Below are 72,089 nucleotides of genomic sequence, written 5' to 3'. Positions count from 1 at the left end.
CAGAGGACCACGACTACCTAATAAAATATTTCTTGGATCCCTCTGCCTTCTCCTTTTACTCGAATTCTCTCTCTCTCTCTCTCTCTTTGTTTAACCCTTATCCATTTATTATCTCTCTACTCCCTTTTGTTGGATATGATGTTATCCAAAGTCACCCACATAAAAGATATCCCATATTATGAAATGTAGTAGGGTGCTATCCAAAATCACCAACATAAAGAAATCTCATATTATGTGGGATTGAGATTGATATTGATATGACAAAGTAGGATATCAAAGATACATGAGAAATGCTATCATGTATGACCTCTTGTTTTATAAGATATCAACATGATCTTCGTCTTGCATATCCCATATATTTCCCAGCAACATATGAAATCTTATATTCCTCAAGCACATCACATAGAGGTCCCTCAAATAATGGGTTAACATGTTGTTCTCATTACGAAGTAGATAACAATAAAAAAAGACAAATAATAGGTTGGATGGTGGTGAAGAGAGAGGGCAATAATTGCACCCAGAGAGAGGTAGATCATTGTGGAATGGGATAAAAATTTTCCCTTAAGGTTTCTATTATCAAGCATCTTAGCATAGTGGTCAGCAATCACATCATAGAAACACAATAAGCTCTTGCTATCGGCAGAAAGATCAGCCGGTGGCATCGTGTTGCAAGAGCATTTCAAACCGATAGAAAACCCTTAGACAATTTTATTTTTTTGTAAGGGAAAGAACTATAGCCTCATCGAAGATGGTGAAGAGCAAGTTTCATGATGTGGGAGTAGAGCAAAGTTTTGCAAATAGAGACAAAGAGTGAGCTAATTTCAATAATCACGATTCGAAAGAGATGAAAAAGGAAGGAGAAGCAGATCATCTAGACGAGATTGGGCGAAATCATTTTTTTTTTTAACCAAGATATCCAAGGAGAGAGGTAGAAACAAATATATATGAGATTTGTAGCAAACAAATCCTATCAGAGTGGCGGAAACATTTGGTACAAAAGACATGGGATCCGGGTGGCTAAAAATCCTGGCAAGGGGCAATGAGACAAATGATAGAGTGGCTGAAAATCTTGGCAAAGAGGCAATGGGACTAATGACTGAGGAGCTTTCATGCTATATCAAAATTAGTGTGGCTGAGATAGATGACACATATGTCAGATGCTTGTAGGTACCTGCTCTTATACCATGTTAGAAACTTGTATTCTATATATTTGGGCCTTAAGCCACACAACTGAATTACTAACCATGGATGTATTACACTTTTAGTGAAGATACGTTAGACGTGTGTATAATACCCTATTTATAAGGTTACATCTTTGTGGTACAGGCTGTAAAGGTTGTTTACAACTTAATTATGTGTACACAATGTAGATATCACAACTTAATTAGGTGTACACAACTGTGCAGTCAAAGATATCACAAGTGTTTAATTATGTGTACACAACTGTGTAGTGTATATGAAAAACTTAATTAGGTGTACAAAGTTGTACAGTCAAAGTATCACAACTTAATTAGGTGTACACAACAGTGCAGTCAAATATACCAGGCTGTATATTTCAACACACATTGGTTTCTTTTCCTTTTCTATTATAATTAAGTATGTCAATATCATATTTTAGTCTTCTCTTTTCCTATGGCCTTGCAAAGGTAGATTTTTCTATTATTTTCTCAAACATTGTTAAGAAACCGTATTTATGTATATTTGGGGCTTATGCCCCATGGAAGATTATTTCATAATACTGCAGAGAACTCTCTATTTATTGATTGAGTAAGAAGATACAAGACCCATATAAATATATGGCCAGTAACAATTAAAGATAAATACCAACGGTTATGGATAACTACGATCAAGGTGGATCTTTAAGCCCTCATGTACATGGTGTGATCAATGACACTTGGAAGAGCCAACAGAACTCGATAAGGAATCAAGACAGATTCAACAACTTGCAATCTAAAGCACAGGCCAGAACAAAGATAAATGATGTTTTGCAAAGAGTCGAAGAAAGACTCGGCAGAGAGTCAAAGAAGGACTCGGCAGAGAGTCGAAGAAGAACTCGGCAGATAATCGAAAAATGACTCAACGAATTTTCAAAGAACGACTCGACGGATAGTCGAAGAACGACTCGATAGATAGTCGAAGAACGACTCGACGGATAGTCGAAGAACGATTTGGCAGATGGTCGAAGAGCAATTCGACGGATAGTCGAAGAACGACTCTGCGGATAATACAAATTGGCCACTTTATAGGCTATTTTTAGAGGTGGATGAAGACTGTGAGCAACAAACACTTTTGCAGCCACCTAAGAATTCACGCAGCTGCTTTGCTACTACCTTCTCCAATACATGCTCCAAGGAACTCTTTATAGCCAACTAAAGACCACACGCTTTTAAAGGAAAGCTTTTAAAGCAAAGTCAACTGCCTTTGAAAGAAGTTTTTCGATGTACATAGCCCTACCATATGCAGAATGTGGATGTTCAGACCGATCACTTTGCCTTCACAAGGCCTTGTGTGTTCTTATGGGTTGGAACTACGTCAAAGTATTAGAGAATTCAAAAACCGTACCAGACTACCATATGTAGAACGTGGATGCTCAGACGGATCACTTTGCCTTTCACAAGGCCTTGTGTGTTCTTATGGGTTGGAACTTCGCCAAAGTACTAGAGAATTCAAAAGTGTACCAGACTTGCAGCTGCGAATTAGAAGGATCATATCATCGGCCCCCAATTGATATATGCAAACGGAGATTTGCAAAAGCTTTTACTTTGCAAGTATACAAAGACGTAGGGATGCTTGCAAGGAGAACAAATTGTTGAGCAAACTTTGACAAAAATTTGAGAAGGTTTTGATCAGACTTTTCTAGAGAGAGAAATTGTGCGAATAGGATAGAATTAGCCGTGGATGATTTTCTGCTCTAATACCATATTAAGAAACTGTATTTTTGTATATTTAGGCCTTAGGTCCCCATGGAAAATTATTTCAGAATACTGTAGAGAACTCTCTGTTTAGTGATTGAATAAGAAGATACAAGACCTGTATAAATATACAGCTAGTAACAATTAAAGATAAATACCAACGATTATAGATAATTACTAACTAATCTTATCATAATCAAGAGACACCTAAGAGATATATACCATACATATGCATATCTCATTAGGTATTCATAATGATGTACATCAATAACCATAAACATATTGTAATAAATACGTTAACGATAGCTTACTTTTAGGGTAGAAGTATACATTAAAAATGAATATCCGATGGAACTTCTTAAGCATCTAGATAAAGAAAAGGGAAAAGAATATAGGTAAATGGAAACGTTAAATATGGTGAAAAGCTTTTTTTTATTAAGAGCAACATCTCTTAGGGATTGGCGTTTGGGCTTGACTGCTTAGCAGCTGAGATTTAGTGGCGCTTCAAGTTCAATTACAGCCAAACTACTGAGCTAGAAAAAAAAAAAAGAAATTTACGTATAGACCTTAAAATGTTAGGTAAAATACAAAATACTCCACTTATATATTAAAATTATAAAGAAGATCGATCAACTTAATTTTTTTATTTTTCTAAAACTTCCCCTCTGTTAACCCAAATTTTGATTATGTTTTTTTAGTCTTTTTGTTAGTAGGGCAGTGTCTTAAAGCTCGGGGCACTACCTTACTAACGAAAAAACTAAAAAAAAAACTCAAAATTCATGTTGACCGAGAGGTAATTTTGAAGAAAATAAAAAAATGTGGGTTGATCGACTTCTCGAGAATTTCTGCATATAAGTAGAGCCTTTTGTATTTTATATAACATATTAAGGTCCGTATGTAAATCACTCAATAACTAAAAAAAAGGTACAACATCTCCTTTGAGAAATGCATGCTAAAAAAGTGAACCCCATCATCTTTTGAGTTCATTTAGCCGGAGGTGGTGGAGGCTGAGGCTCCAGAGGGTCTAGCATTGGAATTGGAGGCTTCCACTGCACATTTCCATTGGGTTTTGGAGGAGGAAGGGAAAGCCCCCGTCTCCCTTCTTGGGCTACCCCCATATCTGCAACCACAACCATTAGTTTCCACAAGACTATACTGATTGACAAGATACTCTCTCTCTCTCTCTCATGCAATCAAAATACTCTCGTTGCATATTTCTCATAATAAAAAATAAAATATTAAATATTGCGAAGAGATATCCGAAGAAGACCAAAAGACTATTCGCCCATAATTTTTAAAATCAGAAGAATAAAAATCAAATTCTGAATTCCTTTGCTTGCTGTAGTTTGGGATTAGACCTGAATGAATGGCAAGGAGCACCAGGACCATAACCACCAAAGGTGAGAGTCTCCAACCTTGCATCTCTCTCTCTTTCTCGCTCTAAAATTTTTTTTGTCGTAGAAGTTCATTAGACCCTAATTTTATAGAGGAATCCTTCTTTTAAAAAGCCAAAACCTCAAAGCAAGGGCTTCTTTTTTCTTGAGTACATAAAACAAGGGAACTATTGGAGCCATTCATCTTCTTGGAAGCCGCAAGCACTTTACACCTATTTCAACTGTATAGGACTTCCCTAATCAATTTGAAAAAGACAAGTAGGGGTTTGACTTTTCCACCGAATTATCTTAAAAAAAGAAAAAAAAAAGAGTATACAGGACTCCCGCCGGTGCATAATTTTCGTAATTTGTTTAATAGCAAAAAGGGGAAAAAAAGTAACCATTGCAAGCCAAACATTTATTCATACACGAGTCTTTTGCTAATGCATCCAATGCATTGGTCTGAGTCATCTGTCCGTCGGGATTCGACTACGACGTCCGAGTGCCAAGTAATCGAACTCGCGAAGAAATCTCGCCATCTCGAGCTGAGTTTCCTGGAGCTGGGTGTCCTACTTAGATATACAAAAGTTAAAAAATTATAAAAAGTTTAAAAAATAAAAAATTTATTTGTTATATATTTTTTTATGTTTTCTATTATATTCGTTGGGTTTATTTATGTAGCCTTTAAAGGCTTTATGAAAGTTTGTAAGAGCATTTTATGTAGTGAAATATAAACTCAGTAGGAGTGTGGTCCTCTTGTGGACCATACTAGGTAAACGCGATTTGTTGAAATTTGGACTAGACTCGATGTGATAGGCTAGTATAGTTGGAAAAACCCAACATACTTGGGCATAAAGATAAAATCAAGAAGGGCTTGGTGGGTCAGCCGAGGATGAAGTCGGAGTATGCTCGGATAGAAACAGCATTAAAACATCATTTTAATATCATCACACGGCATGTACATAGATAGTTGTATGGAGATAATGATTCACCATTGAGGGTAAAACTTGTCCATGTGTGAGAGATTATCCCTACGCACCATAGATTCATGATTGTATCATGGTCAGGGGGACCATGATTTTGTTTTTGGGGAGAACCTGAAATCCACATGTTGGGATTACATCCCCCAGCCTATTGGCTAACTTTGGTGGTCCAATTATGAGCCCCTGCAGTAGACTGTGGGTCTTGGAAACTATTGAGTTAGGTTAAAAAAGCAAGTGTGGATCATGTTGAAGGTGGAGTGCTCCAGTATATTGATAATTATTTGACTTATACGGATCCAATTCCTATCGAAATTAATTAGTTTTAATTAATTTTATGTTATCTACTTTTTTTAGAATATTTATTTGAATATTTTTATTATCTTGATATTTTATTTTTGTTATTTGAATTTATAATATAAGATAAATCCATTAATAATGTTTTAAATAAAAAAGAGAAATAAAGTTCTATTTCTAAATTTGTTAAAATCAAATTAATATTTAATAAACATATAGGGACCCACCATGAGAAGTGGGGCCCACCTTAAATTAAATACATGACATTTGCATGGAGGAGGCACGCCCCACTCTAAAGGGTGTTGCTTTCTATTTTTAGTTGCCTTGCAAGTTCAAGGCATCCAAATTTTATCTTTCGAAAAGTTTTAAATTGAAATAAAGTTGAATATTTAAGAGATTTTTATACATTATTTTTTTTATTTAAATATTAGATGGGATTAGGTTTAGGAAATAGATGATAAGGTTATAGTACATTCATTGAATCTTGATGGTGGATATAAAGAATGGATGACTCAAATCTCTCACTCCACAAGCCTCCTTAGAACGACGGTCAAGATTTAACTGTACGCATTGAGACAAATCTAAAAACATAAAAACTTTATAAAAAGAGACTATCCTCCCGTATCAAATCTCTACACCTCTTCTATCTCCTCTCTCTAAAAATTCTCTCTTTCTCACAAAAGATCTAACGGGGGCACGCCCCAACCTAGGATTTCTCTCTCTCTTCTTAAGTTGACTTGAGGGGCATGCCCCAAACTAGCAATATCTCTCTCTCTCAAGCAAACCTAAGGGGCACGCCCTTACATAGTATCTCTCTCATGGGTTTGAAAAGGGGTACGACCCTAGCTTTTCAAATCGATTGTTTGTGGGTAGCAATGGGGAGGATCAATAGCAAGTAGATATCTCCTTCTCTCTTTAATTTCTCTCTCTCATCGTTTAAAGATCAAGCAAAAGGGCTTGAGCAAGATTAAGGTATTGAGGCCTTAGATAATTGGCTCTAGATTGGTTGTGGGTGAAAGAAGGGTATAGAGAGAATAGATAAACATAGAGAAGAGTTTAAAAAGAAAAGACGGGTAAAACGGGGGTAAAAGAATGGTATAGAGAGAATTCAGTTGTCCAAAATTTGAATTTAAAAAAATTTGATTAGTCGATAGAGAGAGAATACCCAGAGGACTTACGAAGAGAAAACAAATTTCGGTTATTGAAGAACCAAAAATTTTAAATTTTCAGTTCTTCAACAAACGAAAATTCAAAAAACCCTAAATTGGCCTCATTTTGGTTGTTAAACAACCGAAAATCCATTGAATTTGGTTGTTCAACAATCGAAAAATAGTAAAATTATTAATTTTTAATGGTTTTGTTATGACATGAAAAAAACAGACAGAGAGGAAATAATGGAAACTAGTCGGTAGTTTTGTAATAACACAAACTATAACGGATGTGTACGTAATTTTTCTTTCTTTATAATACTTGTTGAATTTCTTGTAATGAATTTTTTTAATTGGAAGAATGAGGGTCCTCTGAGTCCCCAAATGCCCCTTTGAACCAGTTGGCAATTGAAAAAGGAAAAATATATAATGAGACTATTTATCTTTGCTACAAGATGGCCACAATTAATCTTGGTCGTTGGATGTAAAGTTGGATCGCTGCATTTATTCTATTGATCAAATTCAAAGTTCACCAAAAAATATATCAAACTTTGTAACACACCCAAGCTATTAAATTGTGCTTCCTATAATTGCAAGTAATTATGACCTTCTTGTACTAAAGGTAAATTGTCTCATTGTATATGATCATATTAAAAAACCTTTGAACAAAGTGGTACAAGTGAGAAACATTGGTTAGTCCTCAAGTTCGAAGAAGAGAAAAACTGCTCCAATTTTTGCTTCTTTTTTCAAATGTTTTCTTTCCTCAAAATTACATGGCCTCCAATGAAATTTGTTATTATGCTTTTGACTATGCGAACTTCAATTTAACAAACAATGAGTTGGAAGAAAATAATTAAGCCAAATATATGGTTCAACTTGGACATATTTGAGTCAACTTGAATTTAACAAACAAAGAGTTGGAAGCAATGTTCGCAAAGTTGGCTGGTCAAATCGGAACCAGGCACTGGCTGATCCGGTTTTGGCCAATTTAGGTGGTCTGATTGGGTATTTTGAAAAACAATTTAAAAAAATTTTAAAATTCCAAAAATATGGAATTTTTTTGTAATTTGTTTTGGAATTTTTTATCATTTTGCCAAAGATTGGAAAATATTTTGGCCATGAATATTTATTTTTATATTTTTCCATGTTTTTCAAAAAAATTGAAAAATCCCATCGAAACAAATCGATTTTTTAAAGTAAATTTCTTTTTATTATTTTTCAACTTCATTTCGATATCCTTTTTTCTTAATTTGCTTTAAATATAATTTTCATATTTTTTTTAGAATTTTTTTTATATTGGTTTTAACACTTTTTGGACCGTTAGGGACCTGCCCGGTTAGGCTGTGTGAACCGGTTGATTTACTAGTTACTTAGACCTAGCTCTTGGCTAGTTGTCGAGTCTGGTTTGATTTGTTGAACACTGGATGGAAAAAAATAACGGAAGAAAAGTATTCGAGTCAACTTGGGTGTATTTGACTTAACTTTTATTTTTTTCCTATCTTTACATATTTTCCAAGGAAAAAGGTTCATTTCAAGGGTCAACCTTTACAAGCATGTTGTATTTCAGTAATTCATCAAAAAAGTTGGTCTATCAATCGAAACTTGTCAATAATTCACTAGCACCCCGACATCCTAGTCACCATATTGTGGTTTTCATCCCCACTGACACCACCTCACTAACTGCTTGAAAACATTAACTTCTAAACATTTTTGAAAAATTGGGTAGGGACCTTTCTTTCCCACTGAATTAAAAAAAAAAAAAAACTTGAAGCGATTCTTTTCTATCATCTCGACCTAGAGATCCATAAATATGAAAAGAAATATTTTAAATCATATAGTGGATCTTGTATTGTACTTTCTGGACCATCCATTGGTACTTTTCTAATTTTCATAAATCCACTCGATCTGTACTATATTTAGACCTTTAAATTTTATAATTAACGGTAAAAATGGATTTTCAAGTCATAGAGGGCCTTTTGGCACCAATACTACATCTTTTGTTACAGTTTGGAGGTGCCCCTTACTTTCATTGTCTAGTGGTGAGGCCTTATACAAACAGTCCCTATTTTCAGAGTGGGTGAAAAGAGAATACACCACTCGATTATAATTCACCACATCCACCCCCATTTATGTACAATGAGGTTTAAAATAATGAAGTGAAGCTCCATCAGCAGATACAGCTAGATCCCACTGGATCACAACAATGTGGTGGATGCTCCCATGGTGTATTATGAACCATACACCAATGACAGATGGTATATTTCCCCTCAGATGATTAAGTTTATAAACCTTTTTATGTCCATTTATTTTAAGGAGAATAATTCTGCCAAAATTATTACCTCCACACATAAAATTAACTCGGCCAAGTACTCGAGCCTAGAAGAGGGTCCTACTAGCGAGTCTTTTTTTTTTTTTTTTTGTAGGCTGTGAGAGTAGCAAGCACTTACCATTTTGAATCCCCAATTTCATATCAAGATCAAATAGGTTGCCAAACGGTTTCCCTTTTCTTTCAAATGACATCAATTGCCAATTTTCTTTGGAATTTAAACCATTATATAATGTGAAATACAGCTTAACGTAATTACATAATTACCAACAATTTAGTATTTCACCACTTTCCACAACGCAACTAAGATAGCAACTATTCTAACTCATTATTATTTGTCTTTTGAAGGGATTTTTTGAAATCAAATTAAAGATAAGTCAGAGATATTAAATAGTTCATTTTTTTGGTGCATTTTGTTTTAGATTTTAGAAAAAAATTTTGGTACATCCTAATTTGATGTATCATTTCTTAATAGACCCACAAGTTAGAAAAACATTAACTTTTGAAAAACAAAGCTATCCCCTAACCCTCTAGACCCATTTGACCCCTCCTTACAAAAATTTAAAGTCCCAAACAAAATTTGTAATGACAGGCTCTCTTTCCCTCTCACTTTTTATGATCTTCTTTTCCCCCTTGTTCCCCCTTTCTCTCCATCTCTCTTTGCAGAGCGGTTTCAACATAAACTGACTTAGAAGCAGAGGAAGTTTATTTATTTGGGTAAGCAGCTGGAGTAAATGCAGGACTAGGAGTTTGTATTGGACTTTGAGGAGGAGTCTGGATGAAATATTTTGGTACAATTGTCGACCGCATGGGTGACATAGGTTGTATTGGTAAAGAAGAACACCTCCTGCACATCTTTGCCGCCCCCAATGCAGGACCAACTACGTCCGAAGAAACAGTACAGTCAGGAAACCCGCTTATAGAAGATTTCAGCCAAGATCCAAATGCATAACCCGACCCAACAGATTCAGCAATTAATATGACCCTATAAAGCAAGATGCCTCCACAGTTCGTTGATATAACCTCACCATCATAAAACAAGATGCCTCCACAGTTTGTTGATATGACCTCACCACCATAAAGCAGATGCCTCCACAGAAAGATTCCCTTCTTTATAACTTGACAAGACACCTCTAATAGTGAAGATGTCCCTTTTCCCTGTTTGGGTTGATGTGACTAATTTAGGGTCACATCACGGTCACACCTCTACCTACGTGTCCTCTTCTTATTCCTCGAAGCTCGCACATGCCTCTACCGCCGACACACGTAAGATTCGCCATCGCAATCCAACGCTGTCACCAACGCTCGGCTATCTCCTGCACCAGCCACGTATCCCTCTTCATTATGCCATACAGTGATAGGACAACCACCTTATCCCTTCACCACCATAGAAGTTCCTTCGTCGTTACACCATCCCGTCTCAGCCACAGAAGTTCCTTCGTTGTTACGCCATCCCCTCTCAGCCACAAATATTCCTTCGTCGTTAAGACAACCAACCTCTTTAGTCGTCTATAAATACCTATTCCCGCAGTTGAAGAAGGCAGACTTCGCAAGGAATACCACTGAAGCATCAGAAGTTCTGCATAGTTGCTCATACTCTCTCATTCTCATACTCTCTCATATTCTCTTTTCTCATTTGCCTTGCTCTCTTTTCTGTAATTATAGGATAGTCTATACAGTTGCTATACAGTTGCTATTTCAGCGGTCTGTACATCAAAGTCGGTAACTTCTTAATGCTTTCGTAAATGTGTGATTGTAATATTTCCTATTTACCGTCTTACTATCCCTCTGAGTGGAAACAATTTTCCAGTCTGTGTATATGCAATCAGTAAGTCATACTAATCTTTTCTCTAATGCAATTCAAGTTTGTATTTATGTTTAAAATTCGTAATTATACTCATACTTTGTGGATTGTTATTGATATATATTGGCTTTCTGTTTTTATTCTCATATGTGCTTTTCTTTATTATATTACAATTCTGTATCAATTAATAGAATATAACTCTGTCATCTTTGCATATTTACGATAAAGTAAGTAAAGTAAGTAGGGTAGATCTTACGTCGAAATTGGTATCAGAGCAACACTCTGTTTAGAGTAATAATAGTGCCGCTAATGCCTTATCTAAGAAAACTTATTAAATTAATCCATTAGAGGAAGTTGATCCGAGAATTGAGGTTAGAGACGTTCTGACACCCTGTCTAAAGACCGTTAAGGCTAGGAGAGCCGCTGAGGTCGAAGAAAACATAAGAGGTAGTCACAGAGGACTGTCCAGATAACACTCAACCGCAACCTAATAATGGAAAAATTTAGTAAGAATCTATCTGATAAAGCAATTAGTTCCACTAGTAGTACTCTAAGAGTTAAAAATAAAAAAGAAATTATTATAAATGATATAGAAGCTCAAATTCAAAATTAGAATATACCAAAAGTTCCAATATCTGACGTATATTAAAAAGGGAAATTTGATTTAAAAATGGGATATGCTATTAAAACAGTAGAACAAACTCTATCTGTTACAAGTAACCAAGAGGATTTCCAATTATTATCTAATAAGATATTACAAGTTCATAAAACAATCAATTATAAATATCTTCATATAGGATTAATACAAATTGCAGTTAAACCTTTAACTCGTCTAGGACTTAATAATTCCATCCTAGTATGCTTACGTAACACTAGACATAATAGATTTTCTGACTCATTACTCGGAATGGTTGAATCTAGTTTATGTAGCTTATCTATTTATTTTAATCGTTTTTCTAATTATTCTGTATCACTTACAGATCCAAATATTCTAAATGTTTTATCACTAAACTTAAAAACTCAAGGATTTGATATGATGCTAGGTTTCCAAAATATAGCCATCATATATCATATTTATTTCAAAGTAATGAATACATTATGTCCCAATGTACTCCAAGTAGACACACGAGGACAAACTATATTTTTCCAAACCAACATAGAAAAATCTAATACCACCATACCAAAAACAATATCCTGGTCAGATATTATCTTACCAAAATCATGGTCCATTCATAATGAAAACCAACCATCTCAGACATCTATACAAAATATTCCAGATAAAATCATAGAACATACAGATGGAAATATTGAAATCCAATTTACCAATAATAGAACTACTATTCCTACGGATACAGTAGATTCTATATCTCTTTCCCACTGTTCTCCCAAAATTGAACCCTCAAGACAATCTGTTACTACATATAATCATAATCCACATCCAACAATCCCTCTATCTATACATAGTACTCCAAGTAGTACTCCACGAAGATTACAAATTGACGGAATAAGAAGAACATCAGATAATATTATTATTCCACAATATAAACAGGCTCAACAAGAACCTGAATAATTTGACTTCCTCCAAGTTCTACAAATCGAGGAAGAATTTGATAACCAATATGTAACAGATGATTATTTATCTGTTGAAAATACATATATAAGAGAATGGTATCTTGATAATTTTGAACCAAAATTAATATCTTTATTTCATAAAAAAGATAACAAATGCCGTAAACAAGGAAACAAGAGTAAGTGCTTTTTCACATGGTTAAAAGACATCTTACACCAATACTCTATTCCTATACCAGAATTTCATCTTCAAATACTTGAATCACAATATACTGTATTTAATCCAACAGAAGGAAAACCGATTACTTCTATCCATCATCCGGAAAAAAGTCTTAAAATCAAAGGAGCACCGTCCAATACTGATAATAAGGAAGAGGAATCAACCTCTCAAAATCAGATGGTCCTTTATGAAACTGTAGTTACTCCGTATAAATTAAACAATGCAAATATGTCCCGAATGGAATTACTTCCCCATATAATTGAACAAAACAATTATACAAACCTTTATCTTCAAACCCTTGGGAAACAAACAGTTCGAATCGAGAATTTATTAACTCCTACTCCTACAAGACAAAATAAACTTAAGAAAATTCTCTTTAAACCTCCTCCTGAAATAAATAAAGACAAATTCTTTATAGGAGATGATAATAAAACTCTTATGGATCAGTTAATATCAAAATTAGTACAATTAAAAATCAAAGAGCCCAAAAGAACAATTATTGAAAAAAACCCTGAAGCTAGTTCTGAAGACAGAGGAAAGGCAAAAATTCCTGTCCATGATAATATGGCTCTTCAAGAAGAAGACCCTGAACCCCAAATTAAAAATACTCTGTCAAATATGAAAACACCATTCACAGAACATAACATTTCTCCAGGCAGTATTTATCGAATCAATTATAGCAAAAATTGGTAGCCTATAAATGCAAAACCATATTGTAAAAGACCAACTCCTGTTGGCATACAATTAGAAGAAGATTTAGTTAGTCATACATCCACCTATACTGGTCGAACCATCAGTAATTAGAGTATTGATGGAATTTCAGACCATCAAATATTAGATACGATGCGACATATGACAATGAACGCATCAGCATGCAAAATAGCTGGAAGCCATGACTAGGAAATAGCAAAAGCCATAGTATCAAGATTTACTGGTTGGCTTAGATGATGGTGGGATTTCCATCTCAATGATCAAACAAAACAACAAATCTTAACAAATACCCGAAATTGGACAGCAAAGAATGAACATAACCAAGATATTTTATACACTGAAAGTGATGCTGTTAATACCTTGATATATACCATCGCCCTACATTTTATAGGCAATACTGCTATATTAACAGCAAGATCTGCTGACCTTTTATCAAACCTTAGATGTCCAACATTATCACATTATAAATGATATAAAGATGTTTTCTTTTCTTGTCTACTTATACGAGAAGATAGCCATTTAGATCATTGGAAAGAAAATTTTGTAGCTGGCTTACCCTATCTATTTGCTGAGAAAGTAAAAGAACGTTTAAAAGGTAAGCATGGTGGTACAATCAATTATTCTCAATATACTTTAGGAGAATTATCAGCGGAAATATGTGCAGAAGGATTAGCCTTATGCACAGATATGAAATTAAAGAAACAAATTGATAAACAAAATATAAGTGGCAAAAAAGAATTAGGAGATTTTTGCAAACAATTTGGTTATCATATCGACAAAATTAAACCTCATGATTTACATAAATTCCATAAACGGAGAAAACATAAATATAAGGATAAACCAAAACAGGATCAACCCCAGAACTTATCCAAACGAAAACATAAATTTACAAAAAGATTTGCCTCTACTAAATCATCTCAAAGAAATGATAAAAAACTTCCTGTCTGTTATAAGTGTGGAAAAGTTGGCCATTACAAAAGCCAATGTAAAGTTAAAAAGAAAATTGCAGCAGTAGCATTAGATGAACAAATTAGAAATAAAATATATGATATCATTCAAATATATGATTCTCCATCTAGTTTAGATTCAGATACAGCTTCTTCCAGTAGTAATACATCTTTTCTTGGTAACATCCATGATGAAGACCTGTATTGGTCAAATACAACAAATAGTTCAGAAAATGATGAAGATTTATGTAAATGTCCTCCTTCCTCCACTACTAAATGTCCTATTTCTAATATTCACACATTGACAAAAGAAGATAATCTCATATTAGATTTAATAGAAAGAAATTTTGATCCTGATGAAAAACGAGAAGTAATTACTCAGTTCATCAATCTTGCAAAAGACAAAATCAACACCCATCCCTTTAATCAAACCACCAGATGAATATAATTTTTTTGATATCATGAAACGTATAAGTCAGCATGAAGCTTATCAAAAAGAACCAATTATTGCTGACCTCAAGCAAGAAGTAAATACTGTCAAAGCAGAAGTTGCATACTTAAAAATCGAATACAAATTCTAGAACTCCAAAATGAAACCCCAGGATTAGATACTGATACAGATTCTATTGAATTTGATCACCTAATCAGAACATCTCATCCAAAGCATAGAGAAACATCAACGAGTAAATCTGTAAATGTTTTGAATAAAGTCATTACAAAAAAATGGTTTATCTTAGTTATAATTGTTATAAGTAATGAATATGAATTTCAAACTCTAGCATTAGTAGATTCAGGAGCAGATCTCAACTGCCTAAATGAAGGGTTAGTTCTTACAAAATATTTTGATAAAACAACCCAAATCTTGAATACTGCTGATGGAAGCAGACTGTTCATCAAATACAAACTGTCAAATGCTAAAATCTGTAATGAAGGCCATTGCTTCCCAACTACTTTCATAATGATCAAAGAACTCAGTCAAGCTATAATCCTTGGAGTACCTTTTCTCACCCTTTTATATCCAATGAAAATTACTCAATCAGGAATTGAAACTAGTATTCATGACACTTGCATTAAATTCGATTTTCTTGATAAACCAAAAATTAAAGAGATCAATACAGTTAAAAATCATATCAAACAGAAAGAGGATTTTTTAGGATCTTTACAACTTGAAATCAAACACAAGGTCGTTACTGAAAAACTCCAAACTGAAGATATGATACAAAAAATACAACAAATTAAAATTATTATTGAACAAGAAATATGTCATGAATTACCAACTGCTTTCTAGAACAGAAAACAACATATTGTTGGCTTACCATATGAACCCGATTTTAATGAAACAAAAATCCCAACAAAAGCTCGCCTATTCAAATGAATACAAAATTACTCCAAACCTGTCATACAGAAATCAAAGATCTCCTACAAAAGAAACTTATTCATCTAAGTCTATCTCCATGGAGCTGCTCTGCTTTTTATGTCAATAAGAATGCTGAGCAAGAACGAGGAGTTCCACGATTAGCCATCAACTATAAACCACTCAATAAGGTCTCACAATGGATTCGATATCCTATTTCTAATAAAAAATATTTATTGGATCGATTAGTACATGCTGTCATCTTCTCAAAATTTGATCTAAAATCAGGATTCTTGCAGATTCAGATAAAAGAAGAAGACAAATATAAAACTGCTTTTAATGTTCCATTCGGACAATATGAATGGAATGTAATGCCTTTTGGTCTTAAAAATGTTCCATCTGAATTCCAGAAAATTATGAATGATGAATTCAATCTTTATTATAAATTTATGATTGTTTACATAGATGATGTATTAGTCTATTCCGATTTTCTAGATCAACATTTCAAACATCTTCATACATTTATCAATACTATCAAACATGTTGGTTTAGTAGTTTCTGCAAAAAAATTAAATTTGTTCCAAACTAAAATCAGATTTCTTGGACATAATATTAATCAAGGAACAATTATCCCAATTGATAGATCAATTTTATTTGCTGATAAATTCCCTGATAAAATTTTAGACAAAACTTAATTACAACGATTTTTAAGATGTCTGAATTATATTAGTAATTTCTATCAAAATCTTGCTATAGAAGCTAAGCCTTTATATGATAGGTTAAAAAAGAATCCTCCACCATGGACTGATATCCATACTTTGGCTGTACAACGTCTTAAACTAAAGGCCAAAGAATTATCTTACTTAACATTACCGAATCCTATTGCTTTTCAAATCATTGAATGCGATGCCTCAGAATTAGGTTTAGGTGGCATACTAAAACGAAAAGATAATTCTGTTGAACAATTGATTCGCTTTACTTCAAAAGCATGGAATCCTACACAAAGGAATTACTCTACTGTAAAAAAAGAATTACTTGCCATAATACACTGTGTTACGAAATTCCAAATTGATGTTTTAAACCAACACTTCCTCATACGCACTGATTGTAAGGCTGTTAAGGACATTCTGCCGTAAAAAAATATTACCATCACTTGAGCCAGCCAATACTATTCCTTGCGGCTTACAGCTATTTTTACAAAATACTCATACAAATATGAATACATCTCAAGGTAACAATCATGGTAAACAACGAATGGACTTGGTACCTTGTCCCATATCTGAGCCTCTTATGCCCAATTCTTCTTTACCAATACAACCTGTCACCCATGCGATCGACAAATGTACCAGAATATTTCATCCAGACTCCTCTTCAAAGTCCAATACAAACTCCTAGTCCTACATTTACTCCAGCTGCTTACCCAAATAAACAAACTTCCTCTGCCTCTAAGTCAGTTTATGTTGAAACCGCATTTCTGGCTGATATACCAATATGCGACAAGCATATTAATATTGACCCAAATAAATTAGCTCCCTTGTATCTCATTAACCACTTGAACCCTCCAAATGGAGCCAAGACTCGTGAATGGTACGAAGCTGTACCAATGGAAACTGGTTTAGTATCCATTGTACATTTCTATCAAGGTAATACTAAAGTATATGCATATTCTAAACTACAGATTAAAAAATTATTATCATATGAGGATTGGGGATGTAATCCTATGCAAGGCAAAAAGTTATCCAATCCTGAATTCCAATACAAATATTATAAATATGCTGAGTATATTGAGGCCTGACATAAGGTCTTTGCATACCAAAATCCAAATAATACTTATTCATGGTACGTCCAGTTTAAATTCCCTATCTTGGAACGGTTCCCTAGTTGGTTCCGACATTGGTTCCTGATATGGGGATCGCATACTAAAATATTACCAGATCCTTTTCAAGCCTTTCAAGATAAATTTGCCTCTCAATATACTAATATGACCCAACATGATTATCACCTTTATTTTATGGCCATTTATCAAATCCCATGGATTCTGAAATGAGATTATACCTTGTTTGAAAAATAATACCAACAATTTTGAATATGTCCCTCGCATTGGTATAACCATCAAAATCAAATAGTGGGATATTTACAGTAATAATCCCTCCACGTTAACACTCAAACACATACCTTCTCCATGTAACATAATTCCTCAATAACATAATACTGTCAGTCTTCCTACTTTTTCTGTATATCTCAAAAAAATGCGACTATCACATCCAAATGCCACTCTCGCAGAACTAGAAGAACACCTCCTGCACATCTTTGCCGCCCCCAATGCAGAACCAACTACGTCCGAAGAAACAGTACAGTCGAGAAACCCGCTTATAGAAGATTTCAGCCAAGATCCAAATGCATAACCCGACCCGACGGATTCAGAAATTAATATGACCTTATAAAGCAAGATGCCTCCACAGTTCGTTGATATGACATCACCATCATAAAGCAAGATGCCTCCACAGTTCGTTGATATGACCTCACCATCATAAAGCAAATGCCTCCACAGAAAGATTCCCTTCTTTATAACTTGACAAGACACCTCCAATAGTGAAGATGCCCCTTTTTCCCGTTTGGGTTGATGTGACTAATTTGGGGTCACATCACGGTCACACCTCTATCTACGTGTCCTCTTCTTATTCCTCGACGCTCGCACATGCCACTACCATCGACACACGTAAGATTCGCCATCGCCATCCATCGCTGTCACCAACGCTCGGCTATCTCCTGCACCAGCCACGTATCCCTCTTCATTATCCCATACAGTGATAGGACAACCACCTTATCCCTTCACCACCACAGAAGTTCCTTCGTCGTTACGCCGTCCCGTCTCAGCCACAGAAGTTCCTTCGTCGTTACGCCATCCCCTCTCAGCCACAAATATTTCTTCGTCGTTAAGACAACCAACCTCTTTAGTCTTCTATAAATACCTACTCCCGCAGTTGAAGAAGGCAGACTTCGCAAGGAATACCACTGAAGCATCAGAAGTTCTGCATAGTTGCTCATACTCTCTCATTCTCATACTCTCTCATATTCTCTTTTCTCATTTGCCTTGCTCTCTTTTCTGTAATTATAGGATAGTCTATACAGTTACTATACAGTTGCTATTTCAGCGGTCTGTACATCAAAATCGGTAACTTCTTAATGCTTTTCTAAATGTATGATTGTAATATTTCCTCTTTACCTTCTTACTATCCCTCTGAGTGGAAACAATTTGCCAGTCTGTGTATATGCAATCAGTACTTTACTTACTTTATCGTAAATATGCAAAGATGACAGAGTTATATTCTATTAATTGATGCAGAATTGTAACATAATAAAGAAAAGCACATATGAGAATAAAAGCATAAAGCCAAGATACATCAATAACAATCCACGAAGTATTAGTATAATTACGAATTTTAAACGTAAATACAAACTTGAATTGCATTAGAGAAAAGATCAGTATGACTTACTGATTGCATTAGAGAAAAGATCAGCATGACTTACCTCCACACATAAAATTAACTCGGCCAAGTACTCGGGCCTAGAAGAGGGGTCCTACTCGAGCGAGTCGTTTTTTTTTTTTTTTTTTTGTAAGCTGTGAGAGTAGCAAGCACTTACCATTTTGAATCCCCAATTTCATATCAAGATCAAATGGGTTGCCAAACGGTTTCCCTTTTCTTTCAAATGACATTAATTGCCAATTTTCTTTGGAATTTAAACCACTATATAATGTGAAATACAGCTGAACATAATTACATAATTACCAACAATTTAGGATTTCACCACTTTTCACAACGCAACTAAGATAGCAACTATTCTAACTCATGATTATTTGTCTTTTGAAGGGATTTTTTGAAATCAAATCAAAGGTAAGGCAGAGATATTAAATAGTTCATTTTTTTGGTGCATTTTCTTTTAGATTTTAGAAATTTTTTTTGGTACATCCTAATTTGATGTATCATTTCTTGGTAGACCCACAAGTTAGAAAAACATTAACTTTTGAAAAAAAAACTATCCCCTAACCCTCTAGACCCATTTGACCCTTCCTTACAAAAATTTAAAGTTCCAAACAAATTTTGTAATGACAAGCTCTCTTTCCCTCTCACTTTTTACTATCTTCTTTTCCCCCTTGCTCCCTCTCTCTCTCCATCTCTCTCTTTGCATTTATAAGGCAGAGCGTTTATCAATTATTGACTCACTAACAATATCATGTATCCTTTAAGCAGGTTACGTGCCTTTCACGTCCTAAAACATGGCCTCATATATATATATATATATATAGAGAGAGAGAGAGAGAGAAAGAGAGAGAGAGAGAGGGAGGGGGGACATTACGGTAAAGAGATATAGAGCAAGAGAGCCCATCATTTTGAAAATTGTTTGAGACAAAAAAATATTATAAAATAAGATGAAATGGGTTTAAGAGGTTAGAAGATAGCTTTTTTGAAAAGCTAATGCCGCTAACTATATTTTCATGTTCTTGGTTATTGAGAAATGCTACACCAAATTAAAGTATACAGAAAAAATTTCCCCTATGTTTTTGGGGGTTACTTTAGGCTTAACAACATTAATCAATAACAAAATGGTCACTTTGTTAAACAAGCATTGGTTATTTGGTTAGCATGCTTCATATATTTTATTATTTTATATTTTTTTCTCTCGTATTATGTATTTACGCACCAATCCTATTTTAAACTTGTTAAGTACATGGGATCCGATATTCAAGGTTCTAGTTTCAACGTTTATATTTGGGGTTCACAAGATCAAAACAAGTGGTATGAGAGCGCAATATTTCTAGTTTCAGCTTTTATTATTTTTTCTTATGCTTCATTATATTTTTACTCACCTATTTTGATTTTAGCTTGTTAACTATGCAATCTTAGCGGGATGCCAATATTCTTTTTTTGGGTGAATCAATGGAGATATCGAGCTCCTACCAGTTTTATTAATAAATTAGGAATATTTTACATGAACAATTCTTATACAACCCTTGACAAGGGAACACTAGCAACATCACGTAAAATAAAAGGCGTTACAAAGTCTTGGGGGAGAGTACGCCACACCGTTGCTGCATTCATAAAAACCGCTGCATTGGTCAAAGAATCAGCAGCCATATTAGCCTCTCTAAGCATGTTGGATCCTCCATTGATGATTAGCAAAAGATATAAACTTAGATACACAATTAGCCAACATTATACGTAATCTCCAAAAAGGTTTGCAACAGCCATTCATAGAATTATACAGGCCGCCAATATTCTCTGTTGCATTTAATTTCGAGTTCCCAAAATCAAAACAAATGGTATAGGCTTTTCAATCAGTTTACAAACCTTCCCATAACTAATTACAAAATAACTAGCCACATTCATTTAGAAGGAGAAGAAGAAGATAACTACAACCATAACCCATAACTTAGAGAGATTAAGCGCGATACAGAGAAATAAACATGACCTAACTCCTAAATTTTTACATCACATTTCAATGTTGGAGCGTATTTAAACGCCATAATCTCCGCATGTAAATTACTCATCTGAATGAGTTCAAGAGAACTAAAAAAAAAAAGAAAACACAGATGCACTCTAGAAAAAAAGTGTAAAAATCACTATGCAAAATACACCTGAGGTTTGACCACAGATCATTCAGTGTATAGAAACTAAAAATGTTTGTTTCATGAGGTTTTTTTAAGAGGGTCTTCTTCAAGAAACAAAATGAGTTTATGTGGGTCCCGTGCAAGCAAGTGTACATATTGCGCCCGCAAGAACACAGTACAAACCGATTAAGAAGGAAAAAAAAAATGAAGCCTTTGATCACTCAAGAAGCAGGAGGAGGCGAAGGAAGAATGGGTCTCTGATCAGGTATATTGTGCCTCACTCTGTTGGGTTTGGGAGGAGTGGGGTAGAAGATCGGTCTCCCCACCTTCATCCCTGCAATCACCATAGAAATTTGTCTTAGTGACAACCTAGAAAAAGCACAACATATTACTTCTGAGGATCTCTCGCTGTTCTCACTTGTACATGCACAGTACCAGTGTATCAAGGCTCGGCCGTCTTGGACTCTGCCGAGTTATTTGGTCTCACTCTATGAAGGAGACGAGTTTGATGGTGCTGCACACCTATACGTGTATAGTTTGTAGATATTAATTTGTCTTTTTCGAATGAAAAAATAGGATCACCGTAATGTATTTGGGATTTAGCTTCTGCCAAACTTGAGAGAGCGAGCACGATTAGAAGGACCATGACATGCCAGCGCACGCACTTCAACACTTTCATCTCTTTTTCTCTCTCTCATGCTTCTTACCCAATTTGATAGCCTAATTTATAGAGAAATCCTAATGATGAAAATACTACTTGCATATTGCGTTAGTAACCCATTAAAGAACTAAAAATGGTGGAATTTCCACTTAACTTGTGGGAGGATTTTGTCCACACGGGGAGTGTCTACCAACTGTCCCCCTTCTTTTGTTTTTCCTGTTTCTTTTTTTGTGATTATTTAAAGAAAAAAGTTTATACAAAACCGAGGCTCTAAACAATCAAATTAGAGCCCATCCCAAAAATTTCACTAGAAGAGGTTGTTTTGATGCCCAAATATCCTCAAATTGATCATCTCGACATCAAAATACATGGACATGAGAAAAAAAATGGATTTCAAGATTTGGAAATAGTACATCTTGTAACGCATTTTTGGATTGTCAATTTTCAAGATTTTAAAATTTTTATAGATTTGCTCGATTTACACTATTTTTTAAACTTGAAATTTTATAATCAAATATGAAAATATATTTTAAGGCTCTCACAAAGATTTTCAGTATTGAAACCATATTTCTCAGCACTATTTAAAGGTGTGCTTTACTTTGATTGTTTAGAGCCTCGACTCTATACAAATGGCACCCTTATTTAGAAGAATTTTGAATCATGACCGACAGCTTTAGTGTGCGTATGTTTTTATTTTTATTTTTTAATGAAAAATGTGATTAGTGTGTGTTCATTTTTATATTTGTGGCTTTAATAAATAAGATATTGCTTTGCCATAGTTGGTAGGTGAGGCATTTTCAATTATGGTACCTATCCATGTGAGCTAGCTTCATTTGAAGAAACGATTTGCCCGAACCCACCCAATGTGTGTCTAGTGCTCAGAATGCATAGACTAGGACTCACACGTAATATATTTAGTGAGGAGCTTAATTCAAATCTCAAATTGCTTTTCATCTCCTATATACTTATTAAAGGGCATGGTCGGATAATAATTTATTTTATTCAAAATAGACTAATTTATCCAAAATTAATGCCGTTACCACTATTGTCATCATCCAAGCATTATCACAAGATAGATTAATATATTCTAGATAATATTATTTCGTTAGATATTTAGTATATGCCTTATATTGGGTAATGTATTTAATTATTTGATTTTTTTTTTCAGCTACTCGGTAAGTTTTAGCTAAAAACACGTTATTCTCCACAAATTATTGTAAATGCAATATTTTTTTTAAAAAAAGTGAATTATATGTAAAACCGCCTATAAGTCATCTCAATTGACTTTATAATAGACACTACCAAAGACACAATAATCTATTATCATGAATAAGTTTATTGAAAAGGAGAATTATCAGCCATAATAAAATGGGTGCAGTTTGTATAGAGCGGAGGCTCTAAACAATCAAAGTAAAGCTCACCTTCAAATAGTATCGAGAAATGTGGTTTCAATACTGGAAATCTTTGTGATAGCCTCAAAATATATCTTCATCTTGATTTATAAAATTTAAAGCTTCAAATATAGTGTATATCGAGCAGATCTATGAAAACTTGGAAATCTTGAAATTAACGGTCCAAAAATGTGTTATAAGATACACTACATACAAAACTTGAAAACCATTTTTTTTCACATGTCCATGCATCTTGATGTCGAGATGATCAATTTGAGCATCAAAACAACTTCTTCTAGTGAAAATTTTGAGGTAAGCTCTAATTTGATTGTTTTGAGCCTCTGATCTCCTAATAAAATACACCCCTAGAATGAAAACATTAATTTTTCAAATATGTGTACTTTTTCAAAGAGGTTTTCTCGAGGCATTGCATCCTAGCTAAAATACGACCTAGGTAAATCATACGTGTCCTTCAAACCAAAAGTTAAGTATTTGGAGAAATCAATATTTCACTATTTTCTTATTTGAGTGATAGGAAAATAACGTCATTTTTGCTTTTGAGTTTAGGACATGTTGCTTGTAGTTAAAATTGCACTAAGATCCCGATATTTAAATATAAATTATAATTAATGTTTAAACATGGATGCAATTTTTATAAGGCCTAGGCTTTATGGCAACAATGTAAAGCTGTCACCTTAATTTTCATCAGAAAGCACCTTGGGCATGGTAAATCTCTATTGTCGTTCTAACATTAATTTTCAATGCCGACTATAAAATTTGAAATTTAAATAACAATACAGATCTTGTGATATATGCCAGATAATGTGTTAGTCATTCAACTCGTATGAGTACCTCTCCTCGGTGCAAGACTTAGCCCGAGGCAATCTTAGGTAGAATGCCTAGAAGTAAGTGCTCTTCTTTCTAGGGTGGTGCTCCACACCAATGCTGTATCACTCTTGAACAGCCTTTGCTTTAAGCTCTTAAAAATGCACCTTGCTTTGAGGAAAAAGTTAATTACGCAGAGTGAGTGAAAAATTCAATGTCGTGGCCTTGAACTTGGGGATTCATTTTCACTGTCGGTTTAGGACCTTTATCTAATCAATCACCGTGAACGTTTTGAATCGATCTATTTAGGACCTAGCTGAGGTGAGTTATTTGGACGAATCCGAGTAGCTCGCTCGAGTTCAACACATTTTTTAAAAAAAAAAATGGAGAAAAAAATAGTTATATATAATATGTGAAAGAAGAACTCGTATGATCTAGCTGAAGTATATAACAATTTTTTTATTATTTTTAAATTCTTTTTTTTTTTTCAACACGGTCTAGTTCATTTACAAGTAGTCAATTTACAATATAAAAACTTCAAATAAATATATATATATATATATATATATATATATATATATATATATATATATATATATATATATATCTCAAGAACTTGAAGTCATTCAAAACCTTTTTTTCAATAACAAAGAAAAGACACAACAAATAAATATAGAAGACACAAAAGATGGTGCTGGATATTACCTCAACCAGGCTTATTACATCCCATATTGAGTTTCCTCATTCCAATAGTGCTCGAGATCTTTGATCGGTCACTTGATTTCTCTTTCTTATGGCAAAACGCAATCAATACACATGGATCTCGATCTAAAACCACCCACCTAAAACCTTAATATTTAGGCCTAATTCAAACACATGGCTTGATCCTTATGAGAGACAAAAATCAAGAAATAATGGAGAAAACTACTAGCCAGAGATGATCCCTTTTCTGCCCACAAAATCACATAACCAAAACCTAACTTGATTTAAACCCCGTGAGAGAGATTCAAGTTTAAAACCTAGCCTAGCTTGGGCGTGCACCCTCCTTAAGATATTTTTTTAGATAGTGTGAGAGAGAGAGAGAGAGAGAGAGAGAGAGAGAGAGAGAGAGAGAGAGAGAGAGAGAGAGAGAGAGAGAGAGAGAGGTAGGCTAAGGTGGGGTGTGGTCCTTTAGGTTTCTTGGAGAGAGAGAGAGAGTAACCTATGTGGGGCATGCCCCTTAGAGAGGCTAACGAGAGATATTATATTTTAGAGAGAGAAGAGAGAGTAAGTAAAAGGTGTAGAGACAAGCGAGGAGAAAGATCCCTTTTATAGAGTTTTCATACATTGTGGTTTACCAAAAAATCGTAGAAACAAACCTTGACTGTCGATCTAATGAGACTTGTGGGGTGAGAGATGTGAGTCATCCATTCCCTAGATCCACCATCAAGATGCTAAGGAATGTACTAGAACCTTATCTTCCCCTTTCTAAACCCATTTCCATCAAATAAGTTAAATAAGAAAAATATTTTTTTACTTTATCTAATAGCAAATATTCATTCCCTATGTCTCAATTAATCATTCTTGATTGATTTTCTAAAACCACATATTTCATTCCCTTATTGCAAGTAGGCTTCTCTCTACAAATGAAAGTCAACTAGCATGAGATGACTCTCACAATATTTAGCAAGAAAATGTAATCCCTTATGGGTGGGGCATGCCACCCTTTGGTGGCCACCTCACCCAATTATCCTATGTGATTTAAATGGGCCTCCAATAATTATGGAGGGTCCCACATATTTTAGAAACAATAAAAATTAATTCTTAGATTTTTCAAACCTCTTAGTTTATTTAAAACTTTAGAAATGAATTTCTCTTGATATATAAATGCAAATGACAAAATTAAAATATCAAAAGATTTATAAAATTCAAATAAACATTCTAAAAGTTAAATAACATAAAATTAATTAAATTATATTAATTTTAATGGGAATCGGATCCAAATAGGTCAGGATTTAATCAACACATAGGAGTACTCCACCTTCAATTGTGGACTACGATCCACAGTAGCTTTATCAAATTAACCCAGTAGTTCACATGACCCACAGTCCATTGTAGAGGCTCATGACCCACAGTCCATTGTAGGGGACGTAATTTCAAACTAACTCAATAGTTCTCATGACCCACAGTCCATTGTAGGGGACGTAATTTCAGTCTGTGGAATTCAGGTTCTCATGATCCGCCAAACCATGATACAACCATGACTCTATGGTGTATATAGGTAATCTCTTGCACATGTACACGTTTCACCCTCAATGATGGATTACTATCTTAGTACGACTATCTATGTCTATGTCGTGTGATTTTACAACGGTAAGGTTTTAGTCATGTCTTCATATATTATTCATCACACATAAGGGTTACACAGTTCCTCGGCTCCCATCCTAGCATACTCGAACATCATCAAGTGCTAACCCACTAAAGTCTCTTCGGTTTCATCTTTATGCCTTGGTACCTTGAGTTTTCTAACTTGGTTGGCCTAGCATGTCAAGCCTAGTCTGAGTATTAGCAAATTACATTTGCCTAGTATGGTCCACAAGAGAACCACACTCCTACTGAGTTTATGATTCATTAATTAAAATATTTATACAATCTCTTTTAAAGCCTTTAAAGTCCACATAAACCCAACAATATGAGTGCCAATTTTGTTAACAAAATTGTAGAATGATTGTTGGTTAATTTCCTTCACATAAATAGATCTCTTTACAAGTGGTATTGAGTTCCATTATTATAACAATGTCCATAGCTCATTGTTTTTTAAAGAAAAGGAAAGAAAAAATAGTTATATATAATATGAGCGCCACTTTTGTTAACAAAGTTGGTAAATGACATGGTGGTTAGTTCCATTTACATAAATGGACCAATTTAAAAGTGGTATTGACTTCCATTCTTGTAGACCATTCTCGTAGCAACGTCTATATGCAAGTGTCTAGCAACGTCTATAAATAAATAAAAACGTCTACAAATAAATAAAGCATACCTTAGTGGAGATTTGAAACCCAACTGGAGCAAAGTTTATTTATCAGAGCTGACCAGTAAACCATTCAAACATATTTGAGGTAAAATTTCATTCGTGTAGTAACGTCTATAAATAAATAAAACATACCTCAGTGGGAATTCAAAACTCAACTGGAGCAAAGTTTATTTATTAAAGCTGACCAATAAACCATTCGAACATATTTGATGTAAAATTGAGATACTTAATGGTATATTTAAAGTTCAAAAAAATGTTGTACAACCTACTCGGCCAAAACTCACCTCGCCGAATTACTCGGCCGAGTCTCATGAGAATGATCACCATGGTTTTTGTTTTCTTTTGATCCATTGAATGATATGGGATTGTGTTGAGGATCCATGGTTCAAACCCTAACCATAAACTACGCATATTCATGCATTTATAGTCAATCTCAGTTCAATGGTGAATGTGAAGCATTTCCTGTTTTCACTCAAACTTTTGGCTTTGATTCGCTTTAAAGTCATCTCGCAAATGGTGTCAATGTTTACATGATCTTAGAAGATAATGAGGGAGGATCACATTTGCAACATTTCAGGTCAGAATGTTTTGGGATTTGGTGGAACTGGACAAAAGAAAGCCGGAAGGCCATGAAGTATGTTGCAGCCAACAACACCTTTCTGACTCTAGATTCAATCTTTGATCCAACTCTCGTTTCAAAATAAGCACCTTCAAGATGTTGATTTTCACTTCGGTGGTGTGAAAAATGAGAATTCTTCTCAAATCTTAGCTTGGTCCCCCGTAGGTTTTGCGAGAAATCAAAGAAACATTGTATGGGACCGTTCTGGCATGTGTGCTAGTTGCAGCCATGTACATCAATTGCGATCTAAATAGTGCAACCCCAATCAATCAAAATGGTGGTTTTGATCTCGATAACTTCATAAAGTGGATGAAATGGGGTCTGAAAATTTTAAAGAGCGAACTTGGGATGCCTTGCATTAAAGTCCACCAACTTTTACCCCAATTTGAGAATGGGGTTGGGGTCATGGTGGTAACATCATTTGTGCCATAACTACTAGGGTTTAGGTTTTCATTATCACTTAACGCTTCAAAAAACCATTAATAATTACAAAAAACGGATAAGGGCCGTCATCTCTATTGAATTATCCAAAAAAAAAACAAACATTTTATCCCATTTACATTTCATTTGATACTAGTCACTTTGTTAATTGGAGTATTGGACCCCTTTTTGATGCGCAGGCCATGTAAATAGTATCATAGTCGCTTGCAATGGGGGCCTCTAGTTTTACAACCATAAAATGGGGTTAATTGGCGTCAAAATCTCCTAAAATTTACAACCACAATGGTTTCTAAAACAAACTTTCGGACCGCCCCCAAAGGGGTAACCAACGGGCATTCTAACTAATTTAGTTCCCATTGAAACCAAAAGGTCAATCCAAGGTTAGCAACATTGGTTCACTCAAATGGCCAATGTTCTTTCGAACCTTGGGTAATTTTGAAATAAATAAAATTTTAAAAAGTAGGACCTCACAACAAATAATTATTGTTTTTTGAACTTCTTAATTCTAATAAAAAAAGACCTATAATTATTGTTTTTTGAACTTCACCTATAATTATTGTTTTTTGAACTTCTTAATCCTACTAAAAAAACCTATCCTTACTAAAAGGGTGTTGTTTGTATAATGCGACAACAATCAAAGTTACAATGGTATATACATTCAGTTTTAGTTGGAAATAGTAGATTTAACATGTCTTTTAAAACTGTATCGAACAGTGGCATTGTATTAAATCTACATCTTCCAAATAAAGACGACCGTTCCTAATTCTAAACAGATTACTCCCAAGGTTGCCCAAAGATATTAAAACCTTTTTTGAGCATTCCTGCAAGTGAATTTCCATTGGAACTTCTCAAGTATATCACTAAAGAAAAGGGGAAATATTGTAGGTAAATAGAAACATTGAGTATGGTAAAAAACTTTTTATAATGAGTATGACGTGCAAAAGAAGTGCAAGAAAATGCTATTCTCCCTTGAGAAATGCAGACAACCACATAAATCAACTCCATTAGCTTCCAAAGTTCATTCTTCAGGGGGAGGTGGTGGAGGAGAAGGTTCTTCAGGGTCTGGCTTTGGAATTGAACGCCTCCATTGCAAATTTCCATTGGGTTTTGGAGGAGGAGGGGCAAGCCTCCCTCTTCGGGCAACCACCATCTCTGCAACCACGACAAGAAGTAGTTTTGATTATGTTACCATGGTTGGCATGATAATCTCTTTCTCTCAAGTATTTCAAAACAACTCATTTTCTTAAGATTTGCTGCTGGGCGATTTTTATAGTGTTGACCTGTGGTCCACACATCGTTTGCGCTTTGTTTTACACAATCTGGTTCTTCGATTTTACTTGTTTCGTACGTAGCAAGGGCGTGGCAACCGATCGGGTCAAGTCCAACTGGAGATGGACTAGGACCCGAAAAAATGATACGGGATCAGACCTAAACTTGAAAGTAGTGTGGGACCCAAACCCGATCAAACCCAACTCAAAATTTAAAATATCTAAGTATTTAACTATATTTAAATATATTTCATGTATTGAGACCTGAAAACATTAACGAACCCAAACCCAAATAGTGTCTTGAGTTAAAGCTTTGAACCTGGATCAGATCAGTCAAGTCCAAGTTTTGGACCCATATCAAGATACAGATGGGGTCTACCCCTTGGGTCCCCAATCAAATCTGGTCCATTGCCACCCCTAATAGCACCCTTAAACCCCCAATTTAATGCCTTTTGATACCTTATTTTATGAGGCGTTATCTTTGCCTCTCTCTCTCAAGTTTTCTCAGCTACGGAACACAAACTTAGCAAGAAAAAGAGCAGACAGTTTTACCTCTCGTTTTCGGGTCTCTCACTCTCTTCTTCTAAGAGGTTATTAAATTGAGAAAGCGAATGAGAGAGATGGAGAGACGGTTTTACTCTCTTTAATTGCTCTCTCTTCTTTTAGAATACAATAATAGGAGTTTTTCTGAATTGTTTTTGTATCACTCTACAGTAGCCAAAAAAAACTGATCTAATTTCTACAAGAACTTATCTAAGATTAAGAGTACTTATGTTGTCCCAAATAACTTTCAAAACTTGATTTAATTCTTACAAGAATTTAACTAAAAATTATAAGTATTCTGAATGCAGAAACGGACTCCAATTGACGGGAGATTCTACCGAATTTTTTTGCACTAGGGTGTCAACAAATTATTGGATACCAGAAAATTTATGTCGGTGTTCTTTTTAGCCAATTGAAGTTTGTTTTATCGATTGGCAGTCTATTTCTCTGGTGAGAGAGATGTCTTGTCATACCCAATTCATGTTTATTCCTCCCAATTGGAAGATAATTTATAGTGAGAGAAAAGTCCGTTCAATTGATGTTTTAATGGTATGATACCAATTGGATGATAATTTTTGTAGTGAGAAAAGTTTGTTCTGAATCGATATTTATTAGTGTTATGCGGATTGGAAGATAATTTTGGAGTAAGAGAGAACTTTGTTTTCAATCAATGTTTATTGTAATATACCGATCGGAAAGACATCATTATTTTTGAGATTTGGTTTTATATGTATCTCGTGAGTAGTGTGTAACTCTATGGCTTAAGAATTATATTTGGATCTGGTTGTATCCTAAGAATATACTTGTCACTTAACCGTTTAAACTTGAAAATTTTACTATGATGTAGGCAGTTAACACTTCAAAAAAAAAACGAGCTTCTCTCGTGCCTCCATATCTCCATATTTTGGTCCGTTGTGAGATTTTATACTCATTACGGTGTATACTCAACTGCAGTGAGAACCCAAAACATCTCTCTCTATCTCACATACACACATGATCAATTTAAAAATGGTACAAGTATACCTGAAAGAGATGGATCCAATTTTGATGAGTTGACTCACCTATTCATGTGCATTCCCCTAGCAAAATTCATCTTAAACGTGAATAATGGATCAATTTTTAAGGATCGATAATATCAAGCATGAAGATTGAAGATACGAATAAATAAATAAATTCAAATGCAACTTTTTTCATCGTTCATTTTGAATTTGATTGAAGTCGTCTTTCGTTGCCACCCATCTTGAAGACGAACATTTGATGGTGCAAGGAAGGTATCCCTTGACTCAACAAACACTTTTTTTAGTGTTCGCAAAATCGAACCAGAATGGTTAATCGGACATGGGGTTGGAAGCGGTTTAATCGGTTTAACAGATAAACTGGTCGATTAAATCGTTATAACCGGACAAGTCCCAAGTGATCAAAAAATTGTTGAAAGAAAATAAAAAATATACAAAAAAAATATACTAAAATATGAAAAACATATAAAGAAGGGAAAAGCTAATATAACGCTACAACATTAAAATGTAGAATCACATATGCACCTCAAAAATCTACCAGCAAGGTTGTTTTAATGTTGAAAACCCTCTAATTGATCATCTCGACATCGAGATGCATGAATATTAAAAAAAAAAAAAAAGTTTTTGAGTCCCAAACATAGTGCATCTTGCAACACATTAACTAGACCGTCAATTTTCAAGATTTTCATATGTTTATAGATCTACTTGATTTTAACCTTTGGAGTTTAAAATTTTATAATTAAATATGACAAAATTTTTTAAGACAATCCTAAGAATTTTGGGACAAAATTATATGTTATGATAAAATTTGGAGGTGCACTTTAATTGGATTGTTTAAGGTTGCAACCTTATAGAAACCTCACCTAAAAAGAATAATTAAAACAAAAAACAAAACACATTCAAATGAAATTAAAAATTAATGAAAAAAGTAGATTTTAAAGAATCGATTTACGCCTAGAAGTATTTTTAAAAAATTTCAAAAAAGATGGAAAAAATATAAAAGTGAGTCAAATTACCAAAACGTTTTATAATCTTTATCTTAATGTAAAGAATAAAAAAAAAAAATGTATTACAAACTAAATTCTTTATTCCTGAAATTTTATAAACATTATTTTAAATTTTTTAAAAAATACCGATCAATCACCAAAACTGTTCAAAACCACCGGGCTTCTCCCCAAAAGATATACGAAGGAAACTGAAAGGGCGTTTTTAGGCAAACTATGACTCATCAATATAATTTTTGAAAAACGAAGGGTAAAAATCAACGTCCGAGTTTCATACCTTGCAGTAGTTTGGGTTTAGCTGCAATGGGACATGAAAGAATGGCAAGGAGCAGCAGGACCATGGGCACCATCGGGGAGACCCTCCAACCCTTCATCTCTCAATCCTGATATTTTTGTTGCTGAGGGCAGTCTACTGGACCCTAACTCTATAGAGGAATTCAATTTAAAAAAGTAAAAAATGCAGCGTAGGTCAGGGGTCAAAAACCAGGGGGCGTTCGGCATGGACTTCAGATGGAATCCAGCATTCATCTCCTTGGAAGGCACCAACATCTACCACCCACTTGAATGACTCCTGTACGAGTACGATTCTCGAAAACCTTTCAACAGTCGAACTGTGCACGATGATCCCGTAGGATGGTACTGTACACTTATCCCCGCAAGCAGATCACCGCCTTTGGAGGATTTTGGTTTCTATGAGGTTGCAAGTTGCAACTTTAAATAATCCAATTAAGGCGTACCTCCAAAATTTATCACAACATGTAATTTTGGTGTAAAATGTTATTAGGATTATCTGAAAATATATTTTATATTTAATTATAAAATTTTAAACTCTAAAAATAGTTTAAATCCAATAAATCTATAAACATATGAAAATCTTAAAAGTGGACGGTCTGGATAATATGTTGCGAGATGTACTATTTATGGGACTCAAAATCCTTTTTTCTTTCCATATTCATATATCCCGATATCGAGATGATCAATTAGAGTGTGCTTCAGCATTAAAACAATCTTTTCCGATGGATCTTTAATTCTACACTTTAAGGTTGCAACGTTATATTAAATTTTTCATTTTTTTTTTAATATGAAATTTTGGAACAACAAAAAAAATAATTTTTTTTTTAAAAAAAGGACAGATGAATATATTCAAAATAAGAAAAAATTGAATTCTGAGTTTTCTCAAATTTAGATCTCACCCCTAAAAAATTGGATGGTTCAATCTTGGGGTATTCTTTTTCAAGCCCATAGATAGCACATTTTAGATTTCTTTTAAGGAAAATATCTCCATACTGTTCATTTTTAAGTTTCATTTCACAATAGACTCAAAGTTTTAAACGATATCTTGAGGCACAAAATTTATAAATTCTATTTCTTCTAATCCCTGAGTTAATTTAAACATGTTTTTTTAGGTCAAACAAATTTAAAAAGACATGACTTTTTTAAAAGTCATCATCCCAAACTTCTAGAAGGAAAAAATAGCTTCATGAAGGTGAGAGGTTACTGGAAGGAGACAAAGTGAGAGATATATGAAAAGAGAGAAATAAAGAAGTTTGGAATATATAAGTGAAAATGTATTTCTTACATTTGTTTAGGTTAAAAAATAGGTTTAAAGTGATAAGGGGTTACAAGATATTTTTTGTTCCCTAGAATATCTTCTTTTATTCCCTTTGAATGGGCATATCAAGGAATTAAACCTAAAAATAGGGACTATGAAGATATTTTCCCTTCTTTTTATTGAGTATAAGATATAGGATGGTGAATTTACGTCCTCCAAAATTGGAGTCCTTAAACTAGGCAAGCTTTCTATGCTTCATCTAGAGCATAGAAGTTATATCCTCCCCCTTATCCAACTGTCCATTCTGAATGGAGGGCTAAGATTGCCCCAATCACAATGTTACGTCTCTACACAATTTTTTTTTTAATTTTTTCTATAAATTATTTTGACACCAAAATTTGGATGTTCATTCCTCTATTAAACTCGCACTAGCGAAAAATATAAAACCAAAAATTTTCAATAAATTAAAATAACCAAAATACCCTTAAAAGTTTAAAGGACTATTTTGATCAGTATATTTTATCGAAAAATTATTTTTAATATTTTTTATAGGTGTGCCCCAATGAGAAGATGGCACTTATCAAATTTCATATTCATACAATTTGTATAAAAAAAGCTAAAAATAAAATACTTTGAAACGTCAGATCTAAGATCAACCAATGAGTAACTCTCTTGAACAAAATTGGATGGCTGTATAGTAGCGAGAGGATAGAACTTCTGTGCCGTAGGGGAAGCATAGAAATATTTCCCTTCATATTCCTAAAATAGGTTTTTCCTTAGGAGTGCATGAATAATAGGCTCCCTCAAGAGCATAACTCTTGTCCACCAAAGGCGCGTCTTTTGGAGTCAATCGCGTCAACTGTTGTACTAGTTTGGCAACGACCTTTGGTAAAGAATCCATTAAATTCAACTTTTTCTTTGAGTTAAATTTGAACCGATTGGTTAGTTCACCCTTGACGATGTTTTCTGGCTCCACTTTTACATTTTTTGGGGTACTTCAATGGTAGGATTGGATTTTGTGCGATCCATTGTTAACCTTGAATGGTGTGGGATGTGGTAGCAAAATGTTTGAAATCCACCAAATGACCGCGTCGTATGCCAAACCTTGTACTCATCTGTTTGATTTAACATTATTCCTAGTTCTATTGTTGATCTATAAATTTTACTTTATATTTCCCACTATTGAAGTTTTCCTTTCTATACCTAAAGGTCGTTATGTATCTAGGTGAAACTTGTAGGTTTGGTGTCAAAATTACCAAATCTAGGTTTTTCTTTTAATGATTATAAGTATTGTGGAAACAAAAAAAAAACTCACTGATCTCTATAAAAATGGTCATCATAATAATAACCTTTTAAGGGGCTCCTTTTTAGGGTTATCGGAAGAGATCTCCAAGATGGAGATGTGTCTCCAAGAGAGATAGGTATATAGACTTCAAGACAGAGGGTTATCAGAAGAGATCTCCAAGATGGAGATGTGTCTCCAAGAGAGATAGGTATATTGTCACACCCCAAGAATTTACAGTACTGTTATTCCTGAGATGTGACGGACAAAACATATATACATCTATTGATAGGACAAATTTATAGTGGCGAGGTCTTACATAGTAAATAAAGAAAGCTAGCACAACAACAGTATCTTCCAAGGTTGATCTTGACTAGCACTCAAAATGAATCCGTAGTTATCCTGAAAAAATGTTTACCATAGTTTGATGAGTTTGGCTACTCAGTAAATGATCATCATAATCCTAAAAATAATCATGATTGAAAGATATCAGTATTTTTCACAATGAAATCTATTAACAGAAATGCATCAACAGTTTCACTTTCAATAAATGCATAATTAAGTATAATCCGAGTAATTGAAATGCTTATAACACTTTTAACGGCAGTAATACCCTACTGGCGTCCCAAGTAGGTCACCTATATACCCCATCAGCGTCCTGATGGGTCCACTTAATCCCTATCGGCGTCCCATATAGGTCCACTTAATCCCTGCAGGTCCACTTATACCTCACCGGCGTATCGGATGAGTCCACTTAATCCCTACCGGCGTCCCAGATAGGTCCACTTATACCTCACCGGTGAACCGGATGAGTCCACTTGCATACTTAAATTATTTCTAAATCTCTTTAAACATTCGAAAGCAGCAATATCATGTACTCAACATATCACTAAAATCATTAATATGAATTTCACTTAAACCATTAATAACAATCACTCTCTATAACATTTCAAAAATAACTAATCAAATATTTTGGGCTCAAATTTAGAAAGGTAACAGTTTGTAAAGGCATTCTAACATAATTGCCAATTTAATATGTATAGAAAAACTCTTATAAAATTCAAGAATACGGAATTATCACAATTTATGGAATATCAATTCACAAATAAACATTTCACAACAATACTATAATCACTTGCAAAAATGTCAATTTTTAAATAATAAGGCAGTCATTTGCACATGAATTTTACAATGTCTAAATATTCAAAACAGTAGAAAGAAATATCACAATTTTACTAAAAGCAGAAATATCACATTTATTTCTAACAATAGACAAGAAAAATAAATAAATTTATTTTTCTAATTTACAGCATTCAAAATTTCTAACATAGATAAAATATCACAATTTTTATTAAAAAGATTATTTTTCAAGATAATGAGGTCACGTGCGCATAAAATTTATCGCGCCTAAAATTCATGATAATAAGCAGAAATAATTATTTCATTTCGTTTTTAAAAAGAATGGATTATTTTTAGAGACAATGGGGTCACTTACACACAAAACTTATAAAATAAAGATCCTGGACGGAAATATCACTATTTATTAAAAACAGACTATTTTTCAGGAAGACGATGTCACTTACCCACAAATATTTGAGAGGGAACTTCGATAAAAAAATTCGGTTCGAGAGAGGAGTTCACTGTGTTTCGACCAGAGAGAGAGAGATCTCAAAATTTTGTTTTAGGGTGGGAGTGCTCACATCCCCTATTTAAATTCTTATAACGTATTATTATATTATTTTATTACGCTCTACCTCATACCTGAGGTGTTGCGTTAAAAGTATGCTTTTAACGTACGAAAACTACGTCCGCTAAAGGACGTGGCTAGCTGCAAGCAGCAGGAGGCAAAAGCAGGCAAAAGAAAAAGTAAAGGCAAAGGCAAAAGCAAAACCTTTTGAAAATAGTGATGGTCCCCAAGGACCATCATACTCAAACAGAACATCACCTATTTAAAAGCATATTTTCTCCTTTTTTTTTCTTTTTTTTCTTTTTTTTTAAAATTTTAGGATTGTTACATTCTTCCCCCCTTAAAGAAATTTAGTCCTCTAAATTTGTGTACCTGATTACTGAAAAAGATGGGGGTATTTTTCTCTGATTTCGTCTTCTCGTTCCCAAGTCGACTCTTCTCTTGAATGGTACTGCCATAATACACGGACTAAAGGAATCTCCTTGTTACGCAACACTTGCACCCTTCTATCCAGTATCAAAATTGGCTGCTCAATGAAAGATAGGTCCTTCCTGATCAGTAAAGGTTCATATTTTAAGATATGGGAGCTGATATTTTCGTAGTGAAGATACATGAAAGACATTATGGATATTTGCCAATTCGGGTGGTAAGGCAAGTCTATAAGCAACACCTCCGATTCTTTCCAGGATTTCAAATGGTCCGATGTAACGTGGGCTCAACTTTCCTTTCTTGCCGAATCTCATAATGCCCTTTATTGGTGAGATTTTTAGGAAAACTCAATCACTTTCCTCAAATTCAAAATCTCTCCTTCGGTTATCGGTATAACTCTTTTGCCGACACTGAGCTGTCCTGAGCCTTTCACGAATTAATGTTATTTTATCTGTGGTTATCTGGACAATTTTTTGCCCCAAAAGCTTTCTTTCACCAACCTCGTCCCAACATATGGGTGACTTGCATTTCCTTCCATACAGGGCTTCATATGGTGCCATCTGAATACTGGCTTGGAAGCTATTATTATAAGCAAACTCAATCAGGGGTAAATGGTCATCCCAGCTTCCTGTAAGGTCAATATCACAGGCCCTCAGCATATCTTCCAAGATTTGGATGGTCCTCTCCGATTGTCCATCAGTTTGGGGGTGAAAGGCAGCACTCAAGGTGAGTCTCGTCCCCATGGCTGACTGTAGTCCAGCCCCAAATTTTGAAGTAAACCGAGTATCCCTGTCCGATACAATACTGACAGGAACTCCATGCAATCGCACTATTTCCTTAATGTACAACTGAGCCAGTCGATCCAAAGTGTATGTCGTGCGAATCGGTAGAAAGTGGGCAGCTTTGGTCAACCGGTCCACAATGACCCAAATGCTATCATGTCCTGAATTTGTTCTAGGCAAGCCACAGACAAAATCCATAGAGATGTGCTGCCACTTCCATTCTGGCACGGGTAAAGGCTGCAACAACCCAGCGGGCCTTTGATGTTCAGCTTTTACTTGCTGGCATGTTAGGCATTTAGACACAAATAGTGCTACCTCTTTTTTCATATTATTCCACCAAAAGGTTTTCTTTGTCCTAATACATTTTAATACTTCCGAGATGTATCGTATAACGAGAATGATGTGCTTCTTCTAAGATAGCTTTCTTTACACTCTTATCTTTCGGGACACAAACCCGACCTTCGAATCTTAGCAAATCCTCACTACATATAGAGAATTCATCTCTCTTTCCTTGCTTCACCTCTTCTATAATTGTTATAAGCTGAGGGTCTTTCTTTTGTGCCAATCGAATCTGTTGGATTAATTGGGGTTCCGCCTCAATATTGGCAATCATACTTACCACACCATTAATGGACGGAGTTGGATGCCAATCCACTATTTCCTCTAACAATCGCATTTCTTGGATCATTAGATGAGCTAAGACTCCCGTAGATTTTCTACTTAGAGCGTCGGCCACAACGTTAGCTTTTCCTGAATGATAATGGATTGTACAATCATAATATTTTAAGAAATCCATCCATCTTATCTGCCGCATATTTAAATCCTTCTGAGAGAAAAGGTATTTCAAACTCTTATGATCCGTGTATATTACGAATTGCTCACCATATAGATAATGCCTCCATATTTTCAAAGTGAATACTATTGCAGCTAGCTCCAAATCATGAATTGGATATTTTTTTCTCATATTCTTTCAACTGTCTAGATGCATATGCCACTACTTTCCCATATTGCATTAATACATAGCCCAAACCTTTATGTGAAGCATCACTATAAATCACAAATCCCCCACTCCCCTCAGGAATAGTTAACATAGGTGCTGAAGTTAATCGAACTTTTAGTTCTTGAAAACTCTCCTCACATTCACTTATCCACTCAAATTTGACATTTTTCTGTGTCAATCGAGTCAATGGGATTGCGATTCGAGAAAATCCTTCCACAAATTTTCTGTAATATTCTGCCAATCCTAAAAAGCTTCGAACTTCAGTCACATTACTTGGTTGTTTCCAATTAACAACGGCTTCAACCTTTGAAGGATCAACTGATAGACCTTCTTTTGATATGACATGTCCTAAAAATGTCACTCGTTCAAGCCAAAATTCACATTTACTAAGTTTGGCATACAATTTATTTTCTCTTAATATTTGCAATACCATTCTTACATGCTGCTCATGTTCCTTCTGATTCTTGGAATAAATTAAAATATCATCGACGAATACCACAATAAATTTATCCAAAAAGGGCTTAAAGATCCGATTCATCAAATCCATAAATGCAGCTGGTGCATTGGTTAATCCAAAAGGCATGACTAAAAATTCATAATGGTCATACCTTGTTCTGAAAGCTGTCTTGAGTACATCTTCACTTTTAATCTTAAGCTGATGGTATCCAGATCTAAGATCAATTTTTGAAAACACTTGTGATCCTTGTAATTGATCAAATAAATCATCAATTCTAGGTAATGGATACTTATTTTTCACTGTCACTTGGTTCAACTGTCTATAATCAATACACAATCTCATAGTCCCATCTCTCTTTTTGACAAACAGTACTGGAGCACCCCAAGGTGACACACTGGGCCTGATAAAACCTTTATCTAATAATTCTTCCAATTGTTGTTTCAGTTCCTTAAGTTCTGCAGGAGCCATTCTGTAAGGTGCCTTAGAAATTGGTGCTACCCCTAGCAATAATTCAATGGAGAATTCAATTTCCCTGTCAGGCGGTAATCCTGGCAATTCTTCTGGAAAAACGTCGGGAAATTCTCGGATAACCGGAGTGGTATCCAAATTTATTTCTTCCTTCCTATCTTCTTTGATATAGGCAAGAAAGCCTTGACATCCTTTTCGAAGGAGGCGATTAGCTCGAATACAAGAGATTAAATATGATGGGGAGTCTTCTTTGACACCATTGAAGTAAAATACTGGTTGATTCGGAATACTAAAGGTAACAATTTTCTTATAACAATCAATACTTGCATGGTATGCAGAAAGCTAATCCATGCCTAAGATTACATCAAAATCTTGAATTTCTAGGAGTATTAAGTCAACCAACAGTTCCTTTTCTTTTATCTTTATTACACATGATTTGTACATTATATTGGTGTTAATTGAATCTACCATCGGTGTGGCTACCTCTAGAATGTATTCTAATTGTTCTGGTTCTACCTTTAAGTGGCATGCAAAGTGTTGTGACACAAATGAATGAGTAGATCCAGGATCAATCAAAACATGAGCTACTTTTTGGAAGATAGTAGAGTACCTTGGATCACTGATTTTGAGGCCTGAACGTCTTGCTCGGTAATCGCAAATACCCTTCCCTTCATCTGAGGCTTCGGAGTTATCTCTCCCTGTTTTGGAAGCTGTTCTGTCTGTAAGCTAGGACATTGTTTAATCTGGTGTCCCAATTTTTCACATTTAAAACAGGCTCCGGTATTCCAATAACAAGGGCTTGATCCATGATTTTTCCCACATTTTCTACATGGTTCTATTGGGTTTTGAAATGGCGAGGGCCTTAGCTTCTTGTTTGGCCTTTCAAACTGTTATCGATTAGATGATGTAGGTCTAACATGGCTGTTCTGATTTTTCGTCTTTTGGTAATCTTCAAAATCTTTTTCGACAATTTGGGCACGATCCACTATTTCAGCATAAGTTCTTAATTTCAAGACTGATATTCTGCTTCTAATAGCTGGCCTGAGACCCCTTTCAAATTTCTTCACCTTTCTTGCCTCATTGTTAATCATATGTGGTGCAAACCTGGCTAATTCAGTAAACTTGGCCTCGTACTGTGCTACTGTCCTATTTCCTTGGATTAATTCTAGAAATTCCATTTCTTTTTTGTCTCGAATAAAATTTGGGAAATATTTTTCATTAAATGCCTTTAGAAATGCTTCCCAAGTCAAGGTTTTATTTTCTTTGACCAATACTCTTTTTGCCATTCGCCACCAGTGTTGTGCCTCACCTTCTAACATAAAAACTGCCAAGGCCACCTTTCTATCATCAGGACATTCCATAACCTTGAATATTTTTTCCAATTGCATAATCCATCCCTCGGCTTCCAGTGGCTTTACAGCACCCTTAAAAGAAGGTGGGTTTAATTTCTTAAATTGTTCGATATTGCTCCCACCATTTCCTGTAACTGACTGCTTGGGTGGATTGTTGTTTTCCATCTGATGTTGCATTAAAGCAACCATATTTTCCAAGGCTTTGTGAATTCCTTCCATATTGGCTTCAGCTATTCTGGATCTTGACTTTATCCCGGTCTGTACACACAATAAATATGATTTTTAAGTACATTCTTTTTAAATTTCCTAAGGATCTTAAACCTATTGCTCTGATACCATAATTGTCACACCCCAAGAATTTACAGTACTGTTATTCCTGAGATGTGACGGACAAAACATATATACGTCTATTGATAGGACAAATTTACAGTGGCGAGGTCTTACATAGTAAATAAAGAAAGCTAGCACGACAACAGTATCTTCCAAGGTTGATCTTGACTAGCACTCAAAATGAATCCGTAGTTATCCTGAAAAAATGTTTACCATAGTTTGATGAGTTTGGCTACTCAGTAAGTGATCATCATAATCCTAAAAATAATCATGATTGAAAGATATCAATATTTTTCACAATGAAATCTATTAACAGAAATGCATCAACAGTTTCACTTTCAATAAATGCATAAATAAGTATAATCCGAGTAATTGAAATGCTTATAACACTTTTAACGGCAGTACATAATTCAAAGGATTTCACAAAATACCTTACTGGCGTCCCAAGTATGTCACCTATATACCCCATCAACGTCATGATGGGTCCCTTAATCCCTATCGACGTCCCAGATAGGTCCACTTAATCCCTGCAGGTCCACTTATACCTCACCGGCGTACCGGATGAGTCCACTTAATCCCTACCGGCATCCCAGATAGGTCCACTTATACCTCACCGGCGAACCGGATGAGTCCACTTGCATACTTAAATTATTTCTAAATCTCTTTAAACATTCGAAAGCAGCAATATCATGTACTCAATATATCACTAAAATCATTAATATGAATTTCACTTAAACCATTAATAACAATCACTCTCTATAACATTTCAAAAATAACCAATCAAATATTTTGGGCTCAAATTTAGAAAGGTAGCAGTTTGTAAAGGCATTCTAGCATAATTGCCAATTTAATATGTATAGAAAAACTCTTATAAAAATTCAAGAATACGGAATTATCACAATTTATGGAATATCAATTCACAAATAAACATTTCACAACAATACTATATTCAATTGCAAAAATGTCAATTTTTAAATAATAAGGCAGTCATTTGCACATGAATTTTACAATGTCTAAATATTCAAAACAGTAGAAAGAAATATCACAATTTTACTAAAAGCAGAAATATCACATTTATTTCTAACAATAGACAAGAAAAATAAATAAATTTATTTTTCTAATTTGCAGCATTCAAAATTTCTAACATAGATAAAATATCACAATTTTTATTAAAAAGATTATTTTTCAAGAAAGGTCACGTGCACATAAAATTTATCGCGCCTAAAATTCATGATAATAAGCAGAAATAATTATTTCATTTCATTTTTAAAAAGAATGGATTATTTTTCGAGACAATGGGGTCATTTACATACAAAGCTTATAAAATAAAGATCCTGGACGGAAATATCACTATTTATTAAAAACAGACTATTTTTCAGGAAGACGATGTCACTTACCCACAAATATTTGAGAGCGAACTTCGATAAAAAAATTCGGTTCGAGAGAGGAGTTCACTGTGTTTCGACCAGAGAGAGAGAGATCTCAAAATTTTGTTTTAGGGTGGGAGTGCTCACATCCCCTATTTAAATTCTTATAACGTATTATTATATTATTTTATTACGCTCTACCTCATACCTGAGGTGTCGCGTTAAAAGTCTACTTTTAACGTACGAAAACCACGTCCGCTAAAGGACGTGGCCAGCTGCAAGCAGCAGGAGGCAAAAGCAGGCAAAAGAAAAAATAAAGGCAAAGGCAAAGGCAAAACCTTTTGAAAATAGTGATGGTTCCCAAGGACCATCATACTCAAACAGAACATCACCTATTTAAAAGCATATTTTCTCCTTTTTTTTTTCTTTTTTTTTTTTTTTTTTTTTGAAATTTTAGGATTGTTACATATATAGACTTCAAGACAGAGGCAGTATTCCAATGGGGTTTTGGGTTGGGAAGATTTACACTTCTAGAGAGAAAAAAGCTCCCAGTTGCTCCCGTAATTATCTTTCCAATAGTTGTATTATGGAAGAAAAAAGAAATTGATGGATAGTGTTGCTCGGTCGGGAGAATAGAAAGAAGATCGATGAAGGTTTTTTAACAATATTTAGATAAAGTTATACCTCTTGTAATCCAAAATTGTAATCTTCATTGTTACAGTGGATTTCTACTCGCTAGGCGAACCACGTAAAACTTGTGCTGTTATGGTGTGATTATGTTTTTGCTTTATTTCTTGCACTCGATTTATGTTTGTATTCATATATTTTGCATTAACCCAATTGTGTATACGATCTTGGATGAGATCTCGATATTTTGAATTTTTAGTTCCTCAAGGGGTTTATGAGAACCCTACAAAAACTTTGTCTTCCCCTTTAGTGTAGCACTAGAATTACTAAATAAAAAAATAAAAATAAAAACATCCAATAAGAAGAAACAAAACATTCACTTTTATTTTTTTTTATTTCTTTTTTCCTTTTCTCTGTGTATATATTTTCTTTTATCACATTTCTCCTTTCTAGAGTCAAGCTATTGCAGAGCTAGTCTAGAACTCTGTTGAGGAAAATTTCGTGAAGTACTTAAATGGTCAGAGTAAAAAGTGAAAAAACAATAAAAATCTATTTCATCTCTATCTTTTTCGGTCAAATTTCAATTTTATTTGTTCAAGAAATCTTTGTCTAACTTGAGTCCAACAATTGTAATTTCTGGTTAACTTATGAGATATATTACCACAACATGCCCAGAAACACGAGCCACCGCATTCTATAGAGAGAAGGCGTGCTTTGCTTAACATGTTGAATGGAGTTGATAAACTTTTAGAGAGACCACAGGTATTGTTGTGATGTTTATTTATGGATGCTCCATGAAAATGTTTTACAAAGTTCAAATAACAAAAAGATTTTATGAAAATTGGGTTAAAGACTATTTTTTTGAAATATTTTGTTTATAATAAAAATGAAATTCAAGACATCATATTGTAACACATTACAACTATGACCGTTTTTACTTTATTGTTTAATAAATCATTACCTATATCACATCCTAAAATCAATGTGTCCAAGTAAAAGCGAAATCTAAAAACTAAAACGTGCTATTCATAAATGGAGTACTAGTTAATTGCAATGACCATCCCTTTTGTACATATTCAATTTAGTGCAGGATATTGGAATGTTGACACCCTGCTAATGCGGCTCGAATAATGTTCTATGTGACCCTCCATTCCTTCAAATTGAAATAAGAAAAATGAAAAAGTGCAAAGTGATATAAACACCATATATAGGGAAAATATGTTTTAAAATCGATGCCCCTACCCCGAATCGGGCCATCCATCGAGTTGCATCCGATTTCATAAAAAAACAGGATCCATTCGGCTCCCAACAATAAGCTGCCACGTGTTCAAAATATTTCAAATTTTTGGGTTGTAGTCTTTTAAAAGGGCAAAAGTTTATCTGGAGCCGGGGCCCTAAACAATCAAATTAGAGTCCACATCAAATATTTCACTAGAAGAAATTGTTTTGATTAGCAAATATTTTTAAATTGCTCATCTCGATATCATGATGCATGTACATGAAAAAAAAATGGATCTCAAGTTTTGGAAATAATGCATCTTGTAGCACGTTTTTAGACCATCAATTTTCAAGATTTTCAAGTTGTCAGAGATCCGCTTGTTCTACAATATTTTTAAGCTTTAAATTTTATAATTAAAAATAAAAATAAATTTCAAAATTTTCAATTTGTCAAAGATCTGCTTGATCTATACTATTTTTTAAGCTTTAAATTTTATAATTAAAAATATAACACTATTTTTTAAGCTTTAAATTTTATAATTAGCAATAAAAATGTATGTTAAAGCTATCACAAATATTTCCAAAGTCACTTATTTTGACAGAAGTTAGGCTTTAATTTGATTGTTTAGAGCCTCAGCTCTATACAAACCATTTCCTAAATCACTTTTTTTCAGTGCAGATAGGCTCTAATTTGATTGTTTAGAGCCTCGGCTCTATACAAACGACACCCTTTTAAAATGCTTCGTTGGAAATAGCGTACTTGATGACGTCCCTCAGAGAAACCCAATGTTACGTGGACCAGCTCACCCTCCCGCAGGCGCAGGCCTCCATGATTAACCTTTTATATGGTCCTCTAGGGGGATTTTTTTTTCTCTCTGCTTTTTCTCTCTTCATTTCTCTCTATCAATTTTAGAAAAACCGGGCGATCTAACCAATAATCAATCGCTTTGTTAGATCGATTTGGGCATTTTTAATGATAGACCAATATTAAAAAATTATAGATAAAGTTTTAAAAATAAAAAAATTTAATTTTTAATATATTTTTTAATATTCTTTACATTATGTTGAATATTAAAAATTGTATTGGTAAATAATACTCACTTTTATATTTTTTTCAGGTTTTTCAAAAAAAATTAAAAATACCTTTAGGAACAAATCGATTTTTTAAAATCAATTTTTTCATTAATTTTTAACTTCATTTGAATGTGTTGTGTTTTAATCATTCTTTATATGCTTTTCATATTTTAGTAGCTTTTTGTATTTTTTTATTTTTCCAACACTTTTTTCACTTGCCCGGATAGAACGGTTGAATCGGCTAGTTTACCGGTTAGGCCGGTTAAATTGCTTCTGAGCTCATGTCCCATTAACCGTTCCAGTTCAATTTTGCAAACATTGTGTTCTACCTTAATGGCAGGAAAATGATCTACCTTAATGGCACGAAAATTTCTCAAAATTGTATTAATATATCAACTGTGCATAATAATAATAATAATTGTAATATTCAACCTTTACCTTTTAGGCCATAATACTAATAATAATATTCAACTTTAATAGACCAAGAAAAAATTTATTTTAATAAATATTTTATTTTAGAATTGGCCAATTATGTCCTTGTAGCAACTTTTTGAGGTAAAATTATTATTTATGAGTTTTTCTTTAAAATATAAAATTTTAGAATCCATATAAGCAAGATTTAAAAATTCACCACTTATGTTGCCAAGAGGAATTTTTTTTACTCTTTGAATTTTTTTTAATTCATAACATTAAAATTTATGAGGTATTTTTAAAAAAATTTGTACGATATGGAAGCGTTTTTTAATAATTTTTAATCATTTTTATTATAATATTATAATATTTCAAACAATATTAAAAATTCACCACTAATGTTGCCAAGAGGAATTTTTTTTTATTCTTTGAATTTTTCAACATTTATTTTCTATTTTCTTGAATTTTTTTTAATTCATAACATTAAAATTTATGGGGTATTTTTTTAAAATCATATGATATGGAACCGTTTTCTAATAATTTTTTAATCATGTTTATTATAATATTATAATGGATAATTATACAGTGATAACCAAATCTAATATTTTATTTATTAATTTATTTTCATTATAAGCTATGTAATGTATTATTTTTTCTTGTAGTTGTAAATAAGATTTTTTAAATTAGATGATATTACAAGACAATTTAGATTTGTTCTTATTTCTATACTAAAACTATTATAAAATACAAACCAACAATTTCAATATATAATATGATAGTTAGTAAGGTTGTAATAATTTTGAATGAATAAAGTGAATTAAAAAATGGTTGATACTTTCATGTGATACTAATTTTACTTTATATGAGATTTTTTTTTTAATCTCATATTATGGAAATGTTTTCTACTATTTTTAAAAGTATTATGATGTAATATTATAATAATATATTGTAATAATATATTATAATTAAAATTATACAGACATCTAGATAGGAAAACAGCGTCTCAGTATTCACTTGTTTTTACAAAAATAATGAGAGTACATAATGCACCACTCCTAATTTGTTTTTAAGACGAAAAGAATATTATTTTTAGATATTTATAGTGATTTTTTGAAATATTTTTGGGACAAAACTTGCCGATTCGGCCTATTTTCCGATCCAACAAGCTGATCTACCGATTTGACACAGGTATGGGTGAGGACGATTCGGGTCACCGATCCATTTTTTTAAACCTTAGTGTAAACCCAACAACTTGGATTGAATTTGGGGCGATATATAAATGTACAATATGGTCAAATGCAACCATTAATCATGACAAGGTTGCCTGAGGATCTTCAAAACAGTACGGGCCCTTCAGCATGGCATAGGAAGATTGTGGAATTATTAGTGTTTAGCAATTACATTGTGGCACCCACAGATTCAAACTTGTTTATCAATGAACAAGCTTGAGAGCTCGCATTTTTACCAGGTCTATATGGAGGAGTTGATCATCGTTGATAATGAAGTGGGAAGATCATGCATGTGTAGGATCAAAGATTTTGATGCTCACAAATAGCTATTGAAGATTTTGGTAGTCCTTGATCAATCATATATCAACTATTAGTAACGACTAGTTTTTTTGTTCCTTTTGGAGAGAGAATGTAATTGCGTGTGGAGTTAGGAATGATTTAAGGTTATTTCAATTAAAAAATTACTAAAATTTAAATACTATCAGGCAATCATAAATATGATATTTAGGACTATAAATTTTATTTTTTTATTCATCTAAAATATCAATTTTATGAGAAAAAGTTTATTGATCAATAACATTTAATAAACAAGATCACGACTCACGAGTATGAAAAACAATTGGAATTTGAAACTAAAACATATGTTTTTGCATGTAGGGGTGGCAATTGATCCAGGACCTGTCGGGTATATCTGATAAGGGTCAGGTATGGGTCTAGCAATTGAACCCGGCGGGTTGGGTTCGGGTCCAAAATTTGGAGCCGAACACTATACAGGTCCAAGTCTGGGTGTAGCTAGACCTGATCCATACTCGTAAACTGTTAGAGATAAAGTACTTTACTTTAAGCCCCTATTCATTTGGGTGTATTAAGGATCATATATAATTAGAACTAGTAGTCATCTTTGGCTATGAAAAGACAAATCACACGGTTTGCAATCTAATTGTGACCTTGTTGCCAATAATACAGGTATATGATCGTAAAAAGAAGTAAAAAAAAAAGAAAAAAAAACAGGAGCTCATAGTGAGGGTGACAATGGCCCCAATACCCGATGGGGTAGACCCGAGACTCGACAAGTATGACAATATGCCCAATATTTTTGACCCAACGGATCACATCTGGGTCCAAACCCTGGAACCGAATCTATTCAGGTCTGGGTCCGGGTCCAGCCAGACCCGACCCTTACCCAACCCGTTGCGACCCCTATTTGCACAAGAACTAAGATGTACACCCTAAAGATATAAAACAAAATTTAAAATCATGTAAGTGTGTAAATTACTACAGTCAAGATCATCGACTTAAGATATTTGAATCTAAAATCCATCCGTAAGATAAAATTTTGAAGAAGACTGCACATGGGCGAGCCAGCAATATAGACAGTGACACTCTTAACTTATCTGCGTTTGAAAACCATAAACTGATTTGAGTTCATCGAGAAGAATAGGGAGGCGGCGGTGGATAGGCAACAGGTGGTGGAGGTGGCGGAGGAGGTGCAAAAGATATTACTGGTTTTCCAATCTTCCCATGAGGCATTTTGCTCGGAGGGGCAGGAGTATTAGGTGGAGGTGGAGGAGAATAAGGGGCGGATCTCTTCCCACGACGCAATCTATTGGCCTGAGGGGGAGGGGGAGGGGGAGGAGATATTGTTCTTCGTTGTGTCACTTGTACCACTACAAAAACAACCCTCGACTTAGATCCACGTAAATCAAAAGTGAACCAAAAAAAACTAATAATCTCTCTCTCAAGAACTGTTGGATAAAATTTCAGGCTTAACAGGCCAGAAAGTAACTTGTATCACTCCCTGCTCACACACACCAAAATTATCCTAAACACATTGAATTTTAGTGTTTATGCATTAAGGAAATCACGGATCCAAAGGAACCGACTTCTTAAAAAGAACTGAAATTATTATCATCGTTTTAGATTTTTTCCATTCCCTTCTATTAAAGATCCGACTTCTCAAACAAATAAAAATAAATAAAAAAAATAAAAAAAGAAAAGAAAAGAAAAGAAAAAGCCTCACCGTCTGAGTAATCTTGAAATTTAGGTTTTCCTCCATCTACCAACATGAGCATTGCTGCAAGTAGCAGCAGAGCGGGTAGCGATGGATTGAGACGAGCACTTTGCATCTCTCTCTCTTACATGAATTGGTGTAACGCAGTTTCACCCCTTTATTTATGGGGAAATCTAAACAAGATGATTACTTTTCATAGGCTCACCATAAAAATATGTAAAAATAAGGATGGATTTCTATGAGTGAGCTGACTCATACTATATATATGTAGGCTCCAACTTAAACCTATTCTAAAAATGTAGTTTTAATTCAAAATTTTAGGCATTTATAATGTAGGTCAAGATGATCATGAATATTTAAAATAAAATAAAATTTTGAACACTCAAAATATGATTTTTTAAGAAAATTTCTATGCCGTGTGAATTCATTTTAGCCCGTGGGGTTTCCCATCGTCCGTGAAAAATAAAGGTAAAAGGGGCTTCCCTTTCTTATTTCCTTTTCTAAATGATGCTTTTGCTTTCCTGGATTTTCACCCTAAAAAGTATAAAAATAAAGAGGCTTTTTTCTTATGAGAACAATTGATTAATGCGGGTTGGACCGCATTTCTACAATTTGCGGTCCAGAGATATAAAGCAAAGCAAATAGGTGGTCAATCTATAAAAAATTGTAACTAGCGGTTCAAATCTTTTCTCAATAAATTATTATTTTAAATTTTTAAATTTTTTTTTTTTTTTTTTCATATTCATGATTTCTATGATCAAGACCCGCATTTCTACAATATGCGTGCTGGCCGCATATAAACCGTGCCCTGATACTTTTACTCGTTGGGCCAATGTTTTCCTAGGAACATCTTTTTATTCTCACCCCAAATAAAGACAAGAATAAAGAGGTTTTTCTCGTGGACGTGGTTTCGATGTGGGCGTGCCCGCATGAGCTGTCCACCATCAAGCTTTGTGCTACTGCGGCGATGCCTTTCCTAGTTGCACAGATGTTTCTTAGAAGTAAATTGTTTAGGAAAAAAATTATGTAAGGGCGAGGCCCTAAATAATCATATTAAAGCACATATCACAAATTCATTGGAAGAGGTTGTTTCAAAGCCTAAAATCTTAAAAATGTTCATCTCGGCCTAAAGATGTATGGACGTGAGAAAAATGGATTTTAAGTATTGGAAGTAGTGCATCTTGTAATGCATTTTGTAGAAATGTTTCAAACATTTTCAAGTATTCATAGATCGGCTCGATTTACACTAATTTTGAAGCTTTAGATTGTATAATTAAAGATAAAAATAAATTTTAAGGACGCACCAAGATTTTCAGTACTGAAACAACAACTTTCGACAGAAGGTGCCCTTACTTTGATTGTTCAAGGCCTTAGCCTTATACAAATCACACCTTTTTTCTATGCTTAGCATCAAATGTATTAAATGAAGGTAAAGAGCATTTTCTTATTGGTAGGTTTGTATAAGCAATCAAAAGATTGGCCGAGTTTTAAAAAATGGGCCGACTAAATTGCGGTCGGACACTGGCCTATCCCGAATTCACTTGATTTCAAACGTTATGTATTCTGAATATTTCATACAGTAGACTAATCAGTCGATTTACTGTACTAATCGGTATTAATCGACACTAATCGGCTTATTTGTGCACTTCTCAGAGATGTTTTTCTAAAGATCGCCAAATTTGTGCACTGTTGCAATGAAAAATCTATGCACAGTTGAAAAATATTGAAAATTGGCAATCTAAAAATACATTACAAGATGGACTATTTTCTAGATTTGGAATCCATTTTTTCTCATGTCCATACATCGTGTGATCGAGATGATCGATTTGAGGATTTTTGGGCATCAAAATGACATTTTCTATTGGATTTTTGAGGTGTGCCTTAATTTATTGCTAAGGGCCTTGCCCTTAAATAAATGATTTCCTTTATGCGTTTTAAGGGGTGTCATTCGTATAAGGCTGAGGCCCTAAACAATCAAAATAAGACACACCATCAAATATTGTCGAAAGACGTTTTAGAACTAGAAATCTTTGTAATGGCCTGAAAATATATTTTTATATCTAATTATAAAATTTAAAGCTTAAAAAATAATGCCGATTGAGTAGTATTTGCAAACACTTGAAAATCTTGAAAATTAACGGTCTAGAAAATGCATTACATGATGCACTATTTCCGAGACAAGAAATCCAGTCTTTCTTATGTTAATATATCTTGATGTCGAGATGATCGATTTGAGGATTTTTAAGCATCGAAACAACCTTTTCTAGCGAATTTTGGAGGTGTGTCTTAATACGATTGTTTAGGGCCTCACCCTTATATAAACTTTTTCCCTATTTAAGTATACAATAAAAGCCTATACTTTGTGTACAGTATGGTCACAATTGCTCCTAGTCATTAGATGTAAGATTGAGTGACTAGGAAGAGTACCTTTAACGACCCTCAAAGTCAAAGGAAAAGTTTCTTTAGCATTGCGGCATGCCCTTAGCCTACTGATTTCTCATCTAACGGCTAGTGATGATGATAATATTCTTATATAACAGACAAACGCTCTTGCATACAAATAGCTTGTGTTAATCATTATATTAGATTTATTTTATGAATTCAATTCATGGTATCTTCATTCGATATTCAATTTCTACTAGTATACGACCAAATTGGTGAATCCATTTTCTTGGGTAGTTCAAATTGGTCAATCCATTGCTTTGAAGTTGTCCTACCTTTTTTTTTTTTTTACTAAATAAATAGGTCAATCGATTTTCTTGGGTAGTTCAACGGTAGGTATCAAACTTGTGTAGTATTATGTAATATTTTTTAATTACTAATTCACTGAAAAAAATATTGCTTCTGGTGCTTAAAAATTTTCTCCGAAACGTAATTATGCCTATAATATTTTTTTGTTTTACTTATTTTATGTGACAATACAAAAGAACAATAAATTTTAAACATTTTTTTCACAATTTTTGGGGATTTTTTTGGAAATTTTACCCAAGTTACATTTTTCAGTAAAAATCGGGATACTAATCGGCCGATTTAGTCAGAATTGGTCAGACTAATCAGATCAGGGCCAGGACCGACTAGTTGGCCCGATTCATTCCACTGGTATAAGGTGCTTTCTTTTGGCGAACATCTAAATTTTCCTCGAGACATGGTTTCAATGTCGAAAATCTTATGATGGATTAAAAAACTATTTCGTACCAAATTATGAAATTTAAAATTTAAAACATAGTAGAGATCTAATAGTTCTATAAACGCTTTGAAGTTCTTGAAAATATTCAAGCTAGATAGCTTGAGTTTTTATTTTTATTTTCTTCGTATACTTCTCACAGCTGATATGATTCCCAACTGTACCAATTTGAGGCACCCTTCGCATCAAAGTATAATGTTCACACCTTACATAAATTCTTTCCTTTTGTTTGCTATTTTTTATTAAGTTTTTTCTAGTTGCACGCACAGTATTTGTGCCCTTCTTGAATTTTCACCAAACATAGTTGCCAATGTGGTTGGCTAGAATTTTTAACCCATATGACTCATATGAGTGTGAGAGACTTGACCACGGCGAACCCATTGGTACATAAAGGGAATCCGCTACAAGAGGAAGGGAGTTTGTCTCCAAAAATTCGTGTATTGGTTTGTCTCCCTGAAAAATTAAGTTTGAATTATTAGAAAGATAGGTGCCAAAAAATATATATCCCCAAAAAAATAAATGAAATGGGGTTGGGGCATCGGTGATCGGGGGCGGATGTCGAGACCTAACGTCTCGTTCTCCATTCACACAGTTAATGTATAAAAAAAAACAAAAAAGGAAAATATTTTGATAGGTCTACAACCCTATCAAAATAAGTAAAGCCTCACCTCAAACCTCACCGAAGTTAGCATTTCTAATGTTGAAAAACCTTCATATCGAATATCTCGCTCTTGACCATGTGGTTGTGAGCAAAAAATCAGATTTCAAGCCCTCCAAATAATATATATTATAACACATAATCTAAACCATCCAATTCGCCTTAAAAACAAATGTTCACATATTCGAAATATCTAAATATTTTTTTAGTTTCAATTTTATAGTCGGCGTTAGAAATTGATTTTAGAGCCATCAATGTGAGGCTTTACTTTATTTTTCATAAAGCTTGACCTTATAGAAACTACATCCAAATAAATGTATACCCAAACAACTCCAATGCAAACATAATGTAAATGGATATGGATATTGTGTTCCTGCAAGAACATCCTATCCACTTGTTCCCTAGGGTGAAAAAGCCACTTAGGAGAGTTTATTTTCGAAACGTGTAGGACTGAAAAAAGTAAACTAAAATCTTTCATTAATGATTTTTTTAAGAGGGAGAATAGATTACTTTCGCAAGGGGTATAATTTATAAGCTTTAGGAGGGAATCTTTGTTCTTTCTTTAGTTCAAATCAAATAAAAAAAAAAAAACATCAAATCATACTCTACATCTTATTGAAGAAAAAGTAAATGAATAATATCATCTTTACATCACTTAGAAAAAGAACCATAAAAAGCTAATGAATAGTAAACTTTACATCTTTTCAAGACGAAGTAAATGAATAGTATCTACCATTTTGAAAGTAAACGAATAAATTCTACTATTCAAAAAGTAATGAATAGTAAAATGCTAAGGAATAGTTGAACTATGCAAAAAGTAAAAATAACTTCAATGCTTTGTCTACTTCAAAGAGGAATCTTCTACGCAACTATCACCTAGTCATCTTCGATGACATACATATTTTCTTCTTAGAAGGCCTCATCAAGTTATTCTTCTTTTTCTTTTATGATGCAAACTATATGCATTTCTTCATTCTAAAAAATTGTCATGATATGTCCAGGTGCTCTGGTTGGGAATTGAGAGGCTATGTGATCTTCTTGTCTGCAAGCAAAATAAGGTCCTCTAGGAGCTGAATTATTATTCTTTTTATTAAATTTATAGGGTTGGAAAGATCTTTTTCTGAAAAAGCTATTAGGATATACCGAATGGAAAGACAAGTTGAGAGTGTGTTTTCAAATAATAAATTTTCCATAATCAAGAGTGTACAGAATCCCATCTAAAAAAAGGCTTCTATACTGAGGAACATATTGATAATATAGAAGTTGCACATGATAGTGTAAGCCCATTAGAATCCCAACTAAAGACATGATAGATAAGGAGGGAGGCCAGTGAGTATAACATGATTAACCTTGACTATATATACCACGAGGACCCTACAGAGGAATTGATGGTAGAGAAAGAGGATCCAATAGTGAACAAGAGGGTCCTAGAAGAAGAGGACGCAATCGAGCCTAATGACCTGAAAGTGGGGGGACCAACCAACAGAATATTCAGGAGGCATAGATGTTGAGGATTGATGTCTTGTATTCTGAAGAAATATATCTGTCAAGGTTTGGATATATCCGTACATGGGATTCGATATATCTGAAACTTGATATATATATTTATACAAAGGTATTTCAGTAATTTATATCATATATCTGGGACTCGATATATATCATTGCAATTGGGGGTTCATCCAAAGTTCAGGGTTAAGGGAAAAATGCAGATCTCTTTATAATTAAATAAAAACCGAGAGGCGTGAGGAAAAGAGCGAATTGTAACCCTATTCTCCATTACCAATAAAGACGCTCTAGTCTCTCGTAGACGTAGGCACATTGTCGAACCACATATATCTTTGCATTGTGGTTGATTGTCTCTTGCTTTGTATTTGTTTCTTCTTTCTTGTTTTTTGTGGAGTGTTTTTTGTTTCTACAAATTGGTATCGGAGCCTACAAGGTTATTACACGTTTTGGGGTTTGCTACCGCGATGACAGGAAAGGGCTCAAGCGTCAAGTATAGCATTGAGAGGTTCAATGGAAAGAACAATTTTACCTTTTGGCGACGAAAGATGAAGGATCTTTTGATACAACAAGGTCAGACTAAGGTTTTGCTAGGAAAATTGAAGAAACCAGCAAAGATGGACAATGAAGAGTGGCAAGAGATGGAGGAAAAGGCGGTAAATACGATTCATCTGAATCTCTTAAATGACGCCTTGCGTTATGTGGTAGATCTTGAAACTGCAGTGGAGGTTTGGACAAAACTCGAAAGTATCTACATGACGAAATCTCGGCCGAATAAGTGTTCTTGAAGAAGCAGTTGTATTCTCTTCAGATGGAAGAAGGTACAAATCTGCTTGAACATCTCAGCGAGTTCAACTAAATTTTAAGCCAGTTAGCAAGCCTTGAGGTCAAAATCGAGGATGAATACAATGCCCTACTTTTGTTGGCTTCGATTCTAGGATCATACGATCACCTGGTTATGACTCTACTGTATGTGAAAGAGACTCTTGAGACGAACGAAGGCACTGCTACTCTTATGTCAAACGAAACCAAAAAGAAGACTAGTAGTATTAAATCTCAAGGAGAAGGTTTCTTTGGAAAACACAAAGAGAGTCATGAAAGGGGCAGATTAAATCAAAGGTCTGGAAGCAGAAGTCGATCAAAATTGAAGGGGAAGGTCATATGAAGAGAGACTGCTCGAAAAGAAAGTAGGATATAAAGATGATAGAAATAGGAAAAACATCTGATGAAGCTAGCGTGGCTGATAGCTATGACGAAGATGATGGAGATCTTCTCTCTATATCTTCAGGTAATAATCAATTTACTGATTCTTAGATTTTAGATTCTGGTTTTTATTTTCATGTGTCCAAATAGAAACTAGTTCGAAACCTACAATCATATAGTGGTGAGTCTGTTCTAATGAGGAACGATGCGGTATGCAAGACCATTGGAATAAGCACTATCAAAATCAAGATGTTTTATGGGATAATAAGAACCTTTATCAGATGTGAGGCATGTCCCACAATTACAGAAAAACTTAATATCTCTGAGGGCTCTTGACTTGAAAGGTTGCATGTATATACCAACAGGTGTAGTCCTCAAAGTTAGTAAGAGATCTATGATTGTCATGAAAGGTCAAATAACTGGGAACCTATACAGGTTGATGGGGAATACAGTTACATGTAGAGCTTCTATAACCACAGATGTTGAGTCAAACTCAGATGACACAAATATGTGGCATATGAGTTTAGGGAATATGAGTGAGTGAGGTATGATGGAACTTCATAAAAAAAATTTGTTGAAGGGTGTCAGAGCCTGTAAAATGGATTTCTATAAGTACTGTGTTTTCAGTAAACAATGCAATATTAGTTTCAAAACTGTAATTCATACGAGCAAAGATATACTAGACTATATACACACTAATGTATGGGGGCCTTCACCAATCAAATTCAAGGGTGGGGCAGGATACTTCATTACCTTCATTGACGATTACTCAAGAAAAGTCTGGGTCTACTTCATGAAACACAAAAGTGAAGCATTTACGAAGTTTAAACAATGGAAAGTAGAGGTAGAAAGGAAGACATGAAAGAAACTGAAATGTTTGAGATCAGATAATGGAGGGGAGTATAAGTCTAGAGAACTTCAAGAATTCTGTAAAGAAGAGGGGATTGTATATCACTTTACCACACCAAAAACTCCTCAGCAAAATGGTACGGCTGAGAGGATGAACAAATCTCTTTTGGAAAGAACTTGTAGTATGAGATTGCATACAGATTTGAAGAAAAGTTTCTGGGCAGAAGCAGTTAACATAACATGTTTCATCGTTAATAGGTCACTATCTGCATCGATTGATTGTAAAATTCCAGAGCAGATGTGGACAGGAAAGCCGATAGATTACTCTATGATGAGGATCTTCGGATGTCCAGCCTATGTCCATGTGTAAAGTGAGAAACGTTCCAAATTAGACTCTAAGTCTAAGCAATGCATCTTTCTCGATTTTGAAAAGGGAGTGAAGGCATTCAAGTTTTGGGATCCTACTTCACATAAGGTTGTGCTTAGCATAGATATCGTGTTTGATGAATCTCACATGGTGAAGTCAATCAACATGCAAGATGACAAAGTGCAAGTAAATGAAAGTGATAAAGAAAAATCGACAATCTAGGTGGAGTTCGAAGAGTCTGAAACACCAAAAGAGGAAAAATCATCTAGCAGCATACCAGATCAGCAACAATCACATGGTGAATCCTATAGTTTAGCAAAAGGCAGAAAGAAACGTGTTTACAAAGCCCCTATGAGATACAGCTTTGAGGACATGGTAGCCTTTGCTCTAATTGTTGGTACCGGAGAAATCGAGTTCTTCGAAGATGCTCTAAGTGATGCACAGAGTGATAAATGGATGACAGCCATGATGGAGGAGATGAAGTCTCTGAAAAAGAACAAGACTTGGGAGCTTGTCATGAGGCTTAAGGGAAAGAAAGTGATTGGATGCAAGTGGATCTTTCGGAAGAAAAGACAGCAACATAAAAGAAATGTAAGAGATTTAAGGCTAAGCTCGTAGCATAGGGCTACGGTCAGAAGGAGGGAGTTGAATATAATGAAATATTATCTCTGGTTATCAATCACACTTTAATAAGGTTATTGCTTTGCTTTAGTAGCCATGTTTGATTTGGAGCTAGAACAACTTGACGTGCAGACAACGTTTCTTCATGGTGATTTGGAGGAACAAATATTTATGGAGCAACCTCAAGGTTTCAAGGTGCATGGAAAAGAAAATCAAGTTTGCTTGCTCAAGTGATCGTTTTATGGTCTTAAGTAATCTCCCAGACAATGGTACAAATTGGCTATTCAAGAAGTGAGTATGATTGTTGTGTTTATTTTAAAGTTATTGATAATAATTCCCTTGTTCTCCTGATGTTTTATATCGATGACATGCTCATCGCTGCCAAGAATGCATATAACATAACTTTTATCAAGTCTATGTTCAGTTCTGAAGTAGATATGAAGGATTTAGGAGCTGCTAATAAGATCCTTGGTATGGACATTCATAGGGATAAAAGTGCATGTAAACTCTGGGTAACTCAAAAAAGGAATGTTGAAAAGGTGCTGGAGCATTTCAACATGGAAAAGGCCAAGTTAGTTAGCACTTCATTGGCGAGTCACTTCAAGTTATCTGAACAGCAGTGTCCTACTACGGATGAGGAGATAGAGGAGATGTCTCTAGTGCCCTATGCCAGCACAGTCGGCAACCTCATGTATGCTTTGGTTTGTAGCAGGTCGGATTTATCTCATGCTGTTAGTGTTGTCTGTAGATATATGAGTAATCCTGGAAGGGAGCATTTGAATGCTATTAAGTGGATTTTCAGATGTTTGAGCGGGACGTCAGATCTCGGAATTATGTTCAGTAGGAAGATAAACTCTACAGAACTGGTGGGATATGTCGATTCTGACTATGCTGGTGATTTAAAAAAGCGAAGGTCTACTACAGGGTATGTCTTCACACTAGTAGGTAGACCTATTTCATGGAAGGCAATGCTTCAACCCACGATTGCCATGTCTACGACAGGGCATAATATATGACAGCAGTTGAGGCTACAAAGGAGGTAATTTGATCGACTGGTTTGGCTCGTGAGTTGGGGGTGGAGCAAGAAGGTACTGCATTGCATTGTGATAGTCAGAGTGCCATAAATCTTCAGAGAATTAAGTGTTTCAGACAAAGACAAAACACATTGATTTGAGATATCACAAGATCAGGAAACTTGTGTCAGAAAGAATAATTCACCGAAAGAAAATTCATACGAATGACAACCCTATAGATATGCTTACAAAGTCGGTCACCATAGAGAAGTTCAAGCTTTCTTGGACTTCCTTAATGTCTCTCAGTGTTGAGAGTGAGGGAAGCACCCCATGGCAGGTGGGGGTGCAGTAGTGTACCTTTATGAAGGTAGGGGGATGAAGACATCTTTAGGGTGACTCGACAGAATTCAAGCCAAGGTGAAGATTGTTGAGGATTGATGTCTTGTATTCTGATGAAATATATCTATCAAGGTTCGGATATATCCGTACATGAAATTCGATATATCTGGGACTTGATATATATATATATATCCGTACAAAGGTATTTCGATAATTTGTACCATCAATCTGGGACTCGATATATATCATTGGGGGATCATCCAAAGTTTAGGATTAAGGGAAAAACGCAGATCTCTTTGTAATTAGATAAGAACATAGAGGCATAAGAAAGAGAGCGAATAGTAACCCCATTCTCCATTGCCAATAAAGAAGCTCTGATCTCCAGTGGATGTAGGCACGTTATCGAACCACGTATATCTTTGCATTGTGGTTGATTGTCTCTTTCTTTTGTGTTTGTTTCTTCTTTCTTGTTTTTCGTGGATTGTTTTTCATTTCTATAATAGATGGAGGGGATTGAGGGGAAAGATGGTGGTGAGAGCTTCATTGAGGATGAGGGTCGGTTTGGTCGGGTAAAAGTGTGAGAGGTATAGCTACTGGCAATATAGCCTATCTGGTAATTGACATAGTCAGCTACTCAACCAAAGTACTGAGGAACATAGCCTAATTGGTTAGGGAGAAACTCCAGGTTGAGGACAGGGTGATCGTGAAAGTTGGATGAGTCTTTGAATCTATGAGTTAGGAGCTAAATTCAGTCAAGGTTTCTGACTAAGATGTAGGAAAAATTGGGATAAGGATTGCTCCCTCTCACATATATTTGGTTGCACCACGGACTATGATCCTAATAGAAAGACCCAAAAAAGCATAACCCCACTGAATATTATATTTGTTGTATTGGGCTTAGATATGTGGCGTATTTGATCAACATTGTGTATGTTGGTTGGTTAGAGTCTTACCACAGTTAAATATACATTACGGTGTACATAAACTCTTCAAAATCAAGAGATTTAGAGGCATGAGAGGAGCTCACTTTTTTCAAAGTGTTAAACACCACCGCCTCAGTAAAATTTTGAGTAAACATAGCTCTCAATGAGTACACTCTCATGATACAGCTAGATCTGAATACAATTCTGGAATCCTTGAGTTACACCTAAGATCCGTACAAAACCCTAGTCTAAAAATAACTATTATGTCTTTCCAATCGGTAGATACTATAAATATCAATTGAAAACTTATAGATACTATAAATATCAATTGAAAACTTACTTCTCTCTCTTAATATACACTTTATCTTCTAATCGGTATAATACAAAACATCAATTAGGATCATAATATCTCTCTCATGACTAAAATCATCCAATCGATAAAATAACATCAGTTTAGCATCGATTGCGACATAAACACACTTATATGATCATCCCGTGCCATACAATGTAGAATATGATCATCCCGTGCCATACAATATAACAAAACCTGTTATCTGAAATTTGCTCGAGCCTGGTGCTACAAAAACATCTACTTCAAACCGTGTCAACTTCACTTCCTTGTCTGCTTCCTCGGTTAACAATCGAGAATATAGGCATGAGCGCAAGGAACTTGAGTGCTAAATTAATGAGAGAGCCACGAAGAACTCAAAGCAAGAGTGAGAGCTCACTGTCACGCTTCCTGTGTCACGCTTCCTGTATTTAACACGGTTTCAACCCCGTCCAGTGAGAAGTCTCTTACAACCCTATTATCTTTTGGAAAAGTTTATATAAAGCCTAGGCTCTAAATAATCAAATTTTAGCCTACTTCAAAAATTTCTCTAGAAGAGGTTGTTTTGATGCCCAAATATCTTCAAATTGATCATCTTGACATCAACATGCATAGACATGAAAAAAAATAGATTTCATGTTTTGAAAATAGTGTATTTTGCAACGCATTTTTGGACGGTCAATTTTCAAAATTTTCAAGTTTTCATAGATCTGTCGATCAATACTATTTTTGAAGCTTTAAACTTTATAACTAGATATGAAAATATATTTTAAGAGTATCACAAAGATTTCTAGTATTGAAACCACATTTCTCAATACTATTTGAAGGTAGGTTATAATTTGATTGTTTAGAGCCTAGGCTCTATACAAACCACAACTTACTTAAATTGGCGTTCCTTGAGAGAGAAATACTGCATAACACCTCATGAGAAGTGTCAAAAATACATTAAATGGGGTGTTTAGATGCCACGTACTCGGAGGCAAAAAGAACCACATAGAGAAAAAATATGAAGCAAAATATGAGTGGACCAAAATATCTATAATATATTAATAGACTAGCAACAAATATGATGAATAAAAGATGTTTTGAAACAAAGTTTTGGCAAAAGCTAACAGTGTACACATTTTTTTTTGTCATTTTTCTATTTCAATTTTAATTTTACTTGACTATATAAAAATTTCAGATTCTTTTTTTTATTTTTCTTTTATTTTACATTTTTCCCAAAAACTATTTGGACTTTGAACTCGAACAAATCCGTATGAACTCACTGGAGAAACTTAGTCAAATCCGCTTGAACTCACTGGAGAAACTTAGTTCAAGCAGCACCTGACACCTCAGCGGAGTTTTAAAAGCTTGAAACAGAGGGACAAGAGCTTTTTTGAGATAGAAACCCATAAAATAATGCGAAGCCCCATTGTATGAGAGAGAGAGATGAGCAATGTAAAGAGCTAGCAGCGATCTGTTGGATATTGAACCTAATTTATTTGATGGAGAGAGATAATGAGAGAGATATCTAGAGAATGCAGAGAGAAAATGATCTTATGCATCTTGTGTAGTGTACATGTGAAAAAATGATGTCCCTATACGTAAAGGGCAAGCTTTATATGTTTCCCTCAACATAACTTATATATTTCCCCTTATCCAACCATCCATTCTGAATGGAGGGCTAAGATTGTCCCAATCACAATGTCATTTCTCTACACTATTTTATTTTTAATTTTTTTCTATGAACTATTTGGCACCAAATTTTGTAAGTCTAAACCTCTATTAAACTCACACTTGCGAAAAATATAAAAACAATATTTTCAATAAAATACAATAACCAAAATACCCTTGAAAAGTTTAAGGGGTAGTTTGGTCACTATATTTTATTGAAATATTAATTTTTATAGGTGCGCCCCAATGAGAAGATGACACGTACCAAATTTCATATTCATAAAATTTGTATAAGAAAAAAATTAAAAATAAAATACTTTGACATGTCGGATTTAAAATCAAACGGTGAGTGACTCTCTTGATCAAAATTGAACGGCCGGATGGTAGGGAAAGCATAAATCTTCTATGCTGCAGGGGAAATATAGAAACTTTTCCCATATGTAAAATAGGAGTTCGTTATAAGTGGAAGTGGCAATACAATGTGGTGTTTGAGTAACATTTTAATCATTGCCACACCCTCTATATAATGGGTTGGCATGATAGTGTAAGCAAGGAAGGAGGACGTGAGTGTGTAAAAAGCCTGTAAGAAATAAAAATCACATAGTCCTCATGTGGTCCCTCTTCCTCATAGTTTCAATTTTATTTAAATTAGGGAAGGAGAAGTTATGTTCCTTATTGAATGAGCCCCCATTAATTAAGCAGAGTGTAAGTAGACAGGTTACTTGTATATTTTTACCCCCAGAGTTTATGGGAATGGGAGAAACAAGCCGTTGAGGGATTTACTTTTCAAATCCCGTAGTGCACATATACTATCATTTCCCTTTGTAAAACTTAAAATAACCTTTATGAACCCGCTAGGCGATAGCTTTTTTAAAAACAACTAGTTGGAATTCAATACAAGCTTATCTAGTGGCCATCATGCAGTGTTTTATTTTTAATATTTTTATTTATTTATATGAGCTGAAATATCGTAGAGGTGAGGACAGGCATAGATTGAAAAGGAAAAAAAAAAAAAAGTTAAAAATCAAATGCATGGAAAAACGATGAAAATACCCCGGCCACTTTTGTGGGACAAAAGTTGTTCAAATTGGTCAATATGCACTATGCACTATATAGCATAGACCTCCCAGCACATAAGAATCACTCCCAATTGTGTGGGGCTGGCAATGGGCCGCCTAACCCGACTTTAAAAAAATAGGGTCTAGGCCACAATTGTGGCCAGAGGATAGGCCAGGGAAACCCAGCCCGACTATTTTTTTCTTCTCTTTCTTTTTTTTTTTTAAAAAAATTCTTTAGGTCTTTTAGCACTAGCCCGGCCAAAACAGGGCCAGAGCCAACCCTGGATAGGGCCTCTTAGGCTGTGTCCAGGCCGGGCTCAAACCATGAGTGGCCTGGAGGGGTGTCAGATTGTAAGACATTTCGGCGCCCCATAGGGTGAAAATCCTCACAAATCACATACCATAACACCATAACATATTCACCTAATAAACTATGAAAATGCTCTATAACACAAGCATAAAATATATATCCCATCATAATACTCCAAATTAAACATATAAACTATGTCTCATTGTCTTCATATATTAAAAGGAAAAGTCGAATAGTAAGTTCAAAAGTTAGTATCATATGACAGCAACCACCCCAATTTATGCATTAATAATAGGCGCTGGTTATATGACACCTTCAGTTCTTAGAATATAGACTAGTAATAAGTCCTTATTTTTATTTAGGTCAATGCCTCAATCCCTTGCACTATCAGCCATTCAACTCTTTTATTATCGACCTGTTGCTCCAAATTCACTGCAAGGTTCACAAAGGGAAATGAAATCAGCATTATTATTTATTTTTTTGGAAAATAATAACCCTATGGCCCAAAATCATATGGGCATATTTGGATGGCTTGTAAGTGGCAGATACTGCAACTTTGTATAACAAGCCCACATAATTAGGTGTTCGGGGTTTGAAAAGCAAGAAAAAAGAATGTTAATGAAACAATGAGTTAAACATTGGCCTAAAAAAGAAAATTTTGAATACAATTACTTATGTTTTATTAACTGACACTAGAAAAAGGATGTGTAAGAAACAAATATTGAGATCCTTTGCGCAAAGAAATATATAAGCTCAATATTGGCATTTTTGAATATTATGGAACCTCAATTATAATGAAGAAAGTAAGAGTAATGCAATTACCTGTGGAGGATCGTACATAACAGAATTAGAGAAAAAGGGCTGTTGTAACATCATCTGTTGAGGTATTTCATGTTGACGACTGGTAACATCCTGAAAAATACACAAGTTAAAAAATGGAGTAGAACAACTATACGATCGGAGATACCGGAAGGCATCAATGACTCATGTAAACAATGACAAATTCGGAACAATCGTAGCAGATAATAATGGAGTAGTAAATGCCTTGTAGCAGTATCAGTCTTAACTAGTTCAATGCTCTTTTCAAAGATTGCAAGTTGAAATCATATACTTGTCCATCCAAAGAGAACCAAAACTCCCAAAGCTAAGAGGTTTGGGGCTCTTGATTTCATATCCCAGGTGTTAAAAATAACAGGACAATCCTAAACACAAACACAGAGAAGTCACGGTCGGTACCGACCAAAGAGATGTCCATAAAAGTTCTCAAACAAACAACATAACCCAAAACAATGAGGACAAGTTCTCTGAAATGTTTTCCAATGTATATTTCACGAATACAACGTAAGAATTATAGGGGCAGAAACCTAATACCCATGGAAGTTGACTCATAATTTTCATTGTTTGGAGTTTGGAAGTGTACTAAAAAAAATAACGCATTTCAATTCCCATAAATAATCAATTTTTTAGCTTGGAGATAATTCCTTATATTTTACTCAGAAGAGCAACCTAAAAGTAAAACATAGAAACCCAGAAAATAACTTTGACAAATAGTAATCAAATAAAACCCTAAGCAATTAACCAATTAAAAAAAAAAGAAAAAAAAAAAAAAACAACACCAACCAAGTTGTTCCTATTTTAACTCTAGGTTACATTTTTGACGTTAGGCCCAGTTTGGACAGACTGTGAAACATGAATTGCACTATTTCTTAACTCGCCAATCCTAGGACTCTTCCATGAATGGTTTGTTTCTGTTCATGTTTGAAGCCAAATTTGCGAAAACTTGGCAAATTGCATAGAACCTGACTTGTGTCAAAGAAACAAAAAGAAAAAATTATACTTTGATTTGTGAAATGTCGTAGACAAGAATACACGACTTGATCGTTCCAAACTACGTCTTAGGTGACAACATTAGTTGTATTAGTACCGCCTTGCAGTTGGGAGATCCTTCTCTCTATCCTAGGCTACATGCTTAAATCCATCTTTGCCTATCAACTAAGAAAAAACTACAGTAGTAGTGTATTAGTAGTACTACCAGTACCATCAAATGTTATTGTAGGTAATAAATGTTGTCGTCGTCGTTTTAACAGTATCAGAGGTGGTTAGTTTTTATAATCTTTATTGATGCTCTGTGGCAACAATTGAAGTTCTAGACACTTGTTTTCCTGAATTTGGTCAAGCTTGTTACTGAGCTTGAGACATACCTCAGGAAGAATTTGATTAAAAGGTCGAGGATTCATTTTAGGAAACTGCATTCCACTGTAAGGAAGGGACTCGTTTCCTGACCAATTCACTCCAAATTGATCATCCTGCATACACAAGAAAGGTTGAACGCCCTGTAAACACAAGAATGTGTTTTAGCTTCAATAAGATTATTTCAAATTTTACTTAAAGAGGAGCAAAAGGAATTGAGTACCAAAATGATAATTAACTAATGTACCCGAAATTCTTCCATGGGAACAACATCAACAAGGAAATCGAGGACTTCCCCTGCCCTTATGGCCCCAGCGATGTCACTCCTTTGTAAAGTACGCCGCTTGCACTCCTCGGTGTGCAACCACGCCCTCAATGTCAGTTCTAGTATGAAGAGCTCACAGGCTTTGGCGAAAAGAATCGGGGTTTCAGCACTAATCATCTGTTACATATAAAACATTTGAGAAAACAAAAGCACATCTTTCACTCTCTGCCTTTCTTTACTTTGGGAATTACAGCTTTAGTTCAAAACAAACTAACCTTGACGTCGTCATCAGACTTCATGATCTTTTTTATCCTAGCAAGAGGGAGCTGATGTTGACGGAACTCTGCAAAGAAACACAAGCGTTCCTACTAAGATAAATCATGAATGTACCTACCCTTTTTATTTTCCTTCTTTCTGTGGAATTCAAACCATGGATGTGTTGTGTACCCTTAACCATTCAGCCAAATCCCAAAATCTCAAAAGTGAGGGTATGTCAACTGGTTTTATAAGAAATTAAATTACCCGTCTTCGAATAACTATGTAGTACACACTTCTGCAATAGCGTCCCCTTACAGACTAAACATCATCATATAGATGGATGTTAAAGAATCACAGCCCCCAAAAAATATTTAATTTAACGGCATGAAAATATATAAAAAAATCATTTTAAAAAAATATATATTATTCGCTTTTAGATTTATGTTCATCATGGTTTAGACTTACCATCTTTAAAATTTTAGATCTAAAATCCATCTCTAAAGTAGATATTTGGAGAGATGGCTCATTTAAATGGATGAGTCGGCTGACTCATAAAAAAACTTACCTGATTTTATAACTAGATAGATCTTTACAATATTTAGCATACCCCTAAAAACCAACAGGCTAAGGTCAAAGGCCTGATACATTTATATGAAATATATTGGGATGAATTCTTTTAGAATAAAAGACCAAGGTATAATTACTTGATTAGGGATTTGATACACCCATCTAATGGTAAAAGACATTACTACAATAACAACAGGAAGATTCAAAGCATAATTTAATCTTCTTTAATCTTTTAGTATAGTGGAGCATTTAAATATAAAACAAATGAGTAAAAACATATAGTAAGCATTATAACACAACAAATGGGATCAAATAACAGTATGATTCAGGGAAGAATATCAGATATCAACTGGTATTGTTAAAAACAATAGCAAGAACAAGGAGCATTGCATGTTTGCCTTTTGTACAATTGGGAACCATAAACATTGTTTGTTACTATTATATTTGAAAAGCTTGAACCAAAGGTAAATGGTCCATTATATACTTTCCCCATTATATACTTTCCCATAATATAAGATGGGTGTTTATACATTAGGAGGAATACCATTTATGAATATAAAAGACGGTTTTTAGCAACTATAACGGGGCGTTATAACAGTAACTATACATTCTTGGTCCACGTTATAACCATGTGATGCATGACAAGGTAAGTAAAAGACAAGTCTAATTAAGTTAAAGGTATTCGCCATTTATTAGTTTGCATCGACACTGCATGACTTAATAAATACCCTTTTGTCACTTTGTGAAAATTTTAATTTTACCCTTACCAAATGACCAGACTAACCTTAGCAAAATAAAGTAAAATAGAATTCTCTACAAGAAAAAGGGAGTAATTCTTGTAAATGAGCACTAACACCAGGGTTAGCCAATATTATTGGCGGAGGAAGGTTAAATTTAGGAGCTACAATAAATGAAAGACTTCCTGAATTGTTAAAATCAAGACATTTTGCAATTATTCAATAATAAATCCCCAAAAAAAAAAATCACATGGTGACTTTCAAATTTTCAGAGCTACTCCCAAAAAAAAAAAAAGAACCTTTATGAAAGAGGAAGCCTATCAATCTTTGAAGCACTCAAGCATGCACGTTAAATTTTCATCTTTTCAATTGCATAACTTTCATGAGAAGTTGATGTATTTTGGTTTTATAGAAAACGCAAATGTCCACAATTGAATAATCAGCATTTAACAAGGAACTTTCAAGGAATTTTCAAAAATGAATTTTCACAATTCAAGGAATTTTCAAAAATGAAGAGAAGAAATGTCGCTTTATATAAACATATTTCTTATGGAGGCCTAAATTTTAAAAAATAACTGTAGGTCCTCCTATTTTCTGACCATTTTCCCCGGAAGTTGTAGAGATTTCCGACAGGCCAGCCTGGCAGTTCATAGCAAAAACTTATCCGTAACCCATGCAGTCATTTCATGATCAAAAACCTCAGGCAAAATGATACTAAAAGAATACATATACATATATATATATATATATATATATATATATATATATATAAAACAAGAAGAATATTTAGGAGAAATGCCATTCCTAAACCATTAATTTGGTCTCTGCATACTTAGATTTTCTTCAGAGTCTTTTTCGGTTTGATGAGAAAAATGAAACAATTCGGTGGTTCGGTCGATTCAGGGGATGATTTCAGGCTTTTTTTTTAATGTAATATAAATAAATTAGATATTTATATATAAAAATAATGAAAAAAAAATTAAAATAAATATTTTAGAAAAATAAAAAAATGAAAAAAAATAATTTTATGTAGTTATTTCTTTGCTTAGGCTGTAGAAGCTGAAGCTGCCGCCAAATCGGTACGAAGCATACCCGAATTTGGCCAAAGCAGCCTAAATTTGACTGAAATGACAACACCAAGCTTTGCTTCATCCTAGGCCTAAAATCTAAAGGCTTCAGCCTCCCCCGAAGCGAAGCGAATTTGACAACACCCACTTTTGCTGAACCATTTATTACAAAAATGGACAGTCGATTTGCAATGCAATACCATATAACATGCACCCGTGGCATATCTTATTCTTACCCTTGTAGCTCCCCAATACATGTGAAGGGGCTTAGATTAGGACAAACAAGTCAAAGTTTTCCTGAAATTTCTTAGGCTTCAGGACTCATTAAAATTCGTAGTTTTATGACCACTGAGATAGTAAGAAAGAAGGAAAGAAAGGGAGAGAGAACCAGAGATTTGTTCCATTTCGATCATTCGGCGCTGCCAAAACAAGCGTAGATGTTGCTTTTGCATGAGTATGTAATGAATCCGAGGGGACATGATGCTCTCCCCCACTTGATACTGCCCCCCCTAAGTTGCATACAAAACCAACTCAACAAGTTAATCAAATCGGAAACCAAAATCAAATAAAAAAAACTCATAAATTCATTATGAATGGCACTGTATGTAGATATATGCAGAGAGAGAGAGAGAGAGAGAGACCTCCGGCTGGTAGTTTTGCTGAGGGAAGAGCATGTGAGGAGGAGTGGGTATGAAAGTCTGGGGGTGAGGAGTAAACGAGGATGAAGATGCCTGAAACTGCATTTGGTGGTTGGCATTCATAATTTCCACTTCCTTCTCTTACTGCGAAAACAGGGATAACTATCAGTATATCACACAGAAGAGAGAGACAGAGAGAGAGTTACCTATAGAGAACGAAAAAACGCAGAGAGAGGGAGTGAGAGAGTTACCTATAGAGAACGAGAAATGCAGAGAAAGAGAGAGAGAGACTTACCTGTAGAGAACGAGAAACGCAGAGAGAGAGAGTTACCTATAGAGAACAAGATATGCAGAGAAAGAAAGAGAGAAAGAGTTACCTATAGAGAACAAGATATGCAGAGAAAGAGAGAGAGGAAATGTAGTAGATTGATGGATTCAATGGCGTCAATGGCCCAATTTATAGAGGTTGGGAGAATAGTGGAGGAGGGAGGATCTTTGAGAGAGGGTGTAGGAGTTGAGGTGGCGTCAAAAATAGAAAAGCAGTTTGTAAAAAGTGCAAACGTGCATATGGATTTTAGTGTACTTTGTCAACATAGCGTAGGGGGAGTCTGAAGCCCTCACCAGAGGAATATTCGCCACCTTATTCACCACCCCTAATTTCCCTCTTTTTTCAACTCTCTTTGCATTTTTAAGGGAAACATGGAAAAAGGGGCATGCATTTCCCATTGGTAAATATTTTCCAACTGTGAAATAACTGTTAGTTACCTTTTCTCTACATATACAGTAATCACCCTAGGGTTTACTTCGTCGGATAAGTTCAAATTTTGCTAATGCTTATCTCCTTACCATGCCATGACTTATTTGGCTCGAGACATATGAATGACTTTTGCCTCTCTTTTCTCAAATTGAATTAAAGCATTTCCATAATAAGGGCCATTCTCCATATAGGGACCATTCTTATCACCAAGTGTTTGATAAAATACGTGACACTGTGACCGAATAATCTAAATAAAATTGTGAGGCCGTTGGGCTAAGACTATTCAATTAGAGCTTATTGTTTCTCATTTAAATTTTGAACAAAGCTGAGACAATAGTTTAATGAATAAAATGCAAGATGAGCACCTGTCTACAGGTTTTGTTTTTATGACTATTAGAGAAAGTAGCATATATCACCATACTGAAAGCCCCTCCCTAGCTAATTAGTGAACAATGTTTGTTTGATATCAACAATCACCATTGCTAAATCATTTTCACAAGGATTATATCATGAATAAGGCTCACTAAGAACAAGAACTCTCATGTCATATCTGTAAAATTGAAATTATCGCGATATTTTAAGGTTCCCTGGTAAATATTCTAGCAGAAATCCTTTCACCAATATTGAATTTCAATTTGAAATTCAATTTTAATTGATTGAAAGTCTAAAAGAAACAAATGACTTGCATATAGAAGCATATCTTGCAGAAAAGGTCATTAAAATTTGTGGCTGATTCTAGTGAATATCATAAAATCATAACAACTTTTTTAAATCAAAATTAATTTCATAAAACTTCATTACTTTTCTAGATAAACTTCAATACGTGTTGTAATGGCGGTTATTACTACGGTACGTTACGATAAGGACTCATACACCAAAAGAGGCCATTTCTGTAAGAAAGGCTGTATTGGTTCCAGCTGATTACTAATTTCTAACCCGGTGCATTCTATATGTGGCTCTCACTTTTCAGACGTTTAATGCGCGTGACATAGGCATTTACTCCATGGATGACGTTTTGTCGTGACGTCGAGATTCGACTGTTGGATTCTCTTTTGGTATTCTAAATATGTTTGGGCTCTAATTTCAGCAGCTGCCCACAGTTTTTGCCGCAACATGGTCTTGGAATACACTGGATTACGACAATTATGACTTTATGTAAGCGTTCCAAAAATGCGGCAAAGTGCTGCATTGGATTCGAGTGGTCGGGACTCAAGCCCTTGGCTTGGTGCTTTGGGCATTAGTGGACCTCAGCATAATATCTGATGTTTGAATCCCACCACTGAGCATTTCAAAATAAGATTAGTGGCAGCAAAAATGATAAATTCCCCATTGTTCACAGTGAGATATGGTAGTAATACTACAAAGACTTTTGGTTATTTATTATAGTGGGGCAAATTTGTGATGCTATAAAGTTTGTTTCTTGAACTGCTATGCTGTGTTATTTGGTTATAAAAGTGGCTTGTCTGAATGAGAATTAGATTGTGGCAGCAAAAAATGATAATCCCCCATTGTTCACAGTGAGATATGGTAGTAATACTACAAAGACTTTTGGTTGTTTATTATAGTGGGGCAAATTTGTGATGCTAGAAAGTTTGTTTCTTGAACTGCTATGCTGTGTAATTTGGTTATAAAAGTGGCTTATCTGAATGAGAATTAGATTTGATCATATGTTTGGTCTTGTAAAATATGTTGCCATTTGGTTTCAAAACACAATATGCTAGTAACTTCTTAATGATATGATATCAATAGATGGTTGAAAAGTGCCAGCATTTTTTACGGACAATAAGCAAAGGTCAGTTATGGGATTCGAACCAAAGAACCGGAGCTACAATTGTGAACATTAAGCCATGAAGTCAGTGCCTGAATTCCAAATGCTAACATAACTTTCTTATATCTTATATCTATAGCTGACGAAAAGTTTCTATCATTGGTTGTAATAGGGAATTTACATTAAAATCCCCAAAAAAATTTTACAATTACATAGAAAGAAAGCAAGATGCTTCTTTATATGGAAAAAGACATCCTAAAGGCACCTCATGAAGATCCAAATCGTATGCTTTGCGTCCTGAACACAACTCACAACCCTACCAGTTGGAGCCACACACTAGCATTTAGTGCTTCATTCAAAACAAGCAAGAGAGAATGGGGCTGTTATTTTAAACATGCCATATTTAAGAATTTTAATATAGATATAAAAGGAAGATAGAAACCAAGGTCACCAATTCAGGTGGTTTTAATTGCTTGGGTTGATTGGAAGGCTCATGGTTTGGGCCAAATTAGATTTTGATT

The 72,089-nt window shown here is 34.5% G+C and overlaps 1 protein-coding gene and 5 long non-coding RNA genes across 10 annotated transcripts; all 6 read right to left on the bottom strand.

The window, feature by feature from the left end:
* Positions 1-3,325: 3,325 nt before the first annotated feature.
* LOC148779010 (uncharacterized) lies at positions 3,326-4,357 on the bottom strand. Its single transcript, XR_016047047.1, has 2 exons — positions 4,271-4,357; positions 3,326-4,032 (listed from the first exon to the last, which is right to left on the bottom strand). It is a non-coding gene; the product is annotated as an uncharacterized LOC148779010 (long non-coding RNA).
* A 16,757-nt stretch (positions 4,358-21,114) lies between these two features.
* Positions 21,115-21,933, bottom strand: LOC148779009 (uncharacterized). Its single transcript, XR_016047463.1, has 2 exons — positions 21,835-21,933; positions 21,115-21,586 (listed from the first exon to the last, which is right to left on the bottom strand). It is a non-coding gene; the product is annotated as an uncharacterized LOC148779009 (long non-coding RNA).
* Positions 21,934-29,034: 7,101 nt separating this feature from the next.
* On the bottom strand, positions 29,035-32,754 carry LOC110006938 (uncharacterized). Its single transcript, XR_002280336.2, has 3 exons — positions 32,311-32,754; positions 31,037-31,092; positions 29,035-29,354 (listed from the first exon to the last, which is right to left on the bottom strand). It is a non-coding gene; the product is annotated as an uncharacterized LOC110006938 (long non-coding RNA).
* Positions 32,755-33,093: 339 nt separating this feature from the next.
* On the bottom strand, positions 33,094-42,172 carry LOC148779008 (uncharacterized). Its single transcript, XR_016048283.1, has 2 exons — positions 41,487-42,172; positions 33,094-35,269 (listed from the first exon to the last, which is right to left on the bottom strand). It is a non-coding gene; the product is annotated as an uncharacterized LOC148779008 (long non-coding RNA).
* Positions 42,173-48,198: 6,026 nt separating this feature from the next.
* Positions 48,199-49,488, bottom strand: LOC148779007 (uncharacterized). Its single transcript, XR_016048282.1, has 2 exons — positions 49,319-49,488; positions 48,199-48,965 (listed from the first exon to the last, which is right to left on the bottom strand). It is a non-coding gene; the product is annotated as an uncharacterized LOC148779007 (long non-coding RNA).
* A 13,970-nt stretch (positions 49,489-63,458) lies between these two features.
* Positions 63,459-69,560, bottom strand: LOC18430586 (nuclear transcription factor Y subunit C-5). 5 transcript variants are annotated; one of them, XM_088857173.1, is made up of 9 exons: positions 69,421-69,458; positions 69,295-69,338; positions 69,047-69,187; positions 68,794-68,914; positions 66,052-66,119; positions 65,759-65,953; positions 65,523-65,654; positions 64,144-64,233; positions 63,459-63,753 (listed from the first exon to the last, which is right to left on the bottom strand). In XM_088857173.1, exons 3-9 carry the CDS (start codon positions 69,164-69,166, stop codon positions 63,751-63,753), a joined length of 729 nt encoding a protein of 242 aa, XP_088713299.1. In that variant the 5' UTR covers positions 69,167-69,187; positions 69,295-69,338; positions 69,421-69,458; the 3' UTR covers positions 63,459-63,750. The 5 variants fall into 5 exon arrangements, with proteins under 5 accessions (XP_088713299.1, XP_020520742.1, XP_020520743.1 ...); XM_020665083.2 differs by lacking the exon at positions 69,295-69,338 and having other exon boundaries at positions 69,421-69,560; XM_020665084.2 differs by lacking the exon at positions 69,295-69,338 and having other exon boundaries at positions 69,339-69,480.
* Positions 69,561-72,089: the final 2,529 nt, after the last annotated feature.

This window comes from Amborella trichopoda, chromosome 13, assembly GCF_054954075.1.
Source record: "Amborella trichopoda isolate Santa Cruz 75 chromosome 13, AtrichopodaSantaCruz75HAP2 v2.0, whole genome shotgun sequence".
In the NCBI taxonomy this organism is placed as follows: domain Eukaryota; kingdom Viridiplantae; phylum Streptophyta; class Magnoliopsida; order Amborellales; family Amborellaceae; genus Amborella; species Amborella trichopoda.
The sequence above is the reverse complement of the archived record's forward strand: the minus strand, read 5'-3'. Positions and strand labels throughout refer to the sequence as shown.

Coding starts and splice junctions, on each gene's coding strand:
- LOC18430586 (XM_020665083.2), bottom strand. CDS start 69,166: ATGAATGCCAACCACCAAATGCAGTTTCAGGCATCTTCATCCTCGTTT. Junction 65,954..66,051: donor AGTCTGATGACGACGTCAAG/GTTAGTTTGTTT, acceptor TATATGTAACAG/ATGATTAGTGCTGAAACCCC. Junction 64,234..65,522: donor TTAATCAAATTCTTCCTGAG/GTATGTCTCAAG, acceptor TGTATTTTTCAG/GATGTTACCAGTCGTCAACA.